The 72089-nt window shown below is 39.3% G+C and overlaps 1 long non-coding RNA gene across 2 annotated transcripts; it reads right to left on the reverse strand.

The window, feature by feature from the left end:
* Nucleotides 1-17545: 17545 nt before the first annotated feature.
* Nucleotides 17546-55262, reverse strand: LOC137635436 (uncharacterized). Of its 2 annotated transcripts, none has more exons than XR_011042675.1 (4): nucleotides 55093-55262; nucleotides 23397-23515; nucleotides 21117-21354; nucleotides 17546-17666 (listed from the first exon to the last, which is right to left on the reverse strand). It is a non-coding gene; the product is annotated as an uncharacterized lncRNA (long non-coding RNA). The 2 variants fall into 2 exon arrangements; XR_011042676.1 differs by having other exon boundaries at nucleotides 21156-21354; nucleotides 55093-55260.
* Nucleotides 55263-72089: the final 16827 nt, after the last annotated feature.

Genomic DNA, 72089 nt, shown 5'->3' on the forward strand with positions numbered 1-72089 from the left:
CTAATAAATAGCCTAGATATTTGACTAAGCATTCTGGTTAAGCTACTTTACGATAAATATATGCTGAATAGAAATATTAACTTCCATCACAGATTCATCTTTCAAGCTTGAAGGATTCTTATTATAAACTTTAAAATATTCATATGTAAGTTTCAAACTGAATTTTTCCTACATAACCGAACCAACTCTTTTGAGAAGCAAAATGTGTTCTGTCTGCTAATAATAAAAAAAAGCTAAACATAAAATACAGCGGACATTAAACGTACAGAGAATGCCAGTAAGCTTTTTAAGAGTGGCCGAAAGAAATCTAGTTTACATGAGACCTAGGCCACAAGGGATTAGAAATTCTTAAACTTAATGCACCTATAATAATCTTCCCTATAAACTTAGCTTTAATAAAACATCATTTATGTTAAATTAATAAAAAAGTGCTTCATAGAAATTCAATGAGCCTAACATACCTTGAGATTCCCAAAATACAAAATGCTGTTGATACAGGCAGAATATTCGTTACAAAACCTGACGTCAAAAAGTACACTATTTGTAGTATGAACAAAGTTAAACCGTTCCTATTGCACTAGACTCAACACAGTGGCTTTAATAGTGCTCTTGAAATACTGACAATGAAAATAATAAATAAACTGTTTTAAACAATTGTCTGCATGTATCCTGAATGAAACACAACATACCCTTGTCAGCTAAATAAATATAGCGCACCTAATTCCGTACAAATGAATATACTTTGAATCATTTTCAGTAATTTATCAATGTGAAATATTCAAAATTCCAAACGTATATCTACATAATTACCTTACACCTTGAAATCCACAAAAACTTATAATTAAGCTCGCTGGCATCTCTAAAACCTTTAAAATATCATGATTGCTCAACCAACAATATTTCACAAAATGGAAAACATATGAAACAAGAAACATAAATTTTGCAAGATTTCTGAAACACTACACTGATTGTCTCATTTCTACCCTCCACAAGACATTCTTCTATCCATATAATCTCAAGCACAATCTCAGCTGTATTAGCACAAAAATTTTGATTTCCTCTTATATTTTGCCTGTTCTTATTCAATCAAAATTCCCATTTCACTATAATGAAAATAGGAAAATGGTGTGAAACTAGATAGAAACTATATATCAAACTCACTGAAAAATAATCCTACAAGTCTTAGAAGTTAAAATTATTTGATAAGATGAAAATACTCGAAATAGAAATTTAAGATAACTAAATGGTAATCCCAAGTACAGTTTATAGCTCAGGATATGTTAAATAAATAAAAAGCTAATTGGACCTGCAGAAGACATTTTTAAAATCTTATAATGGTCCTTCAACTAAGCCCTGGACACAAAATCTATTGAAAGTGTATAAGACTCAGAAAATGTTAATGTGAAAAAACTAAATGGAACTGAAGAATATTTTAAAAATCTTATAATGGTCCTTCTACTAAGCCTTCAACAGAAAAACTATTGAAAGTATACAGATACTCGTCGACTTACGATTTTACAAGTGTTTGGTTCCGACAAACAGGTTGTAAGTCAACCTATATCAAATTACCATAAGTACGTTATACTGTGTCATGATGCCGTGATCATCCTAGAGTCAAGGTTTATCAACAAAAATCTGTTTCCATAAAAAAAATTGTCAATTAAATTCTATAAAATAAATATGTCTTCCGTAAATTCATTAGGGTTATGATCAGCTGATGATACTGTATTGAGAATATGGGCACATACCAATAACAAAGAGAATGTATATCTCTCTCTCTCTGAGGTGTCATACATTACATAAGTATAGCAGAAACAAAAACCTTTGTTTCTTTACAAATTGTCTATTAAATACCACGCACAAAATAAAATCATAATTTGCATAAATCTATGTTCGAACCTAGACTGGGCTTATAACACATCATGCAATTTCCTCGGCTGATCTATAGTTTTAGCTGAGAACATTATCACATTCTAAAAAAAATCATGATTTTAAAAAAGTTAATTATTCTTTATTTTATTAATTTTTGCTGCATTTTAGCAATCAACAATTACTGACTTTTTAACTACTGGCTGTGATCAGCTTATCTCAAGCTTTAGTACTATTTCATAAATAAGTGCAAATACAAATAACAGAGTAACATTTAAATAAATTCTTAATTTATTCAAAACACCTTCATAATGAATATTACATCAATACCAAAATTTTCTATCATATAGATACTACCACTCGAGAGTTATTGGGTCCTTTGACTGGCCATATGGTACTACATTGGATCCCTCTCTCTGGTTATGGATGATTTTTTCCTTTGCCTACACTCAGAATAGTCTGCCTATTCTTTCCACATACACCTGACAACACTGAGGTTACACAACTATTCTTCTTCACTCAAGGAGTTAACTACTGCAACGTAATTGCTCAGTGGCTACTTTCCTCTTGGAAAGGGTAGAAGAGACTCTTTAGCTATGGTAAGCAGCCCTTCTAGGTCGTTATTCCAAAATCAAACCAGTTCTCTAGTCTTTGGTAGTGCCATAGCCTCTGTACCATGGCCTTCCACTGTCTTGGGGTAGAGTTTTCTTGCTCGAGGGTACACTCAGACACAATATTCTTTTTCCTCTACCTCTTTTCTTCAAAATCGTGTGTTGGGAAGGCTTAATAGGAGGGCCATGGATGGATTCCTGGTGGTTTATCAAGATGCCTTTGCCTTATCTGTTTCTTTATCTTCCTCACATGTATTCATTTTCAAAACTATCCTCACTGTCCTCCCTTCAGCCGAAGTGCTTATCCTGGAGGATAATTAGCTTTGGACGCTGTGTTGGCTCGGCATTGTTAACCAATTTTATCCAAATTTTTATCTCTACTCTATGGATTGTATAATCACTTCATATGTCAACTTCTGTACATACTGTTTTTTTATCATTATTCTTAGGTTAACTTTCAAGTATAATGAATCTTTATTGTTGCTCTTAATTTTTATCCTGTCTAGAGACATTGAGGGAAATCCAGTATCAATACATCCTCGACTCTTCCAGTGTCATCTATTGTATTTCAATATTCGTGGTCGGCATGCCAATATTCAAGACCTTACAGTTGCTCAAAAAGTTTAGTTTCTCAAAAGAGGTATTCATCAGAGCTCATTACTGGTTTTAAGAAGCCAATAATTCTGAAACGAGATGCCATTCCTAGGGCAAGGGAAATGGCTTTGTATATTAGGCCTGAGTACCCTGCTGCACATAAGTCCTGCTACGAATGTGGATGTCATGATATTCAAGTAATAAAAGTTTGTGGCAGGCATATTAAACTTTACTATGTGTTCTATCTACCGGAATCCAGACATGGACGATTCTATCTTCAATTGTCTTCTTACCATTATGGCTGATACAAGTTGATAAAAAGGCCTATGTTGGTTTTGTTGGTAATTTTAATGGTCACCATAGGGAATGGTTAAATTCTCTTTCTCCTACTGATTGCCATGGCTTAAGAGCTTTGGACTTTACCTCTTAATCAGGCTGTAAGCAAATCATATGTGAAGCTACTCACAGGTCTGGAAACTGCTTAGAACTAGAATACAGTCTCCCCTGGCATTGTAATAAGCAAGGTTGGTTCTCCAGTTGGGACATCTAATCATGCCTTAATTTCATTAGCAGCCTGTCCCTGATGTATAATATTCCTGTAAGATTTATATAAAATCTCAAGCAGAATGGTATTTTGATTTATTTTTTTTTAACACGAATAGGTCACAATTGTATAGGTGTTGAGCCTGTTGTTCTTTAGAATCAGGATCTGGTCAGCATATTTGATAAGTGTATCCCTTTTTGTGTCAAAGACACCCTGGTTCAATAATGATTGTAGACATGCTTATTTAGAGAAACAGGAGGCCTATCATCTTTGGAAGGGTAACAGATTAGATTTGACTTAGAATAACTGTACTCAGCTAATAGCTTTCGCTCAGAGAGTTTATGCTCCAACTAAAAAGGAATACAATTTACTATAAAAGACTTTCTTGTACAATGAAGGAACATAAGTGGTAGACTACCCTTAATTCTGCACTTTTTAGTGTAGACATAACAGTTCCTCCCTTACTTGAACCAGATGGCTTTTTCACTCACTGTCCAAAAGGAAAAGGCAACCCTTTTGGCTTGATGTGTTTGACAGTAGAGTAATGAGAAATTTGATTTTCCTACCTGTTTTCCTGAGGCTAAAGTGTTTAGCTTTTCAATCTCGTGAAATTAAAGCTCTCTTGATGGACCTTTTGATGCTTATGGAGGTGTAGACTGAAAGGGTATTATTTCCTTTGTTTTTTTTATAGATTGCAGATTCCTTAGCTCCTCAGTTATCTTTTATTTTCTGCAAGATAGCAAGAAGAGGTTCTTTTAGCACTTGTTGGAGATTTGGTAATGTTATTCTATTATGTAAATGTGTTTGTAGTAGCTTAAAGGTGCATACACACTGCGCTGATGTTTCGTGTTAACATGCCATATGACGTGTTAACACGTGTTAGCAAAAAATCTGGAACAGGCGTTCTCATAATGCAGTTCACACTGGTCTGATATGTCGCGTAACACGTCCGCTGACGTGTTACGCGACATAACATGCATCAACACGCATCAGATCAAATTCAAAACTCCCAGATATTAGTCAGAAGGAAATCTGCGTCAGATAGGTGTAGGAGCAAATTATTGTATAGTGTTTTGATATTCAATAGTGATATTATTCAATAGTTTTTTTCCAGAAGTAGCAAGCACTATAGCTATTGCTACTAACTGCTCCTCTTCTTCATCGAGTTCATTTAACATATTTTCGTTCATTTTCAAATTTTACAACACAAAATTGGAGGATAATAAAGAAAGAACATGCTCACTCCACAAAAAATCAAATCTTTCTCACGTAACAAGCATCAGATAAATAAAAACGTCGTTGTGTTATATGATGCAATCTGTTGCTGTGTTGACACGTCATATGGTGTGTTAACATGAAACATCAGCGCAGTGTGTATGCACCTTAAGTCCATCAATCCCATAGTATCTACAGTTTTTTCACATCTTTTGGCAAAATGTCTGAATAGGTTTGCTGAAGGTAATCATCTATTCTCTAGTTTGCAATTTGGCTTTCGTAAAGGCTTTGGAGCATGTGATACCCTTCTTACAATCTCCAATGCTGTACAGAAATGCCTTAATTATGGTCAGGATGATTGTCCTTGATTTTAGTGCTGCCTTTGACCCTGTTAATCACGAGGCCATTATTTTCAAACTCAAACAGTTGGGAGTGGGGGGGTCTTTTCTTAGCATCATTATTGAATTCTTAAATAATGAATAGCAAAGAGTTATTGTTGATGGACACCACAGTGAGTATAGGAATGTGATATCCGGTGTTCCTCAGGGTAGTGTTCGTGCCCATTACTATTCATAATGTATAAACGACAGGTGAATAGGCCTATAAAAGGGATTTTGATGAAGGAAAAATCTACTTCTGGGCGAGGGACCTGTGTCGCCCAGTGAAATGCTCCTTATAGCACCATTTCTAAGGTATAAATACTGCTAAATATACCAGAGAAAAAGTTGCATGGAATGCCAGGAATAAACCATTGCATAAAAAATTGGCTCTTTGAGAGTTGTAAGATTTCCGGAGATCAATCTATCCAGAAGTAGTATTTTAATTCTTTCATTGTACCTTAATTTAATTATTGTTTTCCTGTCTGGTCTTCAGCTGCAGAATCTCATCTTAATTTGTTGGACAGGAACTTATGGTCTATTAAATCTATTAATCCTGATCTAGATATTAATCTCTTGCATCGTCGTTCAATCAGTTGGTTATGCATGTTGCAATAGATTTCCATAATTCTGGCTACCCTTTGCCTTCATATCTTTCCACATCAGTACCATCCTGTTCATAATGCTAAGTATGCAGTTAATTCTAAGTCATTCCTTCTTCATCATAAGGCTCAATACTACACAGATTTCTAAGTTTTATTCCAGCTGCAACCAAGTTATGGAATGATCTTCCTAATCAGGTAGTTGAATCGGTAAAACTTCAAAAGATCAAACTTGCAGCAGTTTTTATGTTGAACAGGCTGACATGAGTCTCTCTTTATAGTTTATTTATGTTATTTTAATTGCTCATTACTTCTCGCAGTTTATTTATTTCCTTTCTTCACTGGGCTATTTTTCCCTGTTGGAGTCCTTGAGTTTATAGCTTAGCTAGTATTGATAATAATAATACAGTACAGGTCGTTGGTAGCTATTATCATTAGTTATCATCATATGACTATGATCTCTCTCTCTCTTTCTCTCTCTCAGAAATGCCTTACTATACATACATATAGCAGAAATGAAAATCTTTGTTTCCTTATAGTGTCTATTAAATACTATACACAAAATACTTATACTTTGCTTAAATATAAGTTTGATCGTCAGCTCATTTCACTTTAGCAGACATTATCGCATTCTAAAAATCATGATTTTTAAAAATCTAATTGTGTTTTGCTAAAGCATTTTCGTATTCTATTTTTCAATTTCGGGTGAATTTTCACAATCAACAATTACTGATTTTTATCTTTGGTTGTGATCAGCTGATCTCAAGCTTCTTGCTACTGTATCGAAAATATGAGCACATACGAATAACAAGGAGTATATATCATTTATGCAATTTCTCAACTTATTCAAAATATCTTCATAATGAATATTATATCAGCACCAATATATCATAGCATATAGTTTTTATAGTTAGTTAATAGTTACTATTATTAGTTATCATATGAAACGAGAGGCATCTGTGAGAGAGAGAGAGAGAGAGAGAGAGAGAGAGAGAGAGAGAGAGAGAGAGAGAGAGAGAGAGACAATGTATCTCTCTCCCCCTCTCTCTCAGAGATGCCTCACTATACATACATATAGCAGATGAACCAGAAATCTTTGTTTCCTTACAGAATGACTATTAAATGCTACACACAAAATAAACTCATACTTTGCTTAAATATAGGTAGTGGTTAAATCAAGTCATTCGATTTTGTCCACTGTCTAAGTTTTAGCTATCAACATATCGTATATGTAGTGAAAGATGTCTAAAATAATCATGGATTTCGATGTTAACTGAATTCATTTAATAATTTTTTGCTTTTCTATGATCAATTTATGGTGTATTTTAACACCACCAATTACTGACTTTTTATTTTGGTTTTGTCGTCCAGCTGATCTCAAGGTGATGACGGTATTAAGAAAATGCTTGCATATAGTTAACAGAGGATCATTAGTATAATTTCCTAACTTATACAGTATTAGTTCCTAGTTTCTAAAGCTAAATTTCACGTTATAACGAGATTTTTAACATTGTGCTGTATTCAGTAGTTTGTAACTCTAAATTTTACATCTTTATTCATGTTCTTTGACAATTTTCAATATTCTACTTAATTTTTTGCTGATTTCAAATGCTAAATTTCAAGTTTTGACCCGCCCTTTTTAACATTATGCTCTATTTGGCAATTTATAACTAAATTTCTCGTTTTGACAAATGTCGTAACCACACGTCACCAGTTGTAGCCACGGTTGTAAGTCGACGAGTATCTGTATACGGCTCAGGAAATTTTAGTATGAAAAGCTTAACGGACCTGCGGAAGCCATTTTTAAGCCCTTATAATAGTCCTTCAACTAAGTCTTGAATATAGAAAAGTACTGAAAGATAGTAACAGAACACTAGCTTGACAACTGGGATCCTGGGAAAGAGGTCTTGAAGATAGAAAAGTACTGAAAGATAGTAACAAAACACTTTAGCTTGGCAACTTGGATCCTGGGAAAGGGAAACAAATTAACGATGAACAAATGAATACCTATCATCAATATGAAGAGCAATCCCAACTTCAGAATACGAACAACTATCATATAAGAACTTATTAATTTCTCAAGCTAACTATTGAAAGTCACCAGCGAATTAATAAACATTCGGACCATCATGTAGAAACCCCAGTACTGTACATAAATAAAGTTATTATGTTAAGATGAGACTTGTTTATGTTAAGATGAGACTTGTTTATGTTAAGATGAGACTTGTCCAGTAGCAAAATTCTCTCTTGAAAGACAAATCTTCAGTGGTGTCATTTCAAATTTGCAAGTCTTCAACTTGATATGAATGGCGATAATCTGAAAAAGAAAATAAAACATTTTAGTTGTGCTTTCAAAAATATTCTAAAATAATACAGATATGGAGAAATCTTAAAATAAGCATTCTATATCTCTCTCAAATTCTATTCTACAGTGGATTATTTCTGTACATTTACAAGTAATATACTGTACAGTACATTACTGAACTTGTATATTTTCAACATCTTAATGATTCTTTAAGCCTACTTGCATAATTCTGAACTTTTGAATATATTAATTTCTATATGGACAAAGTCATTCAATTATTTAATTCAATAATGTCTTAACCCTTTTACCCCCAATGGGCGTACTGGTACGTTTCACAAAACTCATCCCTTTACCCCTATGGACGTACCGCTACGTCCTTGCAAAAAAACTGCTATTTACATTTTTTTGCATATTTTTGATAACTTTATGAGAAACTTCAAGCATTTTCCAAAATAATGAGACCAACCTGACCTCTCTATGAAGAAAATTAAGGCTGTTAGTGCAATTTAAAAAAAAATATATTGCAAAATGTGCATAAAAAAAAAAAAAAAAAAAAAAAAAAAAAAACGCCTGGGGGTTAAGGGTTGGAAAGTTCCTAATAGTGTTGGGGGTAAAAGGGTCAATAATTCTTTCAGCCTACTTGCATAATTCTGAAATTTTGAATGCATTAATCTTTATATAAACAGGTCATTAAATTATTTAGTTTACCTCCCTTATCATTTCATCTTTATTTAAAATAACATTCATCAAGTGAGCCATTGTAAAGTCCAGAAATAATAACAACAATGAAAATTTTAACTTTCTGGAAATAAGCATTAAATTCTCCAATCAAAAGGCAATACATACTGTACTCTGAAGTACATTATACTTTTTTGTAACTTGGATACGATAAAACCATAATCTAGATTCAAGTCCTAATGATTTGAATAAAAAGCAGACCACAAATCATACCATGGTAATAAATCAAGTGTTTCATAACATAAAAACCATATTTTCTCAATATGTATTTAGCCAAAACTAATAAGAAATGAATTCACATGACAGAAGAATTATCAGCCAATAAATAACCAAACGAAAGGGGCTGAATATGAAAAAGGCATAAATAAGCACTTCAAAAAGTTGAAGATTTGTAGAGATACCAATCTGAAGTCAGGTCTCAGGAGTCTGAATCAATGTGGGAGTTCCTTATTGGAAAAATACATAAAAATTCAACTAACACTTTAGGGCAAAATGGTGCAATGATTGCAAACTTTTAAAAAGAAAGAGAGGAACTTCCTCTATCCTGCTAAGCTCAGAAGAGCGAGCATAACACTATGTTTCCGTATGATGAAAATTAATGCAAGATCTAACAAGACCTTTGCAATGTTCAAATGTATGGACTCTGGTGAAGCGATTACTTGGAGGAAAGACCTTTTCTATCACTACTGGGGATAAGGGAAACTATGTTACATTTATCTTACCCATTTTCAGTAGTACTTTACGAAATGACTTAATACTCTATTTGTTCCCCACAACTACAACTGAATCGTGACACATGAAGCTAGATTTCCTGTTACCTTGAGTTAATATACAGAAGATCCTCAACTTAAGTCAACAAATAGTCTGGTTTCATATGAAATAGAAATCAGGTTATTACAAATGTCCTTTTGCTTACTGTATTAAATGATATAATAATGTTTGATTACATTACTTCTTTATCTTATCTTTATTTTTAATTGGATTTGTGTTTTTATCTCCAAATGTTTGTTAGTTGAATGTTCGTAAGTTGGGGACCTTCTGTAATGAAGAACTACCCACTTTTTTGCACCTATGAACACATGGTTATTTCTAAGGCATTTCTAGTTATGCTGCATGCCAATTCCCAACATCATCATGCACTCGTAGCAGCTCCCTAGTAGTCTGGAAAATATTTGTTCACCTTGCTTCCAATAACAAACCTTCCATAGATATGACTAATGAAAGTTTTTCTAAACCTTTCCCTATTAACATAATTTCTGCAATCTTTTGTTATCTTAACCTAATAAGTCCCCAATAATCTCATTGCAAACGGAAGTTGTAGCAATTAAATCCAGTTTCTCCAACTAACTTACGACAGAAGCACAAACTGTGTTTTTTTTGAACAACCAGGTGGAAGGAGGCTCCTGTGGCCTATGTTAAGACAACAAAAGGAGAAAAACAGGTAATTCTTTTTATTACAATCAGTAACTTAGTTACTAGAAGTTTCCCCCAGTAGTATATTGGATACAAAATAGTGTATTTGCAAAGATCTATTCAATTATGTAAGTTTCAATGTCTAAACTAATATTGCACTGTTCTGTAATGAAACCAAAAGATTGTAAGATTGCCATATTCACGCATGAAGACTCGTCAAGTTTTATCGATATATTTTGGAGCATGGTAAATACTTGGTCCTCATAATAATACCTATCTTCTATTCATAACTCTAAGGGGAGAGAAACAGATGCTGTGGCTAACTTTATCAAAACCTGCCACTTTTTCTAAATTTTTTGTTGAGGATGTGAATCGGTATCAGTCAATCAAATATTTACCTGCACAAATGACTGCCCAAAAAGTTAAACATACACACCTGGAAATTCAATAATAGTTTCCTTGGTGTTTATATTTCATATTTGTTAATTCCAAAGATATCCAAAACTGAAATTCTACCGAATTGGATGAAAGCCCTAGAAAAGTTCAAGATATTATGGAAATCAGGAAGTTACATATGGATAATGGATCTTTTATCCCTCTTGAAGTACAATGCTTCTTTATGCATCATGGATACCCTAAGACACCTCAATACAAGAATGCTCATGGTTAGAGGGAGACACATTTGTTCAGTTTCAGTTTCCTTTTAACTGAAAATCTGCTCAAGAAAGGACAGTGTGTTACTACTAGCCAAAAAACGGCAGTAATTTTGGAATACATTCTAAGAGCAATGGGTCAATTCTGGTGTTCCTTCTATAAACAATTTTAAAAACAATTCTAGCATTTCTTCCTCTAACAATTATAGAAACAAAGCTGGTATGTCATCTACACACAGCTGTACAAAGTGGGATTCCTTTTGTTGTATTATCACTAATTATGATACTGGCCTTCACTGGGATATAACCACTACAGCCATCCCTATGAAATCATATTTCAAAACAGAATTACCACAACACCTACAGAGCCTGTTTCAAAATTAATGTTCTCTCTATCTTGAAGACCATCTGCAGTCTTACTCTATCAAGGTGTTAAGATAATACCCAGCCCATTACCAAAGGTCTTCTATTACATAAACCACGAGTCTGTGGATCATCCTTCCTCTAAGACAGAGAATGGTGGCCAATGTGGTAACGTCCCTAGCTGTTGAACGTCTTGGGGTTCGAATCCTGCTCAAATTCGTTAGTTTCTTTGGTCGCTGCAATCTCACCAGCCTTGTGAGCTAAGGATGGGAGCTTTGGGGGAGCCAATAGGTCTATCTGCTGAGTCATCAGCAGCCATTGCTTGGCCCTCCTCTGTCCTAGCTTGGGTGGAGTGGGGGTTTGGGCACTGGTCATATGTATACATGGTCAGTCTCTAGGGCATTGTCCTACTCGATAGGACAATGTCACTGTCCCTTGCCCCTCCCAATCATGAGCAGCCTTTAAACCTGAAACTCTTTATTAGTTTAAGAGACAACTGCCTGTTTCAACCTCCTTAACCCTGGATAGGTACGGTCCTCGGACACCCCTTTAAGGGTATACTCGGACGCGAACGACCCCGACGCCAAAAAAAATTCTTGAAAAATCAGTTTTTGCAGTAACCTCCTTTTTTCTTTTGCCAAAAAAAAACTTCAATGAATGCTTAAAACAACTGTAAAGATAAATTCTACTCATCTGCAGAAAAACTATTTATTATAAATATTTTAAAAAATTAAGTAGAAAAAAAAAAGACCTGACATAAAAATTCATAAAAAAAAAGTTTATACATATATACACAAATCCTTTTAGGAATTGATTCTTGAATGTTTAGGACACATCTTGATGTATTTTGGATGAAGTCAGACCCATGGAGGTGAAGATCTGAAATGAGAAAAAAAGGGTAACTTTTTTTGGCCAAAAAAAATTGTCCAAATTTCATGAATTTTTTTGGGTACCCAAATGAAATAGGAAGTGGCTAATTTTTTTAGGGAATAAACATATGTTATCCTAAAATAGAAATATGTAAAAAAATCTTCATTATTTTGTAAATTACATTTATATCAGGGGCCATATCTAAAGGTAATTTTTTGAGTACTAAGAAATTTCGTAAAAAAATACATATATTTAATATATAATATGATATTTATGCAGGTAAAAATATACCAAAATATCACAAATTCTATAGGGAACAAGAATATATATAGATAGGGCAGCTTACGCTTCGGATATGTCCACAAAATGGCCGCCAACCACACTGACTCAGACTCCCTAATCTGCCACTTGAAATGTAGGAAGGGTATGTCAATTTCAAGGTGTTATTTACTAATCTAATTATTATTGGATATGCATAAAAATGTATGGTGGGTTGCTGGATAATTGTCGATTATTTTACGACTATAAAATTAAAATTCTGACCCAAAAAAATTTTTTTGAAGGGAAATAAAATCGAAAAAAAAATGTAAAACAATATTTTAGCTAAAAAAATTTGATATTCAATCAAAAAAAAGTAAACAAAATTTTCCGACAAATAAACATCTAGAGGAATCATTACTCTGTGATAGTTCCTTAGTACGTAGTAATTTTGAAAGAATTGGGAAAAAAACGAAAAAATGGCAATCACCGGAAAATCGAACACATACCTATATATACGCCATATCTGGCTAAAAAAAAAGATAGGCATGGGTAGCCAGATCATCTAGAAACACTTTCCAACACTATAAAAATATAAGTTTTGCGACACTACTTGCCAATTCCTTACGGTAACATAACTAAGCAAAAAAATGCAAAACAAATAAAAAGGGGCACTCGTGGAAAAATGGCCATTCTAATATACGGCATTTCAGAAAAAAAAAATTTCAGCCACGTGCTAGGCAAACCATCAAGGCATATTTTCCGACAAATAAACATATAAATGAAATATTACTCTGTGATAGTTCCTTAGTACGTAGTAATTTTGAAAGAAATGGGAAAAAACGAAAAAATGGCAATCACAGGAAAATCGAACACATACTTATATATACGCCATATCTGGCTAAAAAAAAAATAGGCATGGGTAGCCAGATCATCTAGAAACACTTTCCAACACTATAAAAATATAAGTTTTGCGACACTACTTGCCAATTCCTCACGGTAACATGACTAAGCAAAAAAATGCAAAACAAATAAAAAGGGGCACTCGCGGAAAAATGCCCAACATTCTAATATACGGCATCTCAGATAAAAAAAAAAGACATGCACGTGTTAGCCCAGCCATCAAGGCACACTTTCTAACACATAAACATGAAAAAAAAATCAATAATATACGGCAATTCCTTACTACGTAGTAAATTTTTACAAATATTGAAAAAAAAACAGAAATTGGCAACCGCAGTTAAATACCCAATATACCAATAACTACGTCGTATCTGACAAAAACAAAATCACGCATGGGTAGCCAGATCATCTAGACACACTTTCCAACATTAAAAAAGCAAAAGTTTTACGACACTATTTCGCAATATCTTACGGAAAAATGACTTGGCAAAAAAATTTTAAAAAATTAAAAAGGGACACTCGCGGTAAAATGCCCGACATTCTAATATACGACATCTCAGATAAAAAAAAAAGACATGCACGTGTTAGCCCAACCATCAAGGCACACTTTCTAACACATAAACATGAAAAAAAAAATGAATAATATACGGCAATTCCTTACTACGTAGTAATTTTTACAAATATTGAAAAAAAAAACAGAAATTGGTAACCGCAGTTAAATACCCAATATACCAATAACTACGTCGTATCTGACAAAAACAAAGTCATGCATGGGTAGCCAGATCATCTAGACACACTTTCCAACACTAAACAAGCAAAAGTTTTACGACACTATTTGGCAATATCTTACGGAAAAATGACTTGGCAAAAAAATGAAAAAAAATGAAAAAGGGGCACTCGCGGTAAAATGGTCCTCGTGGTGATGAACGACATTTTAACTAAAAAAAAAAACATGCACATGGTAGCCAAACAATCCACCAAGACTTTCCACAACTGATAACCTATACAAGTTGCACCATTCTACGACAATTTCATAATACGTAATAACTTTGATAATTATGAAAACTACCTCAGAAGGGTAAACTCGGACGCGAACGACCCCGACGCGTCTCAGAAATCGGGGAAGGAGTACAGCTACAGCAATGCACATCTGGACACTACTAGAGCGTGTAGGGGAGACACCTCCTGCAGGTCGATCACCCACAAATTCAGTCACAGGGGTGAGTCACGTGAGAAAAACCTGTTTTTTTTTGACGCTCGGGGTCGCAAACGACCCACCGTACCTATCCAGGGTTAAACTATCATCACCAAATTTTTCACAGTTTTCATCAGCTTTTTAAGAATTTATATAGTCACAAATTGATTTGTTTACCTTTCTTTATGTAATTTTATAATAAGTTGCATTTCCAAAGGTTTTAGTTTTCTAATTATGGGCATCTTATTCCTTGGAATGATAATTAGTTTTGCTCCATAGAAACAAAATAGGTTTTACTCTCCATAGGAACAAGTACTCTCACTGTATGAAACTGATGATAACAGAAACTATGTTAGGGTCACTAGTGTGAAGAGAAAATAACCTCGTATTTTTGCCCACATCAGAAGAGAAATGAAGGATAAAAATGGTTGAATATCACTGAATACTAAGCTACCTACAAAATATGTGACATTCACAATTCAAAATAAATTTAAAAGAAAGCATGAATGATAAAATCTTTGCTCAAAACTAAAATTTAAGCGAAAAATGCTTTCTACAACTTACTATCTAAGAGAGGGAGCAAAGACCTATTGTACTGAATAAGAAAAAAATTCTTGGATTTTTATAATTCTAAATCTTTCTTAAAAGGAATGGCACATGATCCTCGGGTAAGATTCATAGATATAACATATATAGCATCATTACGTAGCATGATAAAAAGTATGAGAAAAACAATGATTTAAAGACCATAACAATTAGAATTTTAACAATAAAATTTCTTATTTCTATATTCACCTGATGTTCATTTTGCTTCTCCAGAAGTATTAAGCAATACTTGCCTATGAAATGTTAAAATCTTCCCATTTTCTTTTGCTTCAGACAATACACACCCTTAACAATGGAATACTGTAGGGCCCTCTAGCAGTAGGTAGTAGGAAGTCCAGGTTACCCCATTAGGAAGTACTATGTAGTTCTCAGTTTACTCCATCGACCAGTGACAATCGAACACGCTCTCCGATTGTTTATATACTGCGTTTTAAGATGTCTTCCCCGGGTTTAGTTTACAATTGTTGCCTGGAATGTGCACGGTAATTACTTCTGGAAGATCCTGTTCCGTATTTCCTATCATCGTGTCAGGGGTAATTCATTGATTTAAACTACAGGGGCACTCGGTAGAGCGCAGACTTCCGCCACGGCAGCTTGTTTCTCGGACCTTGACATATATCAATTGACGTGAATGTTCATACACTCAAATATGAAACAAGTTTGAAGTCTCTGTGACAATGATGTCCAAACATATGGCTGATTACGTGAATTGGACATTTTGCTTGACCGTAACCTTTGACCTTCCAAAATTTAATCATTTCCAGCTTTTTACATAACCGTTAATCCCTGCAGGCTTCATTACTTTACGATTGATATTGTGGCCAGAAAGCTATTCACAAACACACACAAATTACAAATACAAACAAGAGCAAAAACATAACCTCCTTCCAACTTCCTTTCATTATTATGCAAGAAAAAAATAATAATGAAATTTTAGACTCAAATACATGATTTTTAATACGACAGCTCCTAATACTGGGAAAGATTTATAATAATCAATATACTTTCAATTTGAAAAGTCATAAAATTACTTCTTCATTAAGATTAAAAGTGAATTCTGATCTTTCTCAATATTGTATGCAGGAAGTTGTACCCTCGGTAAGAATGCGTTGATAAGGTAGTAAGCTTTGTTTTTACCTAACTCTCAGCCATTACTTATCAAATTTAAAATGCAAACATATACAACTGAGACAAAAAATATGCCACTGACTGAACAACGGAATATTATATTCTCATGAAACTATTGACATAAAAGTTGAAAAAATACGAACAACTTTTAAAAAGTCAAAGGATACTGTATTGAATATTGTATAGCCATGATAGATGATGCCACCCTGTACTTCACCACATCATCTTTATTCTGATTCATCATATACTTTAACCACACAGCCATCTATACTGAGGCAATCGATTTACACTGGCTGCCGATTAAACCAAGAATTGAATTTAAAATATGTACAATAACCCACCAAGTTATCAGAACCGGGCGTCCAAAATACGCTACATATTGCGCAGCCAACAAATCGTGTTGACACGAGAATAGCTACAGATGGCTTCAAACTGTTGGAACCTAGATTCATGTCTGCTTTAGGCTCCAGAGCCTTTAAATACGTGACCCCGAGACTATATAATAAGTTCCCACGAAACATTCAAATGATTGAAGACATTAAGGCTTTCAAGAGGAAACTGAAGACTTTCTTATTTCAACAGTCATACAACAGTGACGATTTAACAATAAATGAATAATACGAGATATGAAACGTTAAATACTCTGAACGAACAAGGTAAAACAACAGTGGAGGCCCTGTAGAGAGTGGGGTTCCCCTGCTGTATGGGACCGGAAAAGCAGCCATCAAAGTAAAGTAAAGTAATGAAAACTAGAGAGGAACATGACACATGATGACCACACCATTAGAACTGTACCTCATCCTCTGAGGTAAGATGGAGAGTTTTTGAACTCCACTCACATGAACAGTTTGGTGTATTTCCTAACCCAATTTCTTTAACTTTACACTGCTCAAATTCTCACCATTTGTTTGAAAACAGTCCTCCCAGCTATATTTGTTAAGCCATTCTATAAGAAACAAAATAAGTTCTTTCAAATGGAAATATCTCATACACTAGCATGCAGAATCTGCGCGCCAACTTCCATGAACCCTATAGACCCATTTTCATACGAACTGTTCAGGCTCTGACAGGCAAAATATTACTGGTAAAGTTAATGGTTTCAAATCTCAAATATAAAATGCTTTCCTAATCTAGGTCTTAATCATAACAAACAAAAGGTTTTACAATCGTACAGCATTTTCAATAGACAACACAAATTATAGATAAAGTACAAACACATCAACAAAACTGCATTGTATATCCTGAAAACACTGTTTGATATTTCACTAAATAGAGAAAAGGAATTAAAAAATTAAATATACCTCAGTTGTGTAGGGACTCCTCTTTGAAGTGAGACTTTCCTTCATGCCTTCCAGTCATAACTACATTCAGTTTGGGATGGACAAGATCGGCTCTTCATTTCCCAATAAAAAGTGGAGTGAGCTGAAAACAAATATATTAGGGTAAGCAAAGGATTTTCTCGGTCTAAAAGCTCAAATCTGAATATTAATTTCTTATCAACCGATTTAAAATGAGAAATAGTAGCAAAATAATTTCTAAAAATAATTGTTTTTTTTTCCTAACTATACAAACCCTAGTCCTTTAAAAGGAGTATGCTTTCAGCTGATCTGGCACTGCAAAATGGGACACCGCTCCTGGCCAGTGATCCAGCCAAGAGCAGGCCTGATTGACAGATGTGGCAGCAACTTCCATGTTCAGCATTTTGGATGCAGAGAATGCAGAAGGTAGATTGGCCAACTTGTCGCTTGGTACTGTGGGTACCAGATAGACAACATCAGGGTCAACAGGCAGAGGGCTTGGGTGAGCCTCAGAATCAAATAAAAGTTCCTCTGGCAAGAAAGTACCTGAGGTGGTAACTTCAAGGATCTGTTCAATTTAAGGGACTCCATGGGTGCCGAGACTTGAGTACTGAACGAGTCTAGCATGTCACGGGTCTGGTTTGATACTGAAACATCGAAGTGGTGTCTCGCACTTTGCAATTGTGGAAAGATCACATCTGTGGCGCAGCATCTACTAGTGACTTGCGTGTGAGGAGGTTTTCCCAAACCATCCAAGTAGTGAATAAGACTCATGATCTCTAAGAAATGGGTGGCTTCAGACCCAGAGGTCGGAGCCTTGAGGGAAGCTACGTCAGCAGAGCTGGGGCCAGCACGTGCAACAGAGTCCAGAGTCATCAATTGTAATTGTGGCATGGTCATCCTGTTATGGTTCCTGTTTAGGCACATAGGGCGGTTCTGTTTTAGGAACAGAGCCAAAAGACTTAACCCTTGCATACAAGTCCTTACTTTCTCAAATATCATTACGCGAATGATAAGAGGGGACACAGAAAGACTGGGACGAATCATATTTGCTCCTTTGGTAAGGCTTTCTACCTCTGTACACATGAGAGGGAGCAGTAGAGAAATCTTTTTCAGAGCTCGACCTATGAGATGAATAAGATCTCTCAGAGGAGGGCCACTTAGGACGAGTCCTACGTGGACATGTCGGCGACACTTTTCAGTAGGGGATTCAGCATTATGAAGGTTCATCTGTGGTGGATAATGTGGGAGGTTGGGCTGTGGCACCCCTAGCAGTACAAGCCGAACTCAGTTGAGTCCCTTGTTAGGCTGGGAGGAACGTAGAGAGTAGAGGTCCCCTTTTTTGTTTTTGTTTTACTTGTTGATGTCAGCTACCCTCCAAAATTGGGGGAAGTGCCTTGGTATATGTATGCATGTATGTATTATTCTGAGTGGATGGGGGTACCTTCCGAGGAAAAGAGTAAGGGTTCCGGTGCCCTTTTCCTCTCCTGATTCTGAAATAAAGAATACCTGGAAAAGAAGTTTTTGGTTGTTCCATAGAACGGTTAATCTCTGAAGTAGTATGAACAATGGGCAAGGCATTAGCTTGCATATGTTGTGGATAAATAATAGGTTTGCCATCGATATGACGTTTCGAGGATGGATAAATACGATCCAACTAAGGTAATTGAGTTCTAGAGGTAGAGGGTACCGGGTAGTCAACCTAGCCCAGGTTGACATAGATATACAGTATAATCGTGTGTAACGTCAACACGTCTACGTGCTTGGACAGGCATGGCACTATAAGGTCGTACATCTCTAGGATATGGAATGATATAGTCATTGCACAGAGGAATACACTCATGCGCTGGAATAGCAGCGCGTTCTGTGACATTATTATGCAAAGGGATGGTGGTACAGACATATCAGCCTGTGTATGCTGCGATACAGTGATAAATGTTGTTGAAACGCACCAAGACAGTGAAGACTTTAGTCTTCCACAATGCAATAACTGCTTGGAAAGAGATGATGAGATTGAGCCCTGACAATTCAGCCAAACCAATTAAGTCTGTGATGTGGACACTCCAGAGGAAGTCTGTACAGCATCGGATTAAGTGATAGGGGAAGTCTGGAATGAGTCTAGAGAATACTTAAGAGAGCGATGACGAGGACCTCTGGGCATAGGAGGCAATCCAGACTCGTATGAACAAGTGGGTGAATGATAAGGATCATCCAACAAGCCCTCCTCAGTACATGGGGACATGGCAGTCTCTACTCGAGAGTGTGGCGTTCTCGGGTGAGAATAAGGGGAGACTTTCGACAATTTCAAGGATGATACCCCAAGAAGCAAAGTCATTCTGCTGGAATTCTGCTACAAAGGGCTCACCGACAAGCAGACTACTGTAGTGGGAGGTGAGGGAGATCTACGTAAATCATTGTAATCAAGCAATAAGGACACTGGGATTGGGTCACGCACAGTAAGTGAAGGGGCTGTTGCCAGGGGATCAGTCTCATGCAGCGACTCATGATCACTAGGCCCATGTGGCGATAATACATTAACAAAGTTACTATCATCAATATGTAAGGTAATCAAATCTCGACTGGTATCCTCAGTTACCAGAGTCCCTGAAGGATCCACACAAGGAGGAATGGAGTGGGAAATATAGTGTCGCAGAAATGAACTTATGCTTCTTGCTATCTAAGGAAGAAGACGAGGAAGGAGAACGCTCCCTTTTAGTTTGTTTCTTATAATGGGAAAGATATTTCTCCTACTGGGAGGAAGACCACTCCCTACAATAATTACATGGAGATTTTATGGAACACCGCTTACCAGCAGTTCGGGCAATGGGGATGTGGATCTATCTCGACTGGACACATAAAAGTGCCACAAGGGCAACCATCACACTCAGGAAAAAAATACATTACACTAGCAACACTAGACAATAAGGCACAAAAAGCACTGCAAAGGGTAAACCAGTGTGGAGTGAGTCATGATCTTTGAGTTACAAGAGATGACGGCCTCTTCGCAGCACGACCAGGAGAGAAAGAAAGCTTGCCTCGCAGCAGCAAGTAACACTACCCAGCAGTGGATTTGTCAATTAACTTATTATTATATATACTGTTGTGTAGTTCCCAATTAGGCATCTTTAGTTTTTTTCTGGTTGTAGAAAATCAACACAGGAGTAAACCAATATACATGACTCAGAAGATTTTATTTGTGTAGGAATAAAATTAGATTACCTGATTACAAAATCTACTTCATATGTATTAGCAAAAAGGGATATAATTATACAGCAGTTTCTGCAATCATTGAAAGGTAAAACTCTAGCCCAAGAAACTGTACAACCTGGTAAATAAACTCAAATCAATTAATACAAATCAAAATGAAAACAATGATGAAAAACCTGAGCTCAAAATGAGTAAAGTAAACATAAAAACAAATTACATATTAAACAGGTCATCATTATGCCTGGCAACATTGCAAATCATACAGATGATCATTAGAAAACCAAAGGCTTTATGAGCCACCAAATATTTAAAGAAGTTAGGAAACAAAATATTAGAAAATAGAAAAGGGACCACTGTTTACTTATACCTTGTCTAAGTCCCATACACACTAATTACCAAGACATACAGTATAATTGTAATGTGTAGTTGATTTTTCTTGATCCACTGGGATCTCTAACGTTGTTCCATCACACGTAATGTTTCCTACATCTCATCGGGATCATGTGGTCCCCATCCAAGGAACATAGCTCCTTTTCCAGCTCCTTGTCGTTCGATAAACTGTCATCAAAATCATAACGCCCAATCTTTGACATCTTTTCAAAGGACTGCAAGAAAAAAAACATATCAATGAAATTTTAAACTCAAATAAATGTTTTTTGTTTTGGTATGATTTAGCAACTGGGTAAGATGACTTATAATAATCAATTTACTTTCAGTTCAAAAACAGTCGTAAAATTCTTATTGCAAAATGTTTTATCATCAGTAAAAACGGATCGATAAGGTAGCAAGCCTTGTCTTTAACGTAACTCTCCACCATTGCTTATCAAATTTAAAATGCAAGCAATTTATATAACTTAGAATGAAAATAGTGCAGTGGCAGAATAATGGTAATCCATATTTTCATGAGACTATAGACATAAAAGTTGGAAAATTACAATTTGGAAAAATCTATAAATACTGAATATAGCCTTGATAGGAGATACCATCCTGTACTTTACCACACCTCTTTCTTTAGTCTGATTTATCATATACTTAACCCTTTTACCCCCAAGCTATTTCAAACTTTCCAACCTTTAACCCTCAGGCATTTTCTTTTTCAAGCACATTTTGCAATATATATTTTTTTTTTTAAATTGCTCCAACAGCCTTAATTTTCATCAGAGAGGTCAGGTTGGTCTCATTCTTTTGGAAAATGCCTGAAGTTTCTCAAAAAGTTATAAAAAATATGAAAAAAAAAATGTAATTAGCCGTTTTTTGCAAGGACGTACCGGTACGTCCATGGGGGTAAAGGGATGAGTTTTGTGAAACGTACCAGTACGTCCATTGGGGGTAAAGGGGTTAACCAGACCACCATCTATGAGACAATGAAAACTAGTAAGGAACATGACACATGACGACCCCACTATTAGGAGTATACAAAAGGTCATCGACTTACAAACATTTAGATACAAACACAAATCCAACTGAAAATAATAAAAATAAGATAAAGAAATACAGTAATAAAACAATATTGTATAATTTAATACAGTAAGCAAAACGACATTTGTAATAACCTGATATCTACTTCATATGAAACCTGATTATTTGTTGACTTTTGTAGCTAGAAATCATAGGCATTGGATTCAGGTTAGGCTTACCTTAGGCAATTTAAGAATACTAGACTTACAAACAATTCTACTGACAAACAGCTTCTTGGAACCTATCAAGTTTGTAAGTTAAGTATCTACTGTACAGTATCTCATCCTGTGATATGGGGAGTTCTTTGAGCCCCAGGGGCATTGCTTCACATCTTTTACTTGTCCCCAAATCCCCCTGGCCTATTACATAAGCAGCTCTCCTTGGAGGACACTCCAAAATCAAACCATTGTTCCCTAGTGTTGGGTGGGTCTATAGCCTCTGTACTATGGCCTTCCACTGCCTTGGATTAAAATCTCTTGCTTGATGGTACATTAGGGCACGCTGTTCAATCTCATTTCTCTTCCTCGTTTTTTTAAGTTTTTATAGTTTATATATGAAAGATCAAATTTAAAGTTATTGTTCTAAAATATTTCATTTTGATTGCTTATTATTCCTCTTGTAGCTTGTTTATTTCCTTGTTTCCTTTCCTTACTCGGCTATTTTTCCCTGTTGGAGCCCTTGGGCTTATAGCAATTTGCTTTTCCAAGTAGGGTTATATATTAGCTTATAATAATAATAATAATAATAATAATAATAATAATAATAATAATAATAATAATAATGGCTGTCTAATTTCTTTAACTTCACTCAAATTTTAACTAAAAATTCTCCAGGTGGGCTTTATGCAGACTAAATATTCGTTTAGCTATTCTATAATGAACAAAATAGCTTCTTGTACACCAGCATGAATATCTTGCACTTCGACTTCCATGACACCTAAAGACCCACTTTCAGACGAACTGTTCAGCCTCCGACAAGATATCACTGGTGAAGTTATTGGTTTCACATCTCAAACATGAAATGTTTTCCCGATTTGGTTCCTAAATCATAACAAAACAAAAGGTTTTAAAATCGTACAGTATTTTCAATGGATTCCACACACAACAAAACTACAATGTATAGCTCCAGAATACTGTTTAAGATTTCTCCAAGTATAAAAAAAGGAATTAAAAAATTAAATATACCGTACCTCAGTTGTGTAGGGACTTCTCTTTGAAGTGGGACTTCCTTCATGCGTTAAACTTTCTAGTGCTAAATAAGCTCAGTTTTTGTTTTTTATTTTAATTTATTCCTGAAAAGTCCAGTGGCCTGAAAAAAAAATATTAGGGTAAGTAAATGATTCTATTTGGGTCTTTAAAGTTTAAATCAGAATACTTTTATCACCCGATTTAAAATAGCAACATAAAATCAAAACTGTTAAAAATAACTGTTCTTTTCCTAATTACTGTATAAGCTACAAACTCTTGTTCTTTGATAGGGCACTCATTCTTAGGGGACAGGAAGCTACTATAACCATACTGGTTGTTTGAAAATTCCAGGACGTCTATACACTGGGACCTGATAGAAGTGCAGAAGCATTGGTTCCTGCAACCTCCCAACACTTGAAAACAGATTCTCACAGGTTGGGTTAGGTTTCTTTCCGCTGACAGACAGTCGAGGATGGACCTATATCCTAGGAAGGATGTGTTACAATGTATGGCTAATTAGGCATAAGGTATCCTACATTCCCTCCATCCTCCACCTCGTAAGGAGGATCGGGAGATACTTCTATCACTGACTTGTACAGAACAGCTGCTCGGCATGGAACCTCATCCGCATCAATGTCTGTAGAGTTCAAGTTAAAAATAATGTCTAAGAACTGTTTTCTCTATAACAAACTTGTGTTCTTCATTATCCTGAACTTTTGTTGACATTCTGTGAATTGGCAGGATTTGTAGTTGCTGTTGTTGTCAGTTGAGAGTGGTCAAGAGGATAATAAACATGTTCTACACACACTAAGTTTCAATAATGAATCCTGATTTATCCCGCTGAGATAGCACAACGTCCGATCCAGAATATATCGGAACGATTGCTGCACTCTAATAGGCGGGAAGGGAAAAAGGAAAAAGGGCCACACATTCCACCTCTAATCCTAGACTAACGCCGAGACCATTATCTTAGACTAGATAAGATCTATTCTTGTCCATTACAGAGCTAAGTAAGCTGCACAACCTGATGAACAGCTAGCACAGGTCAAAATGAAAAGGTGTCTAAAAACTTGTTGGTATACTCCCATGTAAAGGTTGTCTGGTGCTTCCAGACTCTGGGTTTTAACACTGGCACCACCGGCAGGTTCCATCTAAAGGATAGGCACTTCCTATCTAGCTGTATGCCAAACAGGTCGATCCACAGAAATCCCTCCAACCAAAGGACTCTCTGTTATGCCGGGATGTAGGGCCCATTCTGACCTTACAGCCTTTCTCTGGGGACTAAGTATATCTGCTGGCCCATTCCTCTTGCCCAGAATGTGATTGGCTGACAACTCCCCGGCATAGAATGCCGTCTCGAAAAGCATCTGCTTATTCAGCTTGTAGAGTTAGACATAAGCCAATGCGGTGGCGTTGTCGCAAAAACCAACCCACTGGATGCCTCCTCAACATTCCTGGAAGGCTTGCAGCGAAATATGACTGCTAGATCCTAGAGATCAAAGAGTACAGTACATACTACTTCTGACCACAACGCTCAGCCGTTCAGGCGTGAGTCCCTCCCCTCTTTTGACGCATCTGATCATAGTTGCATGAGAGGAGGTGGAGTCGAGTGAGACTCCCCTGAGGATTCATCGCTAGCCAACAGGTAATATCGACCCAAACCTCTCATCTTGCCAGCACAAGGAGGAATGGAAATCCGTGGAGACTAACCAGTGATTCTTCAAACAGTATATGAAGAGATCTCTGATGTAGACACTCGATTGAGGCACAAGCTCTTTGGGTGAGGAAAGGTGGCTGAGAAGATTCTGCCCATGCTGCAGTAGTTTTGTATGACAGAATAGATGCACCACCCACTTAGGCTTGCTGATATGATTGTCTATCTAACCAAATTTTTCTGTTACCCGCATGCCACAGTGTTTCGACCTTTGCTTTGGTAAGAAATTGAACTTTTCCTCAATTATCACAATCCCCAGACCATGACAAAAGCGGCAAGTCGAGCTTGATCCTGTCTCTACTGCCACATGGAGGAGGCGTAGATCACCCACTGAAGGGATACATCTGAAGTTATATGTATCCCTTGTAGCGGCTCCAAATTACTGTACTACCCAGGTGAATATCTGAATGAACTCCTGAGGAGCAGGACCCAGTCCTGAGCCCAGACACCTGAACTGGTAAATGAAACCAATGCGGGAAAAAGGAAGTACAGTACAGTAGACCCCTGGCATACGGCGTCCCCAGCTTAGGTTTTTTTCATGTTACGGTGTGGAATACGATTATTTTTCGTCCCCTCGTTACGACAATTTCCCCACCTTATGGCATCGAATTCCGAAACTCAAATTTGGCGGTTTCTACGCATACGACTGTGTGAGTCAGTAGCTTACCATCACGCTCATACATCACTAAGAAGCTGGTCTGCTATTGGTCAGCGTCACGGCGTCACTAAGATGCCGATACGCTATTGGCCGAAAATCCTCCCACAATGCTTGAGAGAGATGCTGCCTCTCTCTCTCTTTGTCATACGCGCGCTCAGTTCAGAATCTTGTGTGCGTTTCGTAAAGACTTGATTTCGTGTGAGTGCTTGCAATATTGTTATTTTTTGTGCATTTTAGTGCTTAATTATAACTTTAATTCGTTAGCCATGGGTCCCAAGATTGCTAGTGATGTTAAAGGCAGAAGTAAGAAGATGATAACTATGGAAACGAAGCTGGAGATCATAAAGAAATATGAAGAAGGCATACGCATCGTTACCCTCGCTAATACGTACGGCCGTAACCAATCTATGATTGGTACAATTATTAAGAATAAGGAAGCCATTAAAGCAAGTAAGTCTTCTAAAGGCATGACTGTCCTTGCCAGTGGAAGGACCTCAATCAACGATGAGATGGAGAGACTCCTTCTTCTGTGGATTAAAGAGAAGGAAATCACTGGTGAAACACTCACGCAATCGGTAATTTTGCACAAGGCGAGCGCCATCTTTGCCGATCTTGTGGAAGCCCAGAGAGACGGCGGAGGCGAAGGAACGTCGCAGCAAGCCCACCAAGAGTTTAAGGCTTCTCATGGGTGGTTTGATCGGTTCAGGAAGAGGACTGGTATTCACTCAGTCGTCAGGCATGGAGAGGCAGCCAGTTCTGACAAGAAAGCAGCAGAAGAATTCCTCAAGAAGTTTGAGAACATAATTTCCAGAGAAGGCTACATTCCTCAGCAAGTTTTTAACTGCGATGAAACTGGCCTTTTCTGGAAGAAAATGCCCCACCGTACATATATCACAGCTGAAGAAAGGAAACTTCCTGGCCATAAACCAATGAAGGACAGACTAACGCTCGCATTTTGTGCAAATGCCAGTGGGGACTTAAAAATTAAGCCCCTACTGGTATACCACTCAGAAAATCATCGTGCCTTCAAGGCACAAAATATCACGAAGGAGAGGCTCTCGGTATTTTGGAAGTCTAATGCTAAGGCCTGGGTCACAAGGACCATATTTATTGAGTGGATAAACATCTGCTTCGGTCCTACTGTCAAGAACTATTTAGAAGAGAACGATCTTCCTCTGAAATGTCTCCTGGTGCTGGACAATGCCCCTGCTCACCCTCCTGGCCTCGAGGACATCATTCATCCTGACTTCTCCTTCATTAAGGTTCTCTATCTGCCACCAAACACCACCCCTCTCCTCCAGCCTATGGACCAGCAAGTGATTGCCAACTTCAAGAAGCTTTACAGAAGATGCTTCGAAGTGACTGAAAGCACTCAACTCACTCTCCGTGACTTTTGGTGGGGGCATTTTGACATCGTTCAATGCCTGAAGATGATCGACACAGCTTGGAATGAGGTTTCACGGCACACCTTGAGCTCCTCATGGAAGAAACTGTGGCCAGCTGTTGTAGCAGAACGAGACTTTGAAGGTTTCGATCCCTCAACCGAAGACGAGGCCGTTGATGATCCTGCCCCTGAGGGTGATGTTGAGGAAATAATTTCAATCGGGAGGTCCATGGGGCTTGTTGTCGATGAGGCTGACGTCCATAACCTTATCGAGGAGCACAGGGAGGAGCTTACGACTGAAGACTTGAAGGAGTTGGAGGCAATGCAGTTGACAATCATTCAAGAAGAGCACAGCTCTAGTGGTGGCGAGGATGGGGGGGGGAGACTGGAGAAACGACATAGTCAGAAATAAGGGAAGCTATCGGTTGGTATGAAAACCTAACGAGTTTCATTGAAAAGAAACACCCAGAAAAACTTCACACAAGTCGTCTTATGCAGAGTGTTAATGATAAGTGTAAGAGTCATTTTAGGAATATGTTGATGAATCGTCAGAAACAGGCTTCTTTGGATAGATATTTCTCCAAAAGAGAAATGTCAGAAAGCAAAGACGATAATAGTGATTCTATCAAAAAAGCTAAAAAAGAGGAATTTTTTAAGTTCTAAAAAAAAAAAAAATAATTCCAAAAGACAAAAATAATAAAAAAAAAAGCATTTTTAATTTTAAGTGTTTATTAGTAAGAATAAATTTATTATTAAGTGTACATAACATAATTAGCATTTATAGGTTTTTATATCTGTCGTCTACTCCCCCCTCTGCCTCCACCCACTACCAGCTCAAGTCACGTCACTCCAAAGGTAAATAAGATTTAATTTTTCCTTTACAGTACTTTACAGTATATAATTTTTATTTATAATGTTATCTAATTATATACTGTACAGTACTGTAAATGTATATTATATATAAGTATACTGTAGTACAGTGCTTACTATACTACTGTACTGTATTTTGTTACATTCTTATTTTCAATGTTTTTACCAGGGATTTCTCACGCTTTAACTATTCTATTGCCCGCAATATGACATTTTCACCATACTATACCAACTCCGGAACGGATTAATGTCGTATGGCGGGGCCTACTGTATATAGTTATAGAGGTGATCATTTCCCCTTTGGTTTACACTTCCTCTTTATGTGAGGGGCTAGCCAGTGTTCATTACACAGAAACGGATGTATGATTACCTGTGGGCAGAGTTTGAAACGTTTGTAACCGTAATGAAAAGTTGCCCACGCTGTTGCTATCGTTCTTTTAACATAAGCTAACAACGTTCCTTCGGGACTAATTGTTCGAAACAATAACCCCGTAAGGATAAAATAAAAGGTCTCGGAAGCCTATAGTGTAAAAGGCAAGTCGTTATACCCAGAGTACAATGACGGGGGAGGCTGCCTCCATCAAACGGTAGAACCGAGTTTAAAAACAATAACCTCGTGGTTTTGCCTTGGTTAGAGCGCATGCTCCAGGACGGCCTACGGCCTTCATGAAGTTTAAACAACACCCATTGAAGTTCTGTAAAAACTTTTCAGGAACGAGTCCCCCGAAAAGGGTGAAGTCTCGTATGTGGGAGTTTGCTTCAAGAATGCCAGACATAATTGCCATCGACCGCTTACCCGAAGGGGTTGCCATCGAACGCTTTCTCGCTAGTGAGAAAACTACCGTCTAAATCAGGCAAGGCCTGCCAGGGAAATGAACTGGAATGTAAAGAATTTTTTATTCCTCTCATTTCCGTCTGCTAACCAAACCACTCGAAGTGGGAAGGTGGAGGAACGATGACGCTGGTTCGTTCGAAAACGAAAGGATCGGTGCTGGCGAAACCAGACTACCTGATATAGTAATCAGCTGGGAGTGTAGAGTGACGTCTTAAGTCACACCTTTGGAAGACCCATCCCGTAGGGGGGGAGGTCAACCATAGAGTTTTCAGAAAACTCTGGATCGCGGAAACCAAGAGATTCGGATGAGAACCTACGGGTTCAGAATCTATTTGTGAATACCTTTCTCACGACCTTAAGAGGTGTTGTGCCGAGAACCAGTAGGAACTCTGTCACTGATTCCTGACGGAATTTTCAGGAATTGTGTTACGTAACCAGGACCCAAAGGAACTGACATACTTACCTGTAGAGATTCGTAAACCCTTAGGCAGCAGGCATCCCTCTGTCATCAGAGTAAAACTCTTGATGACGATGGGCGTGTGCAAACAATTCACGGGACGAGAGTTCGAAAACTCTGTCATGAGAGTAAAACTCTTGTGCACTCATGACCACTTCGCGCAACGAGAGTTTGAAAAACTCTGTCATTAGAGTTGTTCGCGCACTTCAACTGATTGCGTGCACCTAGTTGTTCGTGCGAGCCACATAAATTCCGTAGGTCTAGGCAGACCTTTGCATCGAGAGTCCATTCTAACGGCAGTACTTGAAGAAGGCGACTTAGTCTGTCCGCCAACACATTCATTTTCCCTTGAACAAATCGAGGGATCAGCGTAACCTGACCAGGTGTAACCACTTTCCCAGAGGAGTCAACGCTCGCGTAAATACTTGCTGTGCTGTCGAGAGGCCGAAGCAAAGAGCTCGAAACTGGTAGGTCTTGTTCATGAACACAAACCGAAGGTATTTCCTGGAGTCCTGGTGAATTAGAATGTGGAAGTATGCGTCCTGCATATCCAGGGATACCATCTAGTCCCCTTGACGAAGGTATTCCAAAACTGAACAAGTCATTTCCATATTGAATTTGGTCTTCTGGATGAACAAATTCAGTGCGCTTACATCCAGTACGGGCCTCCAGCCCCCGATGACTTGGGGACTAAGAAAAGACGGTTGTAAAAACTCCGAGGATGGTCTGTCGCTTATCTCCTCTATGACCGCTTTCTGCACGCGAATATCTATTTCTCGGGTTAAGGCTACAAACTTCTCCGAGCCTGGAGAGCAGGCGGATGATATGATGGGAACATTGGATAGAGGCGGAGTGTCTTTGAAAGGAATGGAGTAACCGAACCGGAGAACTTGGGTCACCTAGGGCTCTGCCCCTCTGCGACTCCATTCCTCCCAAAATTCGCTCAATCTGCCCCTATCGGAGCATGAAGGATTGAAAAATCACTTGGATGATTTCGTGTCGGGTTTGGTTGAGGACATGGTTGGGTGTCGTAAATTCAATCGAGGCCTAACAAACGGTCGGGACCTATCCCCTAGAAAGGGTTTCTTCTGCAAGGGTGATTCCGAGGCGGTAGTCGTCACAGTCGAGGGTTTAACCCGCTTAGAAGACTGGGCAAGCAAGTCATTAGTAGACTTCTTTTCCAGTGCGGACAGAATCTTGGCCACTATTTCTTCGGGAAACAGATGATCCTTGTCGAGAGGAGAAAACAAAAGTGCGGACTTCTGAGGCGAAGCGACTCCTTTCGAAACAAAAGAACACCAGAGCTGTCTTTTCTTGAGAGTCCCGAATGCAAAGAGAGAGGCCAGCTCATCGCAACCATCTCGAACTGATTTGTCGGCACATGACAAAACCCCAAGCCAGTCCGAGGCCAGGTCTTCCTGAAGAGTAGGGCAATCCTCTATTTTCGTAGCGAGGGCTCCGATCGTACAGTCCAAGAAACTCATAATTTCTAAAATCTTGAAATTATTCTTTACCAAATGGTCCAACTCGGGCGATGTAAAGAATATTTTAGCTGCTGCAAATGCGGACCTTCTACTTGCATCCACCAAGCCAGAGAAGTCCCCCTGGGAGGAGGCAGAAACTCCCATAGAGGGGGCTTCTCCGGTTACGTAGAGCCTATACCTCTTCTTAATAAGCTTCGACAGAGGATAGGCGAAAGTTGCTTTCCCGAGTTCTCTCTTGACCTTCAACCAATCTTCTATATCACGAAGCGAATGTTTAGCAGCCTTGGAAAAAATTAGCTTCGGGAGAAGAGGATCGATATTCTTCTCATCAGGAAGATGGAAGCAGGCGACCTGGGAGCGGCTGCTACGAAGTAATCTGGGTACATGTTGAGAAGGTAGTGTAAAAATTTTGAATAACGTGAGAGAGGGATAGAGTCCGCTTCTAAGTCCTCCTTGTCATCCGAAGGGATAGGAGACAGAGACGGTTCTTGATTCGACTCATTATTCTTCGTACATTGTTTGTTTTCTTTCATCCAGTTCATCAGCTCTTGCAACTGTCGACGTAACGGAATTAGATTCTCGTCTTCATGAGTTGAATTCGAAGCAACTGGGGTCGTGGATTTCGACACGATCGCCACCAGAGGTCTCGCGCCAGTCGAATTATCTGTCGCATGTGAAGTCGAAGGAAAAGTTTCGACAGCTTGATGAGTCAAAGACCTTGATGAACTCAGAATCGGTCGCTCCACAACCGAGTTGAAGGCAGCTGTCACTGTCGTAAGAATACGAGGCGAAGTCCATGTAGGCACTTGACGGGCGAGAGATATCTACTTCTCTGTTCCTCTTCACAGGGGGCAAAGATGGCACCTCTTCAGTTGAATGTCTCTTCAACGGACATGAGACTGAAGAATCACGCCACTTACAACGTCTAACCGGCGACGAATCACTCGACTGTGTCGATAACTGATTACCGAACGACATACCTTTCCAATGGTGTTTAGTCGAATCATGCTGTCGCACCACAGGATCGACGGAGGAAGCGACTGTCTGTGGTCAAACCCTGACAGTCTCCCTTGGACCTCCGGTATGTCTTCTCCCCGAGGCGGGGGAGTGGGACAGTGACCTTCGTCTAGGAAAACTATCGGGACAAACAGCCACCCCCTCAGATTGCACTGCACTGACACTTCTCACTTTACTAGAAGTCTTTCCTATGAAAGACTTTACAGATAAACCTAACTGCATCACCGTATTAGCTAATACATAAAATTTCTTTTCAAATTTAGACTCGAGGCTGGCAATGGTGTTAGGAGAAACTCCCCGGGAAGTTGGCAAAGGAGTTAAAAGAGTAGGAGTACTCAAGATCAGAGACATAATAAGAGGAGAAGGAGAAGGAATAGGAGCAGGAGCTTCGATAGAAGAAGCAAAAGAAGCTAAACTAGTCTTACTTTCAGCTCTGAGAGCCGCCTTTATCTTCCTATCATTAATTATCTTCCCCGAGTGAGAAACAAAAACTTTCCACTGTTGTTCACTTCAATCCTTACATTCATCACAAGTAGATTCTCTAGAGCACTCACAACCCGTACACTTAATGCGCTTAGTGTGCGAATCATAAATTAATTCAAATAATCTGGTTTTGCACCCTCCGGCACAAAACCTAACTACTGAAGGACTAGAGTCCGACATGATGGTAAGACCACAAAATTACAGAAAAGAAATTCAGCTTCAATCCTACAAACACGGAGTTGAATACTTCACCGATATTGGAGAGATAATACTTCCCAACAAACGAAGAAAAAGTCTGCACCGACCACCGATGTTCACCAGAAGCCGGCAGAGAACGAATTGATGTTACCTGGACAGTTGTACCTGTAGCTCCCTCGAGTGGAGGGAGATGACGTCACCTACATCAGCGATGGCGGCGCCACCGCGGTAGTTTTGAATCTATTGTCTGCCATTCGTAGGGAACCTACAGCTGTATAATTGTTTGGTAAGACACTGCAATAAAAGTACAGTATACATCCTTCAGATCCACTGAAAGAAAGAAGTCTTTCTATGATGAAATTCTTCGAATGTAATCCACTCCAACATCCCTCCTACTTCTGTTCACAAAGCCAGGGTTCTAGAGGAAGTTGGGAGAACAAATGAGTACTCTATCAGCAAAAGAGAAAAGGGGGAATGCATAAGGCTGAAGAAGGCGGTACTAAGTAACAATCCTGAAGGACTCACCTCTATGCTTCTGCTAGATTGTCTACGATTCCTGACATCTTTAAATTAATCAATCAATTATGGCACGACAAGTGATTTCTGATGTAAGAAAAGAGGGGGTTGAACACTGCAAAGTGTAACCCTCTTCTTCCCTTCTTCCACAGCCCTACTGCCTGAAAGAAACAGGTAGGGTAACTTGAAGAACTGCATGCCCACTTCCTTCTGGGATGTTGTGGTCTGTCCTGCTAGATACTTCTGGGATAACATGTCTGGTAATGGGGTGGCCCAAGCAGGCCAAGGGATGGCCCGATGTCCTTGAAGAACACCTAAGTACTGCCTAATAATGGAGGCCAAACCCCAGGAAGACAGATTTTTGGTAAACTCCATCCAACTGTCGCACCCTTGAAAGTGCGCACGGGCATCAGTCAAACATACTGATCTGGATTGTCTCCCTCTAATGGTATCGATTCAAGGTCCGATGCCTTAAGGGCAGACAAAATCTGAGTACCATCTTATCAATTCTTGAAGAGGGCATAACAGGTTACTCGGTGAATCATCCACCCCACCCTTGAATACGATTCTTCTGTCCTAAGGACAGACCTGACCATGTAATCATGTACTAAAGGCAGCCCGGGAACACCGGCAATAGATGGGAAAAGATTCCTGGAACTAATGTGGCAGAAATGAGAGGAGTACTCATACTCTTCCTCTGCTAGAAGGAGCAGAGGGATGGACCTGTGCTAACATGGGGGAAGATCCCTCTGCACCCGACTCTTGATCTTCCAGTGTGGGACTACGAACAGGGAAAGCTTCGAATGGTGCAATCTTCTTAACTTGCTCTACCAAACTATTGTGCGTTGAAGGATAAGCAGGATCCCATTGTCCCTGCAAAGAGAATGCCGAAGCTCCTTTAACCTGGGGCAACAAGCATCCAAGTTCGTAACTCCTGGCCAGCCCCTTGGTCACTGGATAGCTGGGGAATCCGATTCAAAATTCCAAGAGGTCGCAGAGAGGGTACATGACACAGGATCCCAAGCCCAACACACAATGCAGTACTCTAGTACTGTATATATCTCTAGATCCCGTAGAGAGAGTTAACTGAAGAAGCCTGGGGATCTGTCAAAAACCTCTTGGAGAGCACCCTTTTCGAACATGGTCTGGACTTCTGCCTGAAGGCGACATCCTTCGTTGATCCCTTCTCAAAGGACAACGACTGCACTGAATGATGACTAAGGGGAGGGGGAGAGCTGATGAATGGGACAGAGTAACCAGCTTGGAGAACTTTGACTGTCCATGCTTTGGACTTGTGGCACTCCCATCTCTGCCACCTGTGCCTCAGGAATTCTCCTACCGGTGGTATTGTGGGAGAAATGCCCCATAGTGGGGGCGCTGTCCATGTCTTGCAGCTCTCCCTATCCTTCCATGTGCCTTCCTGTCATGAAAGGGTTGTCTGGCATGAGAAGTCTTCTTGGTGGTGGACTGCCAAGAATATTACTTAGACATTTAATATGTCTGCCTACAAAGTGGTGACATTTTCGGCGCAGCTGGCGCCAAAGGGGGAAGATGGAATGTTACGGCTATGTGGAGAAGGAATTCCTGACTTGCCTTTTTTCAACATTCTGCTACAGCATCAATATTCTCGGTATTAAACAGAGAAGAGTAGATCAACGAGTTGTGAAGACGGAGAGCTTTCCTCATTGGCACCTGCCACTGGAACTTGGAGATGACGGCATTTCGTCTCTTTAAGATTCAGTTGGTCCACTGGTTTGCCGAGTTATAGCCCAAGTACTCAACTGCTATGGTCCCCGAAAGCAGAACATTCTTAAACGCTATCCGCTTCTCTGGATCGACAGGTCTTCGTTATTGGCCAGGTAACCCGAATTTCTGGACCAGTAGTCCAGCCGTGTAGAGGTTTGCAATGTGGCCTTTGCAAACTCTCCAAGTTAGCTGCGTCTGCAGCTGAAAACATCACTGACTGAGCTGCCAACTTCTCTAGTGTCACGCTTTAGACTAAGCCGACACTGCCGGATCTAATGGCAGAGGCAAAGGCTCATCGTTCCGGATTTTATAATACTTTCTCTACCTTTGTGAGGACAACCTCTTGTTGACCTAGAAGGGACGGAAGGCTTGTAAGGGTGAGGTCCACAAGGAACCTCAGGCTGAGTGAACTCAGCGTGCTAGGCAGTGTCAGCTCACAGCTAAAATTATTAGGGGTGCTGCTCCAGAAAATTTGAGGCCATTGTTTTAATATTGTGTAAAAGGAAACAAATAGGTTTAAGATAAATGATATTTTAATTATAAAATAAATTTTTGAATATACTTACCCGGTGAATATATAATAGCTGCAACTCTGCGGCTCGACAGACACATACATAAAAAACTCGCGAGCGATCGCTATGCAGGTTGCGGGTGTGCCCACCAGCGCCAACTGTCGGCCAGATACCACTCTCGGATGTAAACAAAACCTTCAATTCTTCTCGTCCCACTGCGTCTCTATTGGGGAGGAAGGGAGGGTCGTTTAATTTATATATTCACCGGGTAAGTATATTCAAAAATTTATTTTATAATTAAAATATCATTTTTAAATATTTAACTTAGCCGGTGAATATATAATAGCTGATTCACACCCAAGGAGGTGGGTAGAGACCAGAGTTAAAAATGTTTACATCGTATAAGCTAAGAGTTTTTTCATTTTGACAGTTATCAATATAACAAAACCAAAATAAATAGGTACCTGGTAAGGAAGTCGACTTAGACGATTACTCTGCCTTGTAAGTCTGTCTTCCTTACGGAGCCCAGCGATCCTCTTAGGATGCTGACAGACTCCCAGGAGCTGAAGTATCAAGGGCTGCAACCCATACAACAGGACCTCATCAAACCCCTAATCTGGGCGCTCTCAAGAAATGACTTTGACCACCCGCCAAATCAACCAGGATGCGAAAGGCTTCTTAGCCTTCCGAACAACCCATAAAAACAACATTAAAAAACATTTCAAGAGACAGATTAAAAGGATATGGAATTAGGGAATTGTAGTGGTTGAGCCCTCACCCACTACTGCACTCGCTGCTACGAATGGTCCCAGTGTGTAGCAGTTCTCGTAAAGAGTCTGGACATCTTTCAAGTAAAATGACGCGAACACTGACTTGCTTCTCCAATAGGTTGCATCCATGATACTTTGCAGAGATCTATTTTGCTTAAAGGCCACGGAAGTTGCTACAGCTCTAACCTCGTGCGTCTTAACCTTAAGCAAAGATCGGTCTTCCTCACTCAAGTGTGAATGAGCTTCTCGTATTAACAATCTGATAAAATATGACAAAGCATTCTTTGACATAGGCAAGGATGGTTTCTTAACCGAACACCATAACGCTTCAGATTTGCCTCGTAAAGGTTTAGTACGAGTTAAGTAGAACTTAAGAGCTCTAACAGGGCATAATACTCTTTCTAGTTCATTGCCTACGATCTCCAATAAGCTAGGAATATCGAAAGATTTAGGCCAAGGACGAGAAGGTAGCTCATTCTTGGCTAGGAAACCAAGCTGCAGAGAACAAGTAGCTTTTTCTGACGAAAACCCGATGTTCTTGCTGAAGGCATGAAGCTCACTGACTCTTTTAGCCGAGGCCAAGCATACCAGGAAAAGAGTCTTAAGAGTGAGATCTTTCAGGGAGGCTGAATGTAAAGGCTCAAACCTGTCTGACATGAGGAATCTTAGGACCACGTCTAAATTCCACCCAGGTGTAGCCAAACGACGTTCCTTAGAGGTCTCAAAAGACTTAAGGAGGTCTTGCAGATCTTTATTGTTGGAAAGATCTAAGCCTCTATGCCGGAAGACCGAGGCCAACATGCTTCTGTAGCCCTTGATCGTAGGAGCTGAAAGGGAGTGAACTTTTTTCAGGTATAAGAGAAAATCAGCTATTTGGGCTACAGAGGTACTGGACGAGGATACGGAAACTGACTTGCACCAGTCTCGGAAGACTTCCCACTTCGATTGGTAAACTCTAATGGTAGACGCTCTCCTCGCTCTAGCAATCGCACTGGCTGCCTCCTTCGAAAAGCCTCTAGCTCTCGAGAGTCTTTCGATAGTCTGAAGGCAGTCAGACGAAGAGCGTGGAGGCTTTGGTGTACCTTCTTTACGTGTGGCTGACGTAAAAGGTCTACTCTTAGAGGAAGACTTCTGGGAACGTCTACCAGCCATCGAAGTACCTCGGTGAACCATTCTCTCGCGGGCCAGAGGGGAGCAACTAACGTCAACCTTGTCCCTTCGTGAGAGGCGAATTTCTGCAGTACCTTGTTGACAATCTTGAATGGTGGGAATGCGTAAAGATCTAGGTGTGACCAATCTAGGAGGAAGGCATCTATATGCATTGCTGCTGGGTCTGGGACTGGAGAGCAATAGATTGGAAGCCTCTTGGTCAGCGAGGTTGCAAAGAGATCTATGGTGGGTTGACCCCAAGTCGCCCAAAGTCTCTTGCACACATCCTTGTGGAGGGTCCATTCGGTTGGAATTACTTGACCTTTCCGACTGAGACAATCTGCTAGGACGTTCAAGTCGCCCTGGATGAACCTCGTTACTAGGGAGATGCCTCGATCTTTTGACCAGATGAGCAGGTCCCTTGCGATCTCGTACAGAGTCAGTGAGTGGGTACCTCCCTGTTTGGAAATGTACGCCAAGGCCGTGGTGTTGTCCGAGTTGACCTCCACCACCTTGCCTCGAAGGAGATTCTCGAAGCTTATCAAGGCCAGGTGAACCGCCAAAAGCTCCTTGCTGTTGATATGCATTCTCCTATGACTCGAGTTCCACAGACCTGAGCATTCCCGACCGTCCAGCGTCGCGCCCCAGCCCACGTCCGATGCGTCCGAGAAGAGAACGTGGTTGGGTTTCTGAACTGCTAGGGGAAGACCCTCTCGTAGACTGATATTGTCTTTCCACCAAGTTAGACAAGTCTTTATCTTTTCGGAAATCGGGATTGAGACCGCCTCTAGCGTCTTGTCCTTTTTCCAGTGAAAAGCTAGATGGAATTGTAGAGGTAGGAGGTGTAGCCTTCCTAGCGAGACAAATTGCTCCAGGGATGACAGCGTTCCTACCAGACTCATCCAAAGCCTGACTGAGCAGCGTTCTTTCTTTTCAACATCTTCTGGATGACGAGCAGGGCTTGATCTATTCTGGGGGCCGACGGAAAAGCCCGAAAAACTTGACTGTGAATCTCCATCCCTAAATACAGAATAGTTTGGGATGGGACCAGCTGTGACTTTTCCAAGTTGACTAGGAGTCCCAATTCCTTGGTCAGATCTAGAGTCCAATTGAGATCCTTCAGACAGCGATGACTGGAAGAGGCTCTGAGAAGCCAGTCGTCCAAATAAAGGGAGGCTCGGATGTCCGATAAATGGAGGAATTTTGCCACATTCCTCATAAGCCTCGTAAACACGAGAGGAGCCGTGCTTAGGCCAAAGCACAGGGCCCGAAACTGGTACACCACATCGTCGAAGACGAATCTCAGAAAAGGTTGGGAGTCTGAGTGAATGGGGATGTGGAAGTAAGCATCCCTTAGGTCTAGAGAGACCATCCAGTCTCCCTTTCTGACCGCTGCTAGGACTGACTTTGTGGTCTCCATGGTAAACTTCGTCTTTGTGACAAAGACATTCAGAGCACTGACGTCTAGCACTGGTCTCCAACCTCCTGTCTTCTTTGATACTAGGAAGAGACGGTTGTAAAACCCCGGTGATTGAAGGTCCGAGACTTTGACCACCGCTCCCTTCTCTAGTAAAAGAGACACTTCCAGTTTCAGGGCTTGTCTCTTTGCTTCCTCTCGGTACCTGGGAGAGATCGATGGGGGACGTCGCTAGAGGAGGTCTGCGTACAAAAGGGATTTTGTACCCCTCTCTGAGCAACCTCACAGATTGTTGATCTGCGCCTCTCTTCTCCCAGGCTTGCCAGAAGTTCTTGAGTCTGGCACCTACTGCTGTCTGAAGTTGCGGGCAGTCAGACTCTGCCCCGAGAGGACTTGGATCCTTTCCTCTTTCCTCTCTTCCCTTCGGCACGAGCACCTCCCCTGCTGGAGGCTCTGCCACGAAAGGGTGGGATAAACCTGGACGCTGGAGTGTCTATCCTAGGTCTAGCAGACAAGGCAGGCAAAGGGGGAGCTTTGCGAGCCGAGGATGCAACTAAATCGTGGGTGTCCTTCTGCACTAAAGACAAGGCAATTTCCTTAACTAAGACTTCAGGAAACAAGCACTTAGACAAGGGCGCAAAGAGTAGCTCAGATCTTTGGCATGGCGTCACTCCTGCTGAAAGAAAAGAGCACAGAGACTCTCGTTCTTAAGGACTCCGGACGTGAATGAAGCGGCAAGCTCGTTGGACCCATCGCGGACGGCCTTGTCCATGCAGGACATAATGAGTAAGGAAACATCCCTATCGGCAGATGAGATTTTCCTACTCAGGGCTCCCAAACACCAGTCCAGGAAGTTAAAGACTTCAAACGCCCTAAATATGCCTTTAAGAAGGTGATCCAGGTCCGAGGGTGACCAACTAATCTTCGAGCGTCTCATGGCAAGGCGACGGGGAGAGTCTACAAGACTTGAGAAGTCGCCTGGGCAGAGGCAGGAACTCCCAAGCCGAGAACTTCTCCCGTGGCATACCAGACGCTCGATCTAGACGAGAGTTTAGATGGGGGGAAGGCAAATGCCGTCTTCCCTAAACTCCTCTTGGTCTCTAACCAATCGCCTAACAGCCGTAAAGCTCTCTTGGATGAGCGAGAGAGAACGAGTTTCGTAAAGGCTGGCATGGTAGCAGGAACGCCTAAAACAAACTCGGACGGCGGCAAACGAGGAGCCACAGATATAAAGTGATCAGGGAACAACTCTTTAAAAACAACCATGACTTTTCTAAAGTCCATAGATGGTGGAACTGCTTTAGGCTCATCTAATTCTGAAGGCTGATCCTCAGGCTGTGGTTCAGCAACGTCCTCATCTGACAGTTCCTCATCTGATAACTGATGAGAAAACGGCAAAGGTGTAGGCAACGTTTGACTCGCAGAGTCCGGTCGCACTGGTGCATACGTGACGGAGCAGGACGCAGCGTCCTGAAACTGCTGAACAGTATGGGAACTGTCAACAACAACAGGTGCGCGAGGACGCACAGCGTCCACCCGAGACTGTTTAGACCGTCTGGGTTGTGCAGTCAACACCATACCGGGTTGCGGAGGTTGACGCACCGCGTCAAAACAAGTCAACTCTGATGGTTGATGAACGTCCTGAACGTCACCAATCGCATCAGTGCGTTGCCTAACGTCAACGTGCGGCTGGAAATCCACACTGGATCGCAACGGGGGAGGAACAACCCCAACTGGTTGACGCGAGAAAGCTACATCCACGTCAACAGGACGCACAACAGAACGCTTGGATGGCTGATGGGCAGTAGGTTCAACGGAAACCTTCTCTGCGTTATAGTCCTCCATCAAGGACGCAAGCTTAGACTGCATGTCTTGCAGTAACACCCATTTAGGGTCTACGGAAGCAGGTGCGGTAACAGACGGGGTTAGCGACTGAGACGGCACAACTTTGCCTCTCTTAGGCGGCGAGCAGTCATCAGATGACGGCAACGGGTCCAAACTGTCCCAGTGGCTACATCCGGGACGTTGGACTTGTCCTGAAGGGACCGACTTGCGTTTTAAAGGTCTAGAGACCTTGGTCCAAGGTTTCTTACGTGAAACGCCTTCGGACGACGAGGTAAAAATGGGCTCTCTCGTCTTATGGTAGGGGCAATCTTGACGAGATACGCCTGATACCAAAGAGGGAACGTCTGTTCGCTGATCAAGGCCTCTCGAACCCATAAGTTGTACGACATTGCTTCTCCCCTGGGCTTGGGAGCTTGCAAGAGGTCCCGGACTAGGTGGACGACAGGCACGAACAGACGAACCCTCGGTCGCAACACTGTTCACAACACTTTGCGTAACACTAGGCACTTTCCCACTTTCCGCCGTGGCACTTTGGCACTTGAGTTCATTCACGTCCGCCATGAGTTGATTACGGTCACTTGCTAAAGCCTCAACTCTCTCCCCCAAGGCATGAATAGCACGCATCATGTCTTGCATAGACGGTTCCTGAGTGCTAGGAGGGGGGTTAGGAACAACCACTACAGGGGAAGGATTAGGTTCAGGGGCATGTGGAGAGGAAAAATCTACGGACCTAGAAGAACTTCTCCTTACCCTATCTCTCTCTAGTCTGCGTGTATATTTATCAAATTTGATCCAATCGAATTCCGAAAGGCCCACGCATTCCTCACACCGATCTCCCAATTGACAGGTTTTACCCCGACAATTGGAACAAACAGTGTGAGGGTCGAGAGAAGCCTTTGGAAGACGCCTATTACAGTCCCTAGCATTACACTTTCGAAACTTAGGAACTTGAGAAGGGTCAGCCATTTTGAATTAGTCAAGGGAAAATTCCAAAAAACGATCTAAGTCATCAACAAATAATCCGATTCAAAAAAGAGTTCAAGGGTTTATTTTGAAGAAAAACACCTGTACTGCGAAAGCTCAAACCAAATTAAAGTACTTCACCAAATATGATGGGAAAACTCCAGGTTCTACAGCGAGTAAAAGTACGTCTTGTCGTCAACGTCGACAGAGAAGAATTGAAGGTTTTGTTTACATCCGAGAGTGGTATCTGGCCGACAGTTGGCGCTGGTGGGCACACCTGCAACCTGCATAGCGATCGCTCGCGAGTTTTTTATGTATGTGTCTGTCGAGCCGCAGAGTTGCAGCTATTATATATTCACCGACTAAGTTAAATATTTAAAATTTATTAAGAAACTTGATAGAATCTTAAAAGAACAAAATAAATTTTCTTAATGACTATATGCTAAATTGTTACTGATTAAGCTTGATTCTCCCATTTAAAAATGAAAGCCATTCTTCTTGTTTTAATTTGTGCAAAAAGATCAATAATTTTCTCCTTGATTTCTGGATGACAACTGAGATAAGTTTTCTCCACTGAAAAATGCTTCTTAGATAAGTTTTCTCCATTTCCAAAATGCTTCTTAGAAAAGTTTTTATCACTTTTAGTGTTGAAAAGCAGCGTTCTGCCTCTGACGTAGTCATGGCAATTGTCAAGAGCACCGATAAAAATTAATAAAATAGAATAGCTGGAAGAATGATAATCTAACTCTAGCCCAACCCACAGAGTAAAGAAAAAAAAAATAATGACTCTTTCACTCTCTCAGCCTCACGTGCACATTCCTGTGCAAATGCTCACAACAGCCAAACATCTTGTTGCTGAAACTGTGAAGTCCACAGTTTGATACATAAAAAGATTTTTTTTTATTATTTTCACAAACTAAACAGTGATTATTTACATCAAAATGATATTTTCATAATAAAACAAATTTTTGAATATACTTACCCGCAGGTTATATAATGGCTAAAGTCCCTGACGCCTCGGCAGGAAATTCAAAATCTCGTGCGCGGCTTAGCACAGATATGCCAGGTGTACCCCAGCGCCCTCGCAGTACAACAGGTAGAACTATACTCAACCAATTCAGATTTTCCATGCCCCATGGTCTCTAGAGGGAAGGAGGGTGGGTATAAAACTTATATAACCAGCAGGTAAGTATATCAAAAATTTTTTTATGAAAATATCAAAAATTTTAAGTAATTTTTATTTTTCCTAACATACTTACCGAGAACTACTTTCCATAGGAGTCACTGGTGATCTCCTCTCCATCGACCAGAGTTTTGCGTATGTTAACCCCCCACTCCGCGCTCTAAGTAGCCTTACCCCCGGCATCAAGGAATGTGCCCCGAGGGTAGGATCAAGGTAGGTCGCTGCTTGTCTGGGTCACCTTCCTCATTAAGTTCTATTGAATTAGCACAATGCTAGCAAGGGAAGAGAGGCACTCGGGGAAGGAAGGGAGGGCCATTACCTGAAAGTAGTTCTCGGTAAGTATGTTAGGAAAAATAAAAATTACTTAAAATTTTTTATTTGTTCCAACACGAATACTTACCTCGAACTACTTTCTATAGGAGACTTACACTTTGGGAGGCGGGAGTGCTATTCTGACCCCCTGACCCGGCCGTGGAGGCCAAGAGGCCTATGGATAACGGGACCTACTAGAGAGCGGAAGCGAGGGTAACTACACAAAAATTCACGTTAGTGTCTAAGTACCCACCCTTTGAAAAACTTCTTTTGACGTTCCTTCCAGAAGCGTAGCCGTGAAGAATGTGTTTTTTTCTGGGAACAGTCGGTACCCCCCGAAGAGGCAAGTAAGCAACTAGGTAGGAGGTAGGAAACCGCACTTGTGCCTACTGGTCGCTAGTCTTGAAAGCGCCTGGGGTTTTTACCGTTACACCGCTTGGAGGGCGGAGATGACTGTTCCAATGGAGAACCCGTCCAAGGATTTTCTTGAGTAGTCCTTGAGGTAGTGGGCAGTAAAGGTTGACTGGTTCGACCAAGTACCTGCTCGCAGTATCTGCCCCACTGCCATGTTTTTCTCAAAGGCTAAGGAGGTGCTCAGGCCCCTGATGTCATGAGGCCGGGGAGTGCCCGGGACTGCCATGCTATCTTCCTTGTAGGTTCTAGCGATAACTTGTCTCAGCCAGAAGGAGATGGTGCTTTTGGAAACTTGTTTCTTATTAATACCTGTGGAAACGAAGAAACTCTTGATGCCTGGTCGGAGATGCGCTGTCCTTTCCAGGTATTTTCTAATTGTTCGCACTGGGCACAATTTCAAGTCTTCTGCATTGCCTGTCTTAGCGATGGCAGGAATTGAGAAACCCTCAAACATCGGGTCCCAGACTGCTGGGTTCTGAGTCTTGGCCACAAAAGAAGGCACGAACTTGAAGGATACTTCTTTCCACCCCTTTGAGTGAGAAACGTCGTATGACAGCCCATGGATCTCTCCCACTCTCTTAGCGGACGCCAAGGCCAGCAAGAAGACAGCCTTGAGGGTGAGATCTTTGTCAACGATATCCTTCAAGGGTTCAAAGGGGGGACGACACAGCATCTTCAGGACCTTGGCTAAGTCCCACTGGGGCACCCTCCTAGCTTGAGGGGGGCAAGACTGCTCTAAGCTCTTGACAAGCATCGCTATGTGTCTCGAGGCCCCCAGGTCGATGCCCTTCAGGAGGAAGACTTGGCCTAAGGCGGCTCGGACCCCTTTTATGGCTGGAATTGACATTCCTACTTTGTCCCTAAGAAACACCAGAAAATCTGCTATGTCTGGGACAGATGCCTTAAGAGGTCTAATGTGCCTCTCAAAGCACCACTTCGTGAAGGAGGCCCATTTTGCCTGGTATACCGCGGCTGACGACTTTCTCAGGTATACAGTAGACATTCTCTTAGCCGTGGTGGGAGGATATCCTTCCTTCTTCAGGAGCCGCTCGATAGTCTCCAGGCGTGAAGACGAAGGGAGAGTGGGTTGTCGTGGAGCTTGAGAAAGTGAGGCTGGTGCAGAAGGTCTGACCTGGCGGGTAGAGGCCACGGCGGTTGACTCGCTAGGTCTTCTAGGTCTGCGAACCACTCTCTCTCCGGCCACCAGGGCGCTACCAAAGTCATCTTTAGGTTTTGGGCGGTCCTTACTCTGTTGAGCACCTGTCTTATCAACGTGAAGGGGGGAAAAGCGTACACATCCAGATTGTCCCACTTGTGCTGAAAGGCATCTTCTAAGGCTGCTTTCGGGTCTGGTACTGGGGAGCAACAGACTGGGAGTTGGGCGTTGAGTTTTGTTGCAAAGAGGTCCATCACCAGGGAACCCCAACGCTGAATGATGAGCCTGGCTCCTTCTGGGAGAAAGGACCATTCTGTCCCTACTATCTGGCCCATTCTGCTGAGGCCGTCGGCTAGAACGTTTTTCTTCCCGGGAATTAACCTTGCTAACAACACCACGTGATTTTCTTCTGCCCAATTTAGAATCTCTATGGTGAGATCGCACAACTCCCTCGATTTCAAGCCTCCCTGCTTCTTTATGTATGCTACAACCGTGGCGTTGTCGCACATCAACGCCACGGTGTTTCCCTTTAGCAGACTTGCAAAGTGTAAGCACGCCTTCTGGACTGCTTTCAACTCCAGGACATTGATGTGGAGTTGCTTTTCCCCTCCTTCCAACCAGGTACCTCGTGCAGTTTCGTCGAGGAAATGGGCTCCCCATCCTTGGTTGGAGGCGTCTGTGAACAGAAGTAATTCTGGAGGATCAGTTCCGAAGGGCATCCCCTTGAGGGAGTTCGACTGGCAGTGCCACCATTCCAGGGAGGGTCTCGTGTCTGGAAGGACTGGAATTAGCACTTGTTGTGAGTCCGTCTGGCACCAGAGGTTCTTGAGATTCCATTGGATGGATCTGAGCCTTACCCTCCCTTGGGGAACTAGTTTCTCTAATGAGACCAGGTGGCCTATCAGCCTCTGCCAGTCTTTCGCTCTCCTGGGGTGTTCTGACAGGAACGGCTGAATGATGTGCCTGAGGTTCCTTATCCTGTCCTCCGAAGGGAAAACTTTTCCCTGAATGGTGTCCAATGTCATCCCCAAGTAGTTCATTCTGGTGGACGGGGATAGATTTGACTTCTTCGGGTTGATTACAATCCCCAGATCTCTGCAAAACTGGAGGAGACGTCTCCCTTGTTCCTCCAAGAGGGCCTTTGAGGCGGAAAGGAGCAACCAGTCGTCCAAGTATCTGATAAGGCGGATGCCTCGTTCGTGAGCCCACACTGAGACAGTCGTGAAGACTCTCGTGAACACCTGGGGCGCTGTTGACAGACCGAAGCAAAGAGTCCTGAATTGCAGGATCTGGGAACCCCATTTCACCCGGAGGAACTTCCGACTCGAGGGGTGGATCAGAATTTGGAAGTATGTGTCCTTGAGGTCGACGGTCATCATAAAATCTTTCTCCCTCAAGGACAGCAGGACTGACTTTGGAGTGCCCATCTTGAAGTCCGTCTTCTTGACGATCTTGTTGAAAGCTGACAGATCTATAACCGGTCTCCAGCCCCCCGTCGCTTTCTCCACCAGGAACAGGCGACTGTAGAAACCTGGCCCTGGGAGAAGAACCTCTTCCATGGCGCCCTTCTCTAACATGGAGGATACCTCCTCTTGAAGGGCGGTCCTCTTTAACGGGTCTTTGGGAGCTAGCCATTCTGTCCGGTTGGCCGGAATAAGAGGGGGTGGTTCCATTAGGAACGGAAGTCTGTAGCCCTCCTTTAGTACGGACACTGTCCAAGGCTCTGCTCCTTGAGCCTTCCATGCTTGCCAATGATGTCTGAGGCAACCCCACCCCCAACTCGAGGGTTGGGCGGGGATAGGGGGCCTCCCACTCTATCTTCTTCTAGAGGGGCGTCCTGATCTGCCTCTCCTAGAGGCGGAGTAACCCGACCTGAAGGAGCTTGAGGGCGCTGGAGCTCCCCTGCGGGGGGGCTGAGGCGTTGCGGACCAGGAGGAAGAGGGGGGCCTCTCTCCTCGTAGTGCTGGTAGAGGCTTGGGGCGTCGCGGCACTATCCGAGACGGACCTCTTGTAGGGCGGTCTCCTAGGAGTCGTAGGTCTGGAGACGTTAGCCTCCTTCTTTTTCGAGACCTTCTCCATTATGGCCTCTAGTTCCTTCAGAGGAAACAAAGACTCTCCCCACAGGGGTAGGCTGCGAATGGCTCGCGCCTCCCTGTCTGGTACCTTCCGAGACACCTTCGCCAGAACAGTGTCTCGCTTACAGAGCACCCAGTTAGCTGTTAGTGCAAGAGACTGATATGTCAAAAACTTAAGGGTTTTACCCCCGGAGGTAATGAGGTTCCTCAGTAGGCCTTGCTGGTCAGGGTCATCAGGGTCGAAGGAGGCTTGTACACCTACCAAAGTGGAAGCCCACCAGTCCAGCCAAGAGGAGACGTTTACTAAGTCCCTCGACATTTCCTCCATCACGGAGGCTTCTGCTGGCGAGAAACAGACTGGGGCCGAAGAGGCTCTACCGTCTGAGACGCCTTGACTAAGGATGTCTACGGCTGACTCCACCTTACAGGGGCCTGGGCGGCGTCTCGCTGGCACATAGACTTTGCCTTGGGTTCTGAGGCCCTGGAGCAATTTCGAGGACCTCTGGGTTTCGGGGGCCACGGCATTGCTGGCCACTACCTTGTCGACATACTCCTGCTCTAGGACTAGATCTCGGGCTATAGGAAGTGCTAGGGACGTCTTAGGTTGGGAAGGAGTCTGCATGATCCTCAAAAGGCTTGACTTCCAGGAATCTTCGTCCGTAGCCGTAGGTTCCGCTATTTTGTGGTGCCTTCTGAAAAGGCTAACCACTCTCCTATAGGCGGAGTCACCCCGTCAGGGAACCCTCCCCTCCGTCAGCCGAGGTCTCGGCTTGGGGCCGGGGAGCTGGGTTACCGGACACGTCGACTGGACGTGTAGCTCTTGAGGCCAGGGGCGCCGTCCTGCCGAGGTACTGGATTTCATCTGCGGGGACGTCCGCACCAGGGGCCTGGGTTAACGCAGGCATCGCTGGTTCAGCGGGGACTCTTGTCCGCCCAAGGGCTCTGGGTGCCGAGGATGCGGTTCCCGTGGGCTGACCCGACAACGGGGACCGTTCCTTCCGACCTGAAGGCCGCACCAGCTGGGCTGGTTCAGCCAGGCCGCCCGACAAGAAGCGCGTTTCCCCCCGCTGGGCGGGGTGAACCGGAGGCTTCGAGGACTTACGCCTACCTGTAGAGTCCTTCCTACGGCTTGATCCCGAGGAGCCTGGTCACCGGGCACTCCCCATCGGGCGCTTCGGTTGTGGAATACCAGGCATTCCCTTGCGGTGGTACCGGTCTTCCCCGGCGGGAGCTCCGTATCAGGTTCGGGGATCAGAACCGGCATCGCCGTACCGTCAAGGACTACCGTTCGTGTATTCTCTCTGGGGGACGCGGACGCGGATCCCCGTGGGCTGACCCAACGGAGGGAACCGTTCCTTTAAGTCCGAGGGCCGAACCAGCTGTGCTGATTCGGCCAGGCTGCCCGTAAAGAAGCCCGGTTACACCCGTTAGCGGGGTGAACCGGAAGCTTCACGGCCTTACGCCTGCCAGAAGAGGCCTTCTCGCATTTCTCCCTGCAAGGGTTATATCTGCGTCTGGAGGATGGCCTTCGTGGTGAGAAAAACCCTGGGCTGCCGGTCCGGGGAAGGCTGCAATACAGACTTGGGAGGCTCCTTCTCGGCGACGCCCTCGGCTGCAGAAGTGACTGAAAAATACGCCAAAGAGACTGGAGAAGAATTAGGGACATTTTTCCCCCACATGGGGTCACCAGAGGAGACGTGGCCTGCTTGCACCAGGACTCCGTCTCCCAACACACTCTCGAAAGTAGTACTTACCTCGAACTACTTTCTTAGGAGTTACCTTCTCCACAACAGACCAACCTCGTCTCCTACTCTGGGTAGGGGAGGGTGGTAGGGAAGCTCTGTCAGATGAGACGCCCGGCGAAGCAAGGGTGGGAAGGGGCGCTAGTCTTCTTAGGCGACCCCTTCGTCGCCTACTTCTTCTTGGTGCTATACCGCACCCACTCAAACTCCTGGGGAAGAGCAATGGGCACTTCCCCGCAACTGACTTACCTCGTCCCCTACTCTGGGTAGGGGAAGATGGCTGTATAAGAAGCTCTATTCGACGAGGCATCGGGAAGTAAGTGGCGAGGAGAGGCTCGTCTTCCTATGAGCCTCTTGGATGTATTCTTCCTCTTGGTGCCAAAGTGCACCCACTGCACTACGTTCCAGGACTAGTAGTCCTGACACGTGGCTGTAGGAGAACATAAGCTGCCCCTACACGGCTAACACAGAGGATAAGGGGAGGAAGAATGATTTATGTAAAATTGTTCCCTTCAGCTATTAATTCCTTGAAGGGAATCAAGGAATACACTGGGTAAGCACACGGGTGGAAGGTGAATGCACAGGAACACTTGGGAAAAGCACACCGGAAAACGCAAGTTGCCACGCTGGGAACACGTGGGACACTAGAACGCACACAAAGGATCGACAGAGATACGAGAGCGAGGGTGTGAACGCCTCGCGACCAGAGAACTTAATGAGGAAGGTGACCCAGACAAGCAGCGATCTACCTTGATCCTACCCTCGGGGCACATTCCTTGATGCCGGGGGTAAGGCTACTTAGAGAGCAAAACTCTGGTCGATGGAGAGGAGATCACCAGTGACTCCTATAGAAAGTAGTTCGAGGTAAGTATTCGCGTTGGAACAAATCATTTTTAAATATAAAACTTACCCGCTGGTTATATAATGGCTGATTGACACCCATTGGTGGCGGGTCAGAGACAGCTGCATAATTGAAAATTCACTTAAGAGTTACATAAACAACTTAAGCGGTTCTCACCTGATAAGGAAGCTGACAGCAATGCTCTACCTCATTCTGTCTGCTATCCTTAGGAGATCCAGTGATCCACTCGGGGCTGATGATCTCTAGGAGCTGTTAAACGGTACAACCACCTATACCATGACAGGACCTCAGCTAATACCCTTGTTCCGGGCGCTCTCTAGGAACAAACTGACCACCTGACTAGGTCAAAGAATACAAAAGATTGTCGACCAATCTTCACGTACAATCATAAAAATATATATAACAGTTCCAAGAGAAGAACAGGGGTACTAGGAATTTAGGGAAATGTAGTGGAGGATGTTTCACCTACTATTGCACTCATTGTTACAAGTGATCCCAAAACGTAGACGTTTTCATAAAGAGACTGGATACGGTAAAATGCAAGGCGAATACAGGATTACCCCTTCACAAGGCTGTATACGCGATGCTTTGCAGAGAACAGTTTAGTTTAAAAATTACAGAAGTTTCTACAGCTCTAACTTCGTGAGTCTTTACTCTTTCAACATCTTATGATCTGTCACCCAACCGTGTGAAAGAACCTTTGTAATTAAAGTCTATACAAGATGATAGAGTGTTTTAGACATGGATAGCGCAGGCTTCTTGACCGTGCACCCAAGAGTCATGAATAGACTTAACTTCTTTGTTCTTGTCCCGATAAAACTTCATCGTTTTAATCGGGCAAAAAACTTTTCTCAGCCCATCACAAACCAAATTTCGAGAAGATTGTGATCCGGAAAGATTTAGGCTATGGATGAGAAGGATGTTTGTTAATGACCAAGAATCCAGGTTACAAGGTACCTATGGTTTAACCAATGTGAAGTCCATGTTCTTGCTAAAAGAGTGAACTTCACTGACTCTAAACTATGGTAGACTTACTCAGAAAGTCTCCAAAGTTAGGCCTTATAAAAGAAACCAAGTGTAAAGGGTCGAATCTGTCACTACCGCGAAACTCCAGAAACGAACCCTAAATTTCAGGCTGGCGCATCTTGCTGACGCCTCCAAGTCATCTCAAATTATCCGAGAAGATCTATAAGGTCTCTATTTGATAGATACAATCTTCTGCGTCTGAAGACAGATGCCCGCATATTCCTGTACACTTTGATGGTCGAGGAGGAAAAAATGTGTTTTCTTCTAAGGTCTAAGAAAAAATAGGCCACTTGCGTTAGAGTTACCAAATGAAGAGCCAGCTTTAGCTCTACACCACTCCATAAAACACCCTAATTGGGTTGGAAAACCTTGAGGCAAATGTCCTTTGTACAAGCAATAGCCTCAGCTGTCTCCTTCGAACAACTCTAGATCTCAGGGTTTTCCGAAATACTGGAGGCAGCTAGACCTAAAGCTTGATGGTTTAAAATAAAGCCTTCGTGATCCTGACATGGGTAAAAGGACTAAAGACATGCTTCCAGCATGAACCCAACATGGTCCCAGCATGAGTCCAGTATGGTTCCCGCATGCTGCTTACACTCAACATGTCATGAGAGAGAATCAAGATCTAGAACTGCCTCCCAAAACACGTCCATATCGATCGCAAGAAACCGATATTAAAGCTAGGCTTGTTGAAAAGAAGCATCAACAACGTGAACCTCATGCTGTGAGGTTAAGACCTGATTGTCTGTAATCAGCGAGTGTTCAACAAACTTAAAGGCAAAGCTTGACACGAGGGAGCGCTAGCTGCCAGGCCAGAGAGACGTGAAGGAGAGACAATAGTCTGTTTATACTGCTATAAGACAAAGACTTGACTGTATGCATCCATCACGCGACCATAATGTCGCATGTGATTGCATTGCCGTAAGATATCAGTGTGCTGTATGCGTTCACCTTGTCGTGTGGATACAGCGCTCTGTGTGTGTCGCGCTTGTTGTAAATCTATAGCGTGCTGCGTGGAGGCGACAGCATAGCGTCCAGTCATTGACGGAAAGACATAACTGTTTGCCGAGAGTTGTCCGCGTGTAGTCCCGCAGACCTCGAAAATGAGACTTGTTGAAAGGATCAACTTTGACTGTAAGCTTCCAACATACGACCAGACTGGCGTCTGCGTCTGTGACTGCGTGAGGGAGAGACCAAAACTTGCGTCTGAGTCTGCGTGACGTCTGCTGTAAGAGAGAGACCAGACTGCTACAAGCACCCGCTCTAACGCTCCTCGTAACACGAGCATATCTCTGCGAAGAAGCGTTACTAAGCATAGGAGAACTATGCCTTCTGACACCAATCGGAAAACCATTTCTTTGATTTATGGTAGTCCTTAGACTCTTTTAGGAGAAAATTATCTCCATCCCAAGAATCGTAAACACCAAACAGAAATGAAATAGACCTTTTTTAGCTCAGACCAAATCTACACTTGTGGGGTAGCGAGTGCGCCAACCCAAGCATGGGCGAAGGCCGGGAGAGAACAACAACCGCAGTCCTGTGAGCGACCTGGGAGAGTCCCTATGACATTTCAAGCGCGCCTTGTGCGCGAATTGAACGTATCCAATGCTGTGAGATACCGTCAACAGTAGTCGCTAGACCTCAGAAGAAAGTAATAGACATTTCCCCAAACTGGGGGAGAAGACGTGTGAACAGAAGCAAACTGAGCACCTTTTCCCTCCAAGAACTATGTGTCTTACACGATTCTGGTGCTGACACGTCGCCTTCTTTTGAAAAGAAAAAACTTCTGGCGAACGTTAGTTACTGCAGGATAAGTTATTAGAAAACATATGACTCCTGAAAGGTCTTGGAAATATTGATTGGTGACTACCAAATCTAGGTTTTGCGTCCTTCGACGAGGACAAAGTCTTTCCTGCGTGAAAGTGCGTCAGATTCCAGAGGAAGAGCTAGGATTGTATGTGACTTGTCTGACTTCCGCTTCTCTCGCGGAAGAAAAAACACACTTGATTGCTTCCTGTTTAAGCATCAAAACACGCCTGCTGCGAGGGTAAGTTCTGTTCGAGTGCATACATGACGAGTAACTTCCTAGTAGTCTGGTAGACAGGGAAAACGTAGAACGTCATTCTCGTCAGGGAACAGCATTCTAATACGCAGAAAACAGTTACAAGATCCATGATACCATAGCGATGACGAACTGATCGCTTCAAGACATTCCAACTTCGCTCTTTTCAAGATACTATGTCACATGGTTGTGATGTCATAGCTCGACAATCGTAGGTGAAGAAAAGAGCCTTACTTCATCATTCCAAAGTGGAGAAGGGACGTCTTGGACTGCATCAACAGTATCGCTCGGCGGAACAAACGTTTAATGCACAAGGTCTGCGAAGCACCTCAGCCTACCGACCTTCTTTCTCCCAAGGGTTGGAACGCAAGGAAGAGGTATAGGAATAGGGGCAAGGTGAACACAAACAAACACCTCCTCCAGAGCACTGCGCTATGTTTACGAGTTACTAACAAGAGAGGTTTAAAAACATAATACATTAAATCATAAAAGAACTGCCCGTGGTGGGAGATATACTTTTACGTTTTATTCTCATTAAGGCCTTAATGCCCTTTCTGCTGTTGCAGCTGCAAGCGCTGCATCAATCTCTACAGTAAGGTTTGTTATTTTTCTGAGAATGATTTAATATTTATTTATTCATTTACCATTAATTTACTGGGCCATCGTTCCCTAAAGGAGCCCTTTGGGTTAAAGCATCTTGCTTTCCCAACTAGGGTTGTAGCTGGCTAGTAATAAAAATAAAATAAAATGAATAGCGATACCATCAACTCAACTAGCGAAAACTCTGAAGTCGGAACGAGGAGCAGCAGGTAAAATATATGAGAGAAACTCTTTAGAAAAATTTTCATGAGTTTCTGAAAGTTATTCCCTTCCTTTTACAATCTCTATCCTAGGAAGAGAAGTCTTGATTCTTAGGAATACACTCCTTATGATTCTGAATTCAGACCTCAATACTTAAAGGCTGTAATTCTAGTTTTCCCAACGAAGAGTTAGCCCAGCAGGCCTTGGTCCGAGAATATAATATCTTTCTAGTTAAGATTTATTTCTTAATATAGGGCCTGGAGCAACAATAACTCAACAGTAGACAGTAATGATCAGGAAGACATCCAAGTCCATTTTATAGGTAGTGAAGCGTCCACCCCGACGCTGAAGCGTCCACACTGAAGCTGAAGCGTCCACACTGGCGCTGAAGTGTCCACACTGACGCTGAAGCATTCACACTGGTGCTGAAGCGTCCATACTGACGCTGAAGCGTCCATACTGACACTGAAAGCGTCCACACTGACGTGGCGCTTCGCTCCATTCCGTTGCCGCACCGTTCCGACGACGCTTCGCCAGCTCTGCCGCCTGACGAACGTCGGCGCGTCTGGATAGACTGATACTAGGCGCTATTAGCAGTCGGTTTGCGTTGAGCAGGTAATCGAAGTCATGCATCCACTTTGTCCCACCATTGAACATTGCGGTTGGTAGGCCGACGGTGCGACAACGAGTCCTCACCGTTAAAGACACATCGCCTGTGCGACCGTGTCAAAGACCGGAATCGAGACACCCAACCGCACTGTTAACGGCAGGCTGAAAAAGACTGTATAAACGAAGATAGATGCTGTTTCATGCCTAACTGCAAAGATCAAGGATCAACCTTAGGCCAAACGTATTCAGCATTATCTTCGTCGATCCATAGCGCTTGCCACTGTCAAGAGACGACACCCATCAGGTTTTGATTTTGGATTGTTCTTCTAGCAAATCTTCAAGAACAAACACACCCTGATTAAGGAAATAATACAAAGTTATTACAGCCTGTGAATCAGGTAAGGTATACTGTACCAGGAGAGAGAGATGTGAACATCTGTATTCAAATGTAACCAAATCAAAGTGAAAAGTAGGGTAGCTAGTGGGTAAGAGTACGAGCGGGGTAGTTGGTCTACCTGCCACTAACCAGCATTAAAGTTTCTTTGGATGAAGCAGCCTACACTGAGTCAATATCTCAAAGGTAAAGTACGAAAGGGGTTGTATGTAAAATAGCGGCCACCTATATGTTTGATTGTGGCTAACTTAGAATACAGTAGTGTGAGGGGGGGGGGTGTCACAGGGGGCCGTTAGCGGCCCCCCACCGTTAGGTAAGTAGGTAAGGTCACGGCTTGTATATTAGGGGGGAAAGTTCAGATTAGCTGATGTCCATTCTTAATTCACATAGGAGGAACTGGCCGCTGATATACAAAGGCTCCTGCGAAAGTTTGTATTTGTGAAGGACCAAATGGGAACTTTTGCAAAGTAAAAATTAAACCATTTGTCATTGGAATGGGAAAAATTAATTGTATTTTTGTAATACAATAATTATAGGCAAACCTAAAATAACCCCCACCTAACCTCACCTTCCTCGGCATGTTCTTACAGCCGAGAACCTCAAGTCATCTCTCCTAGGATCAGTTGGTGGATACGTCCGCTGTTCTACAAACTATCCCAACTAAGTGAAATGTTATATTTCTTTAAAATAAAAATAATTTACAGTAAAATAACATATATGATTATATCCAAAATAATTCTAATTCAAAATTTAAACTTTATACCTTTGCGTTTTCTTTTAAGGTAGATTCTATCCTACCTCATGCAACCTCATTTGCCTTACCTAGCACCAATAATTGGATCATATTATATATTTGCATTACCGTATGGCAACGCTAAGGCTATAACTTTGGCCTGCATTCATTACCAAGCAGGTCATGCAGGCTGGCATATCAAAACTTATAATTCGAGATCCCAAGACTCGTGGCCTGCAGCTGCAGTACAGTTCTTGATCTGTTTAAGCTTACCAATCACTAATTTATTACTTTATTCTTCTTTTACTTACATTCACACATTCTTTATTCATTCATATAGTTTCGTAGACTTCGTAAAATATGTTACTTATAAAAAAAAACATAAAATAAGCCTCGCACTTCGATTCCACATTGACTCAAGTCAAAATTGTAAACAATACTGAAACACATGGCTCCTCTAAGTCCCTAAGTGATCACTCTGTGAAACAAAATTTTGGAAAACAGCCTATAATACTCATGAAAATAGGATATCGAGTCCTTAATCCTTAAATCTTTAGGTTTAGAAGAGCATTATAAATTTGCAATTCACATTAAACAAAATCAACATTGTAAACATTACTGAACATATGGCTCCCCCCAGTCATTAACTGATCTTCTGCAAAATAAAATTTTATAAAACAGTCTACAATATACGAAAATAGGATATCAAATCCTTAATCCTCAAATCCTTAGAGATCTGGAATGAGGAGAAGAAGAGTGGGTACCAGGAATAATTTGGGAAGATGACATTATGATAGTTAACGAATGTAGTGTACCTGGACACCTTAGGGAGGTTTAGGATGCTATATTAAATGTCGAAGGAGTAAACCCATGCATGCCACTTGAAATAAAAATTGGGAAACATTCTACAATATACAAAAATAGGATATCAGAGATCAGGAATGAGGAGAAAAAGAGTAAATACCAGGTTAATTTGAGAAGGAATGTAGTATACCTGATCCTCTGAGGGATCTTTAAGATGCTATATTAAAAGTCGAAGGAGTAAACCCATGCATACCCCTGAAATAAAAAAAATGCATAAAACGTCCGAAGAAAGGTAAAGCGGCTGGACCAGATGGACTAAAGCCAGACTATTATAAAGCTATGATGATAAATAATATATGTAAGAATAAAATAATGAACTGCCACAAACAGGAATTAGCTATGCAAGAAAAACCCAAAAGCTGGAAAGAGTCCAGAACAAAAATGTTAAAAAAGAAAAACAAACCACCAGGAAAGGAATTGAGACCAATAGTACTCTCGATTTTATCATATGAAATATACATGGCTTTTATCAAGGGTGGAATAGGACATCTAAAAAGTAACAATTTATTTCAATGTTGTTACTGTTCTTAAAATATTTTATTTTTCCTTGTTTCCTTTCCTCACTGGGCCATTTTCCCTGTTGGAGCCCCTGGGTTATAGCATCCTGCTTTTCCAACTTGGGTCGTAGCTTAGCAAATAATAATAATAATAATAATAATAATAATAATAATAATAATAATAATAATAATAATAATAATAATAATAATAATAATAATAATAATAATAATAATAATAATAATAATAATAATAATAATGCTATAGAGGATAGCTGGATTTACAGAGAGGGGAAGGATTGAGGATAATGTATTCATTTTACAGTACATGGTCGAAGAAACTTTCAAAATAAGAAAAAAATAATAGTTGCCTCTTTAGATTAAAAAAAAAATCAAATCTACAAAAAGAAAAGCACTGATAGGAATACTAAAAAAAATATAAAGCACACACTAGTATAATAAACTCTTTAGCTGAAGTATATGTGGGAGACTGCTACATTAGACATAGGGGAAAAGGTAGAACAAAAAATTAGCGTAAGTAGTCAAATAAAGTAAGGCTGTACTGGCTCTACAACATTGCTCAAATTAATTACTTATCTCACTATAAAACATGTAGAAAAGGAAGGTAATGGTTTTAAAGATGATATTATAAAGTTAGTAGCATTATTTTTTGCTGATGATGTCCTAATTCTTGCTGAGAGTATAGAGGATGCTGAATTGAACATAAGGAAAGTGATAAATATAGGAAAGCAGTGTGTTAGACATAAATAGAGATAAAAGTAGCGTATTTATATATAATGTGGAGAAACCAGATAACATAGAGGGAATAAGAGTACTAAGCAATAATAAATACTTAGGTATCAAGGTAAATGACAGTAGAAACATGTTCAAAAACATAAAAGTGATATGAGGACTATGAAGCGTGAAGTGGGAGATGATAAGTGGAGAAATAATGATTTAAAGCTTAAGATAGAGACGAAATGTAACCCAGGCCCTTTGTGTCAATAGGCGTAGGAGAAGATGATGATGAAGATGATATATATATATATATATATATATATATATATATATATATATATATATATATATATATATATATATATATATATATGTGTGTGTGTATATATATATATATATATATATATATATATATATATATATATATATATATATATATATATATATATAGCGCCTATCTATATATTCAATCTGTTGATAATAAAATGATTAAAATTCGGATATTGATGAATGAGAAATATTTCGGTTAAGATGAAACTGAAGAATTTCTTGTTCTCTAGGGGCTTCGAGATTTGATAATAAACACCAGTTATGCAGTGTGATGAATATAATACCTAAGATTGTATACATACATACATACATACATACATACATACATACATACATACATATATATATATATATATATATATATATATATATATATATATATATATATATATATATATATATATATATATATATATATATATATATATATATATATATATATATATATATATATATATATATATATATATATATATATATATAATCACCTGTTGCTAGTCCACTACAGGACAAAGGCCTCAGACATGTCCTTCCACACGAGTCTGTGTATGGTCTTTCTAAGCCTGTCTATACCCATAAATACACACACACACACACACACACACACACACACACACACACACACACACACACATATATATATATATATATATATATATATATATATATATATATATATATATATATATATATATATATATATATATATATATATATATATATATATATATATATATATATATATATATATATATATATATATATATATATATATATATATATATATATATATATATATATATATATATATATATATATATATATATATATGTATATATGTATATATACTGAAGATGACATATTTTCCATATGAAGAACTATTTGAATATAAAAAACTATTTTAAAGTTGATAATTCTTTGAAAATATATAAAGCTTAATTAATTAATTTGGAGAAGAAACTCCTTTTTACAGTTCAGAACAAAATTTAACTGTATTTTTAAGAGCAAAACAATTATTATAATAAGAACCGTTAATCTGATATACTGTTGCTTCGACGATGAGTCACAGGTTCGAGTCCTTGATCAGCCTAACGCATATATCATTTTTTTATTGGATATATGTTCTCAAGCTTAAAATTTATACTAAATATCACTGTGGTTGATACGCATTTATGAATATATAAGAAAATATAATAATAACATGAATTTTATTCGCCTCGTCCCAAGTTTTTAACTGGACACAGGTCCTAAAAAGTGGACGTTGATGCCATCTGTCGGTAGAAAAGAAAACTAATTATCTTGGGGAAAAAAAAATGTTACCTAAATGTCGTATTATTCTAGATGTATATAGCGTATATTACATTATTTTGACATTTATATAGCATTAAGATTCCATTTAGTATATATAGAGAATATAATTTTCACATATGCGATGCATTTTAATATATAATATCAAAACAAGTTTCATAACATGAAAACATATTTTAGTTAAGTCGGGCCTATTTATACAGATAAAGTGTCGTTTTCTTTCAAGTTTTGGGTAACGTTTTCTTTACCAATCTTATTTATAAAGGAATAACTAAACTATATCTTCTACATCTTAAATTTGTTATCAGATTACGTATTTTAAACAATATTTTGAATAAAAACAGACGGCATTAGTCTTATTTAGTTTTTTAATCTTATTAGCCTTACGAAAATTATAACATCTTGGTGAAATTTCAATTTGAAACATTATGTACAAAGAAAATAAGATTCTACAAATATAATTGCAGAAAGATAAAATTTTGATGTAAATAAAGACACGAAAATCTCGCTAACTGATAATAAACATACAAAATTAGGTACCATATATATTACCTTGTCTAATTCAAAATAAACCTTGTATATCATAGGTCTATAATAGGCTAACAGATGGCCTCAGCGTTAGCTTTTTCTGACCTTTAAGTGGAAGTAAACTCAGGATTTTCTTGAAGTTTCGATTAAAACACTCTTTATAAGGAACATAATCTGTCTTTGATGTATATATATAAATATATATCATAAGTGAAGTCTTTAAGATTAGATAAAGGTATTACGGTGTTTTAAATATCATGTAATAACGGATACGCTTTTTTTTTTAAACCACAATTTATGTCTGCCGCATATAGTTGCCTTTTCTTGTCAGTAGGTGGCTATAGTGTTCCTGGTACCGTAAAGTACACATATGAGATTCTCTTATGATATTATTATTATTATTATTATTATTATTATTATTATTATTATTATTATTATTATTATATACTAGCTAAGCTACAACCCTAATTGGAAAACAGGATGCTAAGCGCCCAGGGGCTCCAACAGAGAAAATAGCCCAGTGAGAAAAGGATATATATATATATATATATATATATATATATATATATATATATATATATATATATATATATATATATATATATATATATATATATATATATATATATATATATATATATATATATATATATATATATATATATATATATATATATATATATATATATATATATATATATATATATATATATATATATATATAGCGACTATGTACATATTCAATCTGTTGGTAATAAAATGATTGAAATTCGGTCAAAAAGAAACTGAAGAATTTCTTGTTCTCTAAGGGCTTCGATGGTGAAGATGAGTCGATTTCAATTCAAAGTACAAAACACCTGAATCAACAGGTATAAGTACAGAAGAATTGTCTTTAACTCTATAACATTCTTTGTGGCCAAGTGGATTAGTCACTGTTTATACAAGTCTGCCGGAACAGGATTCGATTCCCAGCTGGTCATGAGCTCTTGTCTTTGTGTGATTTCGCCTGGGGCTCTGATTCCGAGGTCGTTAAGAACCATTTAAATATAGAAAAAATATGAAAAAGTTAATAATTCTTTGCAAATATATAAAGCTTAAATAATTGATTTGGAAAAGCAAATACTTTTTACAGTTTAGAACAAAATTAAACTTTTTATTTATGAAAACAGAGCAATTATGAGACCCGTTGCTTCAACCATGAGCCATAGGTTCGAGTCCTTGACCAGCCTAAAACATGTATCATTTTTTTTATTGGATATATATTTCCAAGCTTGAATCTGATATTAAATTTCACTGCGGTTGATATGCATTTCCGAATATATAATAAAACATATTAATAACATGAATTCTACTCACCTTGTCCCCAGTTATTAAATGGACACTAGTCCTAAAAAGTGAACGTTGATGCCATCTGTTGGTAGAAAAGAAAACTAATTATCTTGAAAAAAATGCTACTTAAATGTCGTATTATTTTAGATGCATATAGCGTATATTATATTATTTTGACCTTTATTTAGTATGAAGACTCCATTTAGTATATATAAAATATATTACCTTTACATATATGATGCATTTGAATGTATAATATCAAGACAATTTCTATAACACGAAAATATATTTTAGTTAAGTTATGCCTATTTATACAGATAAAATGGCGTTTTCTGTTATGGGTTAGGTAACGTTTTCTTTGATAATCGTATTTATAAAGCAATAACTAGGCTATATCTTCTATATCTTGACTTTATTATCAGGTTACGTATTTTGAGCAATATTTTGAATAAAAACAGACGGCCTTAGCCTTATTATTTTTTTTATTTCATTAGCCCGACGAAAATTATAACATTTTGGTGAAGTTTCGGTTTGAAATATTATGTACAAAGAAAATAAGGCTCTACAAATATAATTGCCGAAAGAGAATATTATGATGTTGAATAAAGACACGAAAACGGTCGCTATCTAATAATAAACATCGAAAATTAGGTACCATATAAATTAAATTGTCTAATTAAAAATAAACCTTGTATACAATAGGTCTATAATAAGCTAACAAATAGCCTCAGCGTTAGCTTTTCTGACCTTTAAGTGGAAGTAAAATCAGGATTTTCTTGAAGTTTCGATTAAAACACTCTTTCTAAGGAACATAATTTGTCTTTGATGTGTATATATAACATAAGTGAAGTCTTTAAGATTAGATAAAGGTAGGAAAATGTTTTAAATATCATGTAATAATGGATACGCCAACGATATGAAATACTTCTTTTGAAATCACAATTTTTGACTGCCGCATATAGTTGCCTTTTCTTGTCAGTAGGTGGCTATACTGTTCCCGGTACCGTAAAGTACACATATGATGAGTATCTCAATTATTATTATTATTATTATTATTATTATTATTATTATTATTATTATTATTATTATTATTATATACTAGCTAAGCTACAACCCTAATTGGAAAGCAGGATGCTATACGCTCAGGGGCTCCAACAGAGAAAATATCCCAGTGAGAAAAGGATATATATATATATATATATATATATATATATATATATATATATATATATATATATATATATATATATATATATATATATATATATATATATATATATATATATATATATATATATATATATATATATATATATATATATATATATATATATATATATATATATATATATATATATATATATATATATATATATATATATATATATATATATATATATATATATATATATATATATATATATATATATATATATATATATATATATATATATATATATATATATATATATATATATATATATATATATATATATATATATATATATATATATATATATATATATATATATATATATATATATATATATATATATATATATATATATATATATATATATATATATATATATATATATATATATATATATATATATATATATATATATATATATATATATATATATATATATATATATATATATATATATATATATATATATATATATTATATATATATATATATATATATATATATATATATATATATATATATATATATATATATATATATATATATATATATATATATATATATATATATATATATATATATATATATATATATATATATATATATATATATATATATATATATATATATATATATATATATATATATATATATATATATATATATATATATATATATATATATATATATATATATATATATATATATATATATATATATATATATATATATATATATATATATATATATATATATATATATATATATATATATATATATATATATATATATATATATATATATATATATATAGCGACTATGTACATATTCAATCTGTTGGTAATAAAATGATTAAAATTCGGTCAAGAAGAAACTGAAGAATTTCTTGTTCTCTAAGGGCTTCGATGGTGAAGATGAGTTGATTTCAATTCTAAGTACAAAACACCTGAATCGACATTATTTTTTTAACTTTCTTTGTGGCCAACTGGTAGTCACTGTCTATACAAGTCTGCCGGAACAGGATTCGATTCCCGGCCAGACACAAGCTCTTATCTTTGTGTGATTTCGCCTGGGGCTCTGATCCCGAGGTCGTTAAGAATCGTTTAAATATAGAAAAAAATATGAAAAATTTAATAATTCTTTGCAAATATATCAAGCTTAAATAATTGATTTGGAGAAGCGACTACTTTTTACGGTTTTGAACAAAATTAAACTTTCTGTTTATGAAAATAGAACAATTATGAGAACCGTTGCTTTAACCATGAGTCATATAGGTTCGAGTCCTTGACCAGCCTAAAGCCTGTATCATTTTTTTTATTGGATATATATTCTCAAGCTTAAATTTGATATTAAATCTCACTGCAGTTGATATGAATTTACAAATATAAAAGAAAACCTAATGATAACATGAATTTTACTCGCCTTGTCCCCAGTTTTTAATTGGACACATATCCTAAAAAGTGAACGTTGATGCCATCTGTTGGTAGAAAAGAAAACTAATTATCTTGAAAAAATGCTAATTAAATGTCGTATTATTTTTTATGCATATAGCGTATATTATATTATTTTGACCTTTATTTAGTATGAAGACTCCATTTATTACATATAATAAATACTATTTTTACATATATAATGCATTTTAATGCATAATATCAAAATAAGTTTTACATCACACAACCATATTTTAGTCAAGTTATGCCTATTTATACAGATAAAGTGTCGTTTTCTATTTAGTCTTAAGTAACGTTTTCTTTGATAATCCTAATTATAAAGGTATAACTATACTATATAGATGGCCTCAGCGTTAGCTCTTTGTGACCTTTAAGTGGAAGTAAAATCAGGATTTTCTTGAAGTTTCGATTAAAACACTCTTTACAAGGAACATAATTTGTCTTTGATGTATGTATATAAATATATATCATAAGTGAAGTCTTTAAGATTAGATAAAGGTATTAAGGTGTTTTAAATATCATGTAATAACAAATACGCCTACAATATGAAATGCTTTTTTGAAAACAGGACAATTATGAGAACCATTTCTTCAACGATGAGTCATATGTTCGAGTCCTTGACTAGCCAAAAGCATGTATTATTTTATTGGATATATATTCTCAGGCTTGAATTTGATATTAAATCTCACTGCAGTTGATATGCATTCACGAATATATAATAAAACATAATAATAACATGGATTTGATTCATATCGTCCGCAGTTTTTAATTGGACACAAGTCCTAAAAAGTGAACGTTGAGGCCATCTGTCGGTAGAAAAGAAAATTAATTATCTTGAAAATAATGCTACTTAAATGTCGTATTATTTTAGATGCATATAGCGTATATTATATTATTTTGACCTTTATTTAGTACGAAGACTCCATTTAGTATATATAAAATATATTACTTTTACATATATGATGCATTTGAATGTATAATATCAAGACAATTTCTATAACACGAAAATATATTTTAGTTAAGTTATGCCTATTTATACAGATAAAGTGTCGTTTTTTGTGAAGGATTAGGTGCCGTTTTCTTTGATAATCGTATTTATAAAGCATTAACTAGGCTATATCTTCTATATCTTATCTTTATTATCAGATTACGTATTTTGAGCAATATTTTGAATAAAAACAGACGGCCTTAGTCTTATTTTTTTTTTTATTTCATTAGCCCTACGAAAATTATAACATTTTGGTGAAATTTCAGTTTGAAATATTATGTACAAAGAAAATAAGGTTCTACAAATATAATTGCCGAAAGAGAATATGTTGATGTTGAATAAAGACAATAAAACGGTCGCTATCTGATAATAAACATCGAAAATTAGGTACCATATAAATTACATCGTCTAATTAAAAATAAACCTTGTATATCATAGGTCTATAATAAGCTAACAAATAGCCTCAGCGTTAGCTTTTCCTGACCTTTAAGTGGAAGTAAGTTCATTTTTCCTTGAAGTTTCGATTAAAACACTGTTTATAAGGAACTTAATTTGTCTTTGATATGTATATATATCACAAGTGAAGGCCTGAAGATTAGATAAAGGTAGGAAAATGTTTTAAATATCATGTTAATAACGGATACGCCTACGATATGAAATGCTCGTTTGAAATCACAATTTTTGAATGCCGCATATAGTTGCCTTTTCTTGTCAATAGGTGGCTATACTGTTCCCGGTACCGTAAAGTACACATATGATGAGTATCTAAATTAATTTATTATTATTATTATTATTATTATTATTATTATTATTATTATTATTATTATTATTATTATTATTATTATTATTATCATATACTAGCTAAGCTACAACCCTAATTGGAAAACAGAATGCTATAAACCCAAGGGCTCCTACAGAGAAAATAGCCCAGTGAGGAAAGGAGATGAAGAAATAAGGAGACTATATAAGAAATATACTTACTTACTTGGTATACTTGGTCGAATTTAGAGGGTCTTCCTCACAGCTGTGGAGGTCCACTGCAGACGCCAGTCCGTGAGAGTCCTTCTTCATGAGGGTGATCTGGTCTGGCGCAGAGGTTGTGGCTGCCCTGCAGCACGCTGTGTAGCCTGGCACGGGAGGCTCATCTGACAGCGTCTGCAGGTAGGTGTCAAGTGCTTTCTTGAATTTGGCGACCGAGCAGCCTGTGGTGTCTCTGACATTTCTCGGCAGTGTATTGAACAGTCTGGGGCCGTTGTGGGTGAGGCTGGAGGCAAGGAGCGTTTTTATCCTCTCTGGTGTCCTGGAGGAGAGGCTTTGTCTTGCACATGAGCGCCCAGAACGCTCATTTTCAAGTGCCCTCAGTAAGTCAGGGGTAGGGTCAGGCACCTGCCTGACAATTAAAATAACACGTATTAAGAACATTAACAACATTAAAACAGATCTTTCATATATAAACTATAAAGAGACTTATGTCAGCCAGTTCAACATAAAACATTTGCTGCAAGTTTGAACATTTGAATTTTTTTTCGATTCAACTACCTGATTAGGAAGATCATTCCCCAACTTGGTCACAGTTGGAATAAAGCTTATAGAATACTATGTAGTATTGAGCTTCATGATGGAGAAAGCATGACCATAAAAATTAAATAAATACCTAGTATTACGAACAGGATGGTATTGTCAGGGAAGATCTGAATGCGAAGGATGGTTTGAATTATGAAAAATATGCAAATAGGCTTCTATCTCTTAAAAAAATACTAAAATGTCTAAAAGTGACAGCGTCAGACATTTGAGTACTTAGTTACAACAAATAATGATATTGTTTACATCTAAATAGTAATTAGGATATAACAAATTAGTTTGTGTAATACAGAATAGAGTTTAGAATTTGATTTCGTAGGTTGTATCTTTCTTTAGTTAATATCACAAAACAGTTAATTTAATGAAAGGTAATGCTTGTTCAGTATTCAGTTGGGATGGCACATGAGAATTTCTCCAAGCAAATTATTAACTGTCAACAATTGTTTACATGCATCAGCTACTGTGAAGCTTTGTGGTGAGGAATCACTAACAAGCAGAGATTCCAGGGTGTTGGCGATGGGCATGTCACATAACCTACAGGTGGAGAAGTGAGGAACTTCCTCTTGCTCAGCCATCTGCGAAACTGGTCGCCAATCAAGCCAAAGACGTACATAAACCACGTTATTTCGACAAATCATGAGTCCATTGCAGTGATATTCATGTTGATGAGGAAGGAAGTGGTCATAGTGATGTATTGATATACTGTTGGCTCTCTTGGCATTACTACGAAGATGGGTTGGTGAGCAGGAAGCCTGGTGCAAGATTTTCCTGCAGTACAGGAGAGAAGAAGTAGGAACACCAGTATGTGGAGAACCCAGTTGACAGGCAGCCTTTGCATGACGGTTAACGGTGCAGTTAGCCAGAAGTCTTGCTTGAGAAGGAATCCACAGGAAGCTCTGTACAGCAACGATGTGTTCCTCATTGGGGTAGGAAGCCATATAGTCTGGGTAAAAGCTTATCTTGCAGCCAGAACATAGGGCGCGAGAGGAGAGTACGTTTGAATACTTTGCAGAAACAGGAGATGAGGGAGATTTGTCAGAATTTGTCAGTGCCAAGCTTGGGGATGGGCACAATTGTACTATAAGTCCATACTTCTGGAGCATATCCCATGCAGAGGCAGGGGTTGTAGAGTTGGAGGAGAGAGTTGGTAGGTACTTTTATGAGTGTGCAAAGGATTGCACAAGTAATGTCATCATCATCTGGAGCTGACTTCTTACTCCTTGCTAAGACACATCGTAGCTTTTCCTCAATTATGGCTACGTTGTCCTCTTCATCAGTACGCAGTAAGGCGGAACTGAGATGAAGAGCATGGTGATTTTTTATGTAGGGAGAGACTCTCGTAAATGAGCTAGAAGGTTCATGGTTTGCAACTGTTTTGGCTACTCATTAATAAGGTCATGTGTGTATTGAGTAGGGCTGTGATGGAAGACACTAGTGGGTTTCTTCATCACAATCCCGTTGATGAGATACCACATGGAACAGACATTTGTTTGATGGTTGGTACTTTCCATTTATTTGTGCCAGGAATCTGTTTGTACACAATGTTGTAGAGGCACAAGATCATATCTTGATAGTTGTTATTAATGCAGTTTCAAGACTTGGTCGTCTCATGAAGGCAAGGCCGCCATCTCTCGCCTTCCTCTCTGCCTGAGAAGTTCAATTACCTAGTGTCATGGTACTAGCACGATGCCTGATATGTGGCTTTACCAGCAGAGTTTGGGAGACGTTTATGCTGAATAGATTTCTCCTATGAGGCCATGTCTTACTAAATGGACATAGGACACATAGCCAGTGAGGAGGGAGCTTCTTCCTTGAGCTGAGCATTACCAGCAAAAGTCCTTTTAATTAGAATAATGTCTGGGTAATGACTGTGTACAAATCCCTCGAGTACAGAAAGTTTTTCCCAGTTTATAAAATCACAGTCATTCCATTAGATGATATCAAACTTCAATTGATTATCAAATGTCTTTTAGAAGGACGGCAACTAGATGTGGAGGCAGTGGTGACACGGCCATGAAAGGGCAGTGTCACAAGGTAAAGGTCTTGCATGGGGGTCAGTAACATCCTTAAGATGTGTAGTAATCAAGTCAGGTTTCTCAGGGAGTGTAGTGACTGATGCGATAAAAACCTCCTGAACTTCAATGAGAGATTATGGTGTGATGGCATTAGAGGCAAATTTAGGAGCCAGGTTGTCATAAGAAGCTATAAGACTGTCGATGTGAGTGGTCATGCCCTCTAAATGAGATTCAATGACTTCAAAACGTGACGTAAGGAAGTCACACCAAGACTTGAGGACCTCTATAGCATTACGAAGTGTAGACATTTGTGAGGAGACAGTAACAGTGGATGTGACTGATGGTGTTGGTAGTGGTTATGCAACATGCTGGCTGGATGCAGTGAGTGATCATTTGGTGCAGCCATGCTATATGTTGATACCAGGCTCTTGACCTCTCGGCTATTTTCAATGTGAGGTGTACGGTGCAGACAGAGGTAGGAGCGTAATCTTGATACCAAGGCAGTGTCAACCACTGTAGGTAGTACAGGGTGGTGATGAGGGTAGGTCCGACTGTCATGCTCAGCAGCACAAAACGCACATTTTTTAAGGGCAGCACAATATCGTGAGATGTGACTGATACCCCACCATTTTGAGAGAGAGAGAGAGAGAGAGAGAGAGAGAGAGAGAGAGAGAGAGAGAGAGAGAGAGAGAGAGAGAGAGAGAGAGAGAGAGAGAGAGAGATATCAATTAGATTTGCATCGTAAAACAATTGTGACATTGATTCTCAAAAGGAGATTAATTTTATAAAAGCACTTTCTTACATCTAGTAATACCAATTTCCTTTATACGAGCATTGAAAGTTTAATACATTCTTGTTGAAAAATCCCTTGCTAAAGTTTCAATCTGATTGAGAGACTAAGCACTGTGAAATCACACATTCACAAGTCGAATCTGACAGATAGAATATAACACTCACCTTTATTTACACTATATTTTCTCCACCACCACTTTCAACAATTAACTGGAATTTTCAGAGAAAATATCTGCTGTTTAGCATTTACCACTGGCAGAACAAGGATAGCAAAATAACAAAGCAGACAACAATGGGTGTTGTTACATAACAACACCCATTGAATAACCTTTGAATAAGCAGTGTTGTCATCTGCATTCAAGTTTCATAACCAGTAGTCTTTGATAACTCTGATGTTACCTTCCCAGAAATCACTATGAAAGCCAGCTTTTTACTTCCGCCAACGAAGTTGGAAGGAGGTTATGTTTTACCCCCCCCCTGTTTGCGTGTTTGTTTGTGAATAGCTTCCTGGCCACAATTTTAAGCGTAGAGTAATGAAACTTGCAGGGATTAAATGTTATGTAAAAAGCTGGAAAGGATTGAATTTTGGAAGGTTAAGGTCAAAGGTCAAGGTCAAAGTCAAGCTAATTGTCAAATTCACGTAATCAGCCATAAGTTTGGGCATCGTTATCACAGAGACCTTAAACTTGGTTCATATTTGAGTGCATGAAAATCCACGCCAATCAATAAATACTATGGTCAAAGGTCAAGGTCAAGATCAAGCAAAAGGTCGAGAAATAAGCTTCCACGGTGGAGGTCTGTACTATACGGAGTGCCCCTCTACTTATTATTGATTTACAATTCCATGAAGGTAAACATTGAAATAGAATAGTGTAGTTACTACATATATAACATGTGTGATGTCCATAAAGTCAACAGTTATTAGTCGACCTGTTTCCACCTCTGAATTTGTCTATTTATTTATTTTAGTTACTTTGTATGCCATGTGTAACATTTAGCAAGTTCTAGGAGGGGACATAGTAAAAAGGCTAATTTCTCCTATATAGTTAGTAGCTATTTGCCTACTACTACATTCTCAAGTTTAATTCAGAAAAAAAAAAACATAAGAAATGCCAGTCATCAGTATATTATTATTATTATTATTATTATTATTATTATTATTATTATTATTATTATTACTTGCTAAGCTACAATCCTAGTTGGATAAGCGGGGCAAATAGCCCAGTGAGGAAAGAAAAAAAGGAAAGTAAAATATTTTAAGACCGATAAACTATAAAAACTTTAACAAAACAAGAGAAAGAGATATAAAGTAGAACAGTGTTCTCAAGTGTACCCTCAAGCAAGAGAACTCTAACCCAAGACAGTGAGAGACCATGGTACAGAGGCTATGGCACTACCCAAGACTAGAGAACAATGGTTTGATTTTGGAGTGTCCTCCTAGAAGAGCTGCTATTTATTATTTTTTCTCTCTATCAGCCTTGACAATACCATTTCAACAATTAGAATTTTCTTTAAGACAGTTAGTTAGCCTGGCATTCGCTGCTAGTCTTGAGTTCTTGTTGCTATCAGCCCGGAAATAGATTTTTAGTACTTTAAGTGACCTGACATGGAGTTACAAGGATATACAATTCAGCTCCTTTATATATATATATATATATATATATATATATATATATATATATATATATATATATATATATATATATATATATATATATATATATATATATATATATATATTACTATTCACGAAGAACAATCAATCAAAAATACACATATTTTATAAAAATACTTTCAACCATAAACTAGGTTCTAAGTGAAATTTATACCTCACCTGTTATGCATAGAATTAGATTTATGAATGAGGGTAATAAGACCTAGCACTGGGACATGGGAAGCCATTAAGTAACCACATGCAACTTTAGAAAACCTTACAGTTGCTTTGAAATGAGTTATAAGAAGTTGGACAGTCAGGTGGGAAAAGAGGTGATAATGGAGGCTACCATGGTCTTCCACTGTGTTGGGTTAGAGTTCTCTTGCTTGAGGGTACACTCGGCCACACTAGTCTATCTTATTTCTCTTCCTCTTATTTTGTTAAAGTTTTTATAGTTTATATAGGAGATATTTATTTTAATCTCGTTACTCTTCTTAAAATATTTTATTTTTCTTTGTTTCCTTTCCTCACTGAGCCATTTGCCCTATAGGAGCCCCTGGGTTAATAGCATCCTGCTTTTTCAATTAGGGTTGCAGCTTAGCAAGTACTGTAATAATAATAATAATAATAATAATAATAATAATAATAATAATACAGTATGAAGGCAACTAGGGAGTGAAAGGACTATGCATAGAGTCATAGGCCTTGAAGGAATGAATACATTGGACCGCTTGAAGTACACAGAAGGCACTATCAATAGCTCCTGTTGTATATAGGGTTAAATTCTTTAAACACATTTGTATATCACTATGTTTTTGTACTTATTTGAATAAATAAATGTACTATAACTTTCAATTTGAATTTCTCTTACCAGATCCAAAGTAAAATTCCCGAAAGTGACGAAGGAAGCAGCCATTGCTGAACTAACCCCATGAATGCAGCTAATGACCAGAAATTGGACTTCAATGTATTACAGAGTTAAGGTTTTGAATATGTGGCAACATCCCTGACTGGTGATTGCCAGACTGGGGCTCAAATCCCGCTCAAACTCGTAAGTTCATTTGGTAGCTGCAACCTCATCATCCTTGTGAGCTAAGGCTGGGGCGTTTGGTGGGGGGGGGGGGCTGCTATAGGTCTATATGCTGAGTCATCAACAGCCATTGCCAGACCCTCCTTAGTGCTAGCTTGGGTGGAGAGGGGGTTTGGTGCTAAGCATATGCATATATGATCAGTTTGTAGAGCACTGCCCTGCTCGATAGGGCAATGTCACTGTCCCTTGCCTCTGCCATTCATGAGTGACCTTTAAACCTTGTCCTGTAAAAGTCCTATACAATAAAACTGAAGAGTAGAGCAATTTTTTTTATTACCTTTCAGTTCGTCTACTAGAACCGCGCGGATTAGAAATAAATAAAGATTAATGAGGTCTTTTCCGAGCGGTAGTGATTTACTAGCTACGTGCACTGCTATTTCACACGGTTCCAGTGTAGTGGCTTATAGAAACTACGGGGCCGTTCGGGAAAACCCTCTCATGAGAAGACATGCCTCCTAATGAGCGGAAATATATCCGTACGGAGAAAAATCCGCTAATATGAAGCAAGCCTTATACTATCACCAATTCTCACTCTTTCAAAGTTTCGATCTCTGTCTCTCTATTGCTCACTCCAATCAACATTCAAAATCTTAATTAGAATAAACTACCTATGGAATAAAAGATGAAACATTATTCACATTATTCCTCTAAGCAGACAAGAAATATTGATCTTAGATTAAAACAATGGCCATATAAAAATAAATAAAGAGTAATATAATCAAGCATAGACGACCTTGTGTTACCATAATAGCAGATGAACTTGAGAAAATATGTAATAGCAAATGCTCTCGTGTAGCATTGAAGTGATATATTTATAAGAAATTAGGTTTTTTTTTTCATATTGGTTAATAATTACCATATATTTGTATATAATAACGTAGATAATCCAATGTTTATTTTGGAAACTCTGGCACTCCTTTGGTATAGATTCCT

This window comes from Palaemon carinicauda, unplaced genomic scaffold (assembly GCF_036898095.1).
Source record: "Palaemon carinicauda isolate YSFRI2023 unplaced genomic scaffold, ASM3689809v2 scaffold124, whole genome shotgun sequence".
Classification (NCBI taxonomy): Eukaryota; Metazoa; Arthropoda; class Malacostraca; order Decapoda; family Palaemonidae; genus Palaemon; species Palaemon carinicauda.